The sequence below is a fragment of the Elaeis guineensis genome, chromosome 2 (genome assembly GCF_000442705.2).
Source record: "Elaeis guineensis isolate ETL-2024a chromosome 2, EG11, whole genome shotgun sequence".
NCBI classification, from domain to species: Eukaryota; Viridiplantae; Streptophyta; class Magnoliopsida; order Arecales; family Arecaceae; genus Elaeis; species Elaeis guineensis.
The window spans coordinates 81571554-81643002 of NC_025994.2; the positions used below are offsets into that span (position 1 = coordinate 81571554).

Consider the following 71449-nt stretch of genomic DNA (forward strand, 5'->3'; position numbering starts at 1 on the left):
ACCACCTTCATAGATGCTCTGGCTCGACTCATCGGCATGGATGTGCAATCCTGCTACCTTGGGCAACAGTCCCTGGTGCGTAGGTTGTACGGCCCGATTGTCCTGTGGTCGAAGACTGCATGTATAGGATGCTCATCTCGGCCCTCTCCATTTGCAATGCTGCTTGATACTTTGGAACCCTCGTAGTGGGATTTACTTGGATGCCCTACTAGGGTGCTGGGGGGGTCGCCTCCATGGCTGCCCCAGCTCGACCCATCGGCATGGGGTTTGTGACCCGACTATCTTGGATGGCAATCTTTGATGCACAGGGTGCACAGCCTAATCATTTGGCTCAATACTTTGAAACCTTCTAATTTAAAAATTTTAAAAATATTACATTACATAGAATCATGACCCATGTTTTGATTAATATACATATTCTATAGTATCCGTATATTTTTATATTTCTATATGGGTGGAAGAATTATAGACATTGGTCAATTGATTGTCTAGTATGGATAGTTTGAAAAATATAATTAATTCTATAGATCATTACAGTAATCAAATGGTATATTGAGTATTCGAAAGAAATTTCGGATAGCATTTTCTTTAGTTCTCCTCACACATCTTAAACCGTGTGAGGAGAACTAAAAAAAAATACTGTCAAAATTTTTTTCAACCTATATTGCATATCGTTTGATTACTATAATTGACCTATAGAATTAATGTAATTCTTAAATGGGATAGGACCTTCTATACCTATTAGTTGATGGTAGGATGTACTTATTATATAAGCCATTCAAAAAGATAAAATAATTATTTAGTAATTGCCTTATATTTGTATATGCAAAATTCTTAGATAGTGTGCTATGGACCATAGTTGGATGGACCATTGAGTAGTCGACGGAGTGATTTTTACTGAATATAGGAAGGGTGTAGAGTATTTCTGTAATTATGCTTTTGAAAATATAGCACTCTTACATTAAGGACGAACTCGTTGCCCTTGTAAGAGATATGACAATAGAGAAATACTTGATAGAGATATAATGAATGTCCATTTATATAGAAGTAGATTTATGCCCAACAATAAGCATTGGTACTTGTATGGAGAGACGTGGGAGACAGTTGCAAGGGTTAGAAATGAGCAGGATAGGGACACAGATAGAATGATAGATATGGTTATGGATGCGGCAAGTCCTTAATTTAACTGGGATACGGAGGATGATCCAGAAGCTGGTAGCAGTAATTTCTATCGTATGTTGAAAGATACTGATGAACTACTATGATCGAAATATAAAACACACACCGTATTGTCAGCTTTATCAGAGTTATTGAATTTAAAGATCAAGTTTAATGTGATGATCAATTTTTATGATAGGATGATAGCAATCATAAAAAAAATATTATTGAAGGATGAGAAACTTGTTGGAAGCTTCTATGCTTCAAAGAAAATGATGAAAGGATTAGACATAAGATATGTAAAGATAGATGCATGTTGTAATGATTGCATGCTTTTCTACAAGGAGGATCAATTGAAGAGCTCATGTGACATATACGGTGAAAGCCGATTTAAGCCAAAGTAAGAGGGCACGAATCAAAATGGCATACCATACAAAGTTCTTCGATACGTCTCCTCACTTTTAGGCTTCAGAGACTCTACTTGTCTAAGAGTACTATCGGACAGATGAGATGACATAAAAAAAGATTCGCAGGCACTCTGATATGATGAGTCATCCATCGGACAGTGAGGCATAGAAAAAATTTGATACTTGCCACTTTTTATTTGCTAAAAAATTATGTAATGTCTGATTGAATCTATCTATTGATGGATTTACACCGTTCAGTCATACAGTGGCTTCTTATTCATGTTGGCCAGTCTTTATTAGTCTATACAATCTACTGCCTGAGATGTATATGAAAGAACATAATATCTTTTTTACATTAGTCATTCCTAGATCACGACATCCTGGTAGAAGCATCGATGTATATCTAAGGCCTCTTATTGATGAGCTAAAATTTTTATGATTCGATGGCATACGTACTTTTGATGTATCTAAAAAATAAAATTTTATAATAAAGACTACATTGATGTGGACCATTAACGATTTTTCTGCTTATGGATGCTGTCAGGATAGGACACTCATGGAAAGCTAGCATATTTCTATTATATGGAGAATACAAAAGCATTTCAACTTGAGCATGATTGAAAGTCCTGCTGGTTCGATTGTCATCATCAATTTCTCCCAGGGCATCATCCTTTTTGAAATCAGCAGAATAGTTTCAGAAAGAATAAGATAGAGGACCATGCACCCCCATGACTCAGTTGTATGAAAGAAGAAAAAGAAGAGGAAGAAGAATCCGAAGGGTACCACATATATGAAGAGGTCAATAAGTAGTGGTAAGTATATCAATCATCTGAAGGAAAGAGTCGACCCTAAAGACAAAGGAGCTGACTCTGGCACGCTGGAGAAGACTGGAACATAGTGGAGTCGACCCCAAGTAAAGAGACAGCATAACGACTAGTTTTTTTTATTTTTGTGGTGTGCCAGCTTTATTTGCTTTTCATACTTGCTTTGTATCATTTTAATTCTTATATTATTTACCATAATTATATAATTAATCTGTAAATCTATTTATTCTTATTTTCAAAGATTATAGAATGTCTACTTCTAGAGGATGAAGCTATGTCAGTCGAAGAGAGAGCTCCAGAGGATAGAGCTCTCGAGGAGAGAGCTCTCGTGGGGCCAGCTCATATGATTCTGTGGCACCCATACCATATGGTAAACTCTAATATTTTAAAATTTTTTTTATAAAATTTTTTTATCCTTTATTATCTAATATAATATTCTTTATGATATTTTGCTATTTTTAGGTTCGGACAATGTGAGGTCACCATTGACCCCATAGTCATATGGAGCAGCAGCCAGCTCTCAACCTCAGCACCGTGGTAGAGGATCCGTCCGGCTCATAGCTCATCTGACGCAATCAAAGGATAGAGAGCTCGTCCATATTGAGAGCCGCACGTAAGTACTAGATCTTTGAGAAATATGTTTAAAGTTTAGCCATTTTAAAATCAATATTTTTTATTCAAAATTAATTTTGTAAGATATTTAGAGAGCCTGGGGTATCCTGTGTGGTTATCGGGATCATCTGACGATGGATGCTGAGATCGATGAACGAGTCTCTAGTTGACCGTCAGGAGCTCGTAATGTAGCCTGAGAGATATTCTTGGTAAGTTAAAGGTGTTCAATTTAAATTTTTAAATTTATATTCTATTTATTAATACATGCTTACTTTTAATTGTAGGAGGACTACTGATTTTAGACTCCTCATGATGAGGAGGCTGGTCATCGGACCTTTAAAGAGGTGGCCACACGTAGGCTCCAGAATAGGCTGTACCATCTCAGACAGTCCGCCATAGAGTTCTCCAGTTTCGAGTCACCATCGGACTGATAATCTTTTATGGATCACTCGATGTGGAAGGATGTATGAGAGGCCCTATATGATCAATAGAGTAGTGAAGACTACTCTGACCGATGGTAGAGGGCCCGACAGAATTGGACAGTCCAACATGATTCGATCAAGCACACCGGCAGCTCCGTTGGCACACATATTATAGTAGATAGATTGATAAAAATTTTAAACTTATATTAATCTCATATTTAGTTGATCATATATTTATCTGTATATTTTTATTAACTTAATTTTATTATTTATTAATTATAGATACGGTAGCTGGGTCATGTACTAGGACAGCTATAATTGTGGGAGATTACATACCAGTCTAGGAGGACCGATGATTACCTAGATTCTAGGTCCAGATGAATCGTGGTAACTTAAAATATTATTTATCAAATTTTTATATATACTGATATGTATAATAACACTAATAAATTTTTAAACTATATAGGTATATTATGCGGAGTACGTCGTAGCATGGCACGATGAGGACCCATCCTCTCAGCCCCTTCTTGACCTTGAAGGATGGCTCAAGGCTATTGAAGGGGTGAGTAGGAGCCGAGTCATAGGGTTCAAGCATAGCTTCAACCCTCCAGCAGCTCGCTAATCTTCGACGTCCTCCTCTCAGACCTCGATGACCCAGTCGTTGGGTGATGCACATGTCAAGGAGGTCGTGCAGAGACTTTTTTGCCAGTGATTCAGAGCTTTTGAAACATCATTCGTGAGACCATTGTTGAGACTCTCCGTGATCCGTATTTGCATGATCAGCTGAGCTCGTTGTTATAGCCATCACAATAGGTAAGTCAAGTAATATTAATAAATTTTTTATTTTAAATTATTATATTTAGAAGCTTCACATAGTTAGGCTTTGTTGGAAAAAATGGATCTTGTTGGAGATTTAGTACCATCTTGTTGCAGTAGAAAAAAAAATATAAAATGAGAATACAATCAAATACGTAGATTAGATCAAGGTATATCTCCATGGGGCACGCAAGCTTTACTATGAAAGAGAAATAAAGTACAAAAAGAGAACATTCACTCTCAACTCTGATACACAAACCTCTCTCAATAAGAAGTACTCACTCTCACAAAAATTCTCATAGAATTCTCCAAGGAGATCCTCTTACAGGCCTGCTATGCCAGGATCCTCGATGCTCTTGACCACTTTCTGTGATGTAAGCTGCTACATCATATCGCAGCCTCTGCTCCTACACCCACGACTACTCCCACGACTATTTTAGGACACTCTCGACTGGTCTGCCTGCTGCTCACGTTAAGCTGCTCCTCAATTGCTATTGTTGATGCCCCAGGCACTCTCAGCCGTTCACGATCTCTCAGACCCTTGTTGAGAAGCACACTAATCTCCTCAAGCTGTCAGGCATCTTTTATAGACTCAAATCTACATCCAGATCAAAATCCTATCTTCAACAAGAGTCAGAAATCTTTTTGACCGTTAGATCACATCCACTCGATTCTCTGCCGCATGATCATGCAAAACAGTGCTCCTAGCCGCCCAATCATGCTCGAACAAGCCTCCCAACTATTGGATCACCCATCAGGATGCTTGCCTGCCATTGGATCGCACATAGATCACTCGTAGACCATGATTTTCAGCCCTTGCAACTCTTCGATCCACATGGAAGGTATGGACCGCACCATCCTACATGGTCCACCATGGAATGTGCCAAATCCTGCACATTGTGTGGGCACGTGTGCATCATAGGCCGCACGCCCGCCTGGGCTACCCACTTGCGTTGGGCCGCATGCTTGAGCTAGGGCCGCACACCCGCACTGGGCCATACTAGTGCCTTTCGCGCTTGGGCCACGCTACTGTGGGGCTTGCACTCCCGTGGGCCAGCCTGCGGGCCCCACTTATTGTGCATTGTAGAGCCCACTATAAATGCATCTTCGGGCTCTTCACGATATGCTCTTCGAGCTGGGCTTCTTCGCATCTGGGTTCTCACTACCGTGGGTCAAATTCGAGGCAACAAAGTTTCAACAATCTCCATCTCGACTCGACATGCGGTCTCCACCTAACTTTGAGAACTTCTGGATGATCTCACCTCTATGCCTTGGGGCAAATGCCTGCTACTCATGGATGGGCAAATATAGAAGTCGAGCCAAGTCGCTCGATCCCATCTTCATTCTGCATGACCTGAGATCTGCTCGAGGTAGCCTCTTGGCGACATCGCATATCATCCTCCCGAGTCTTCCGTCTCATGCTCGATCCAATTCTACCTGGAGTTCCACCTCATACTGGGCTCCCACTAGCATCTTCTATGATAGACGACTTCTCCTTGCACAAGAGAATATCGATCAACCCTTCACGATTGATCTCAACCTATATTACACCTATCTTCTCCATCTTCTTCAATCTTGATCACTACTGCTGCAACCTGGACTCTGAAACCACCTAGCTTTGATACTAATTGTTGGAGATCTGGTACCATCTTATTGCAGCAGAAAAAAAAAGAGATAAAATGAGAACACCATCAAATACATAGATTACACTAAGGTCTACCTCCATGGGGTACGCAAGCTTCACTATGAAAAAAAAAATAGGTACAAGAGGAGAACATCCACTCTCAACTCTCATACACAGACCACTCTCTCAATAAGTACTTACCCTCATAAAAGCTTTCACAAAATCCTCCAAGGAGACCCTCTCATAGGCCTGCCATTTTAGAATCCTCGACGTCCCTGATCACTTTCTGTGATGCAAGCCGCTACATCATGCCGCAGTCTGTACCCCTACACCTACGGCCACTCCCACAATCGTTCCAAGACACTCTCGACTAGTTTGCTTGCTGCTCATACCAAGCTGCTCCTCAGTTGTTACTGTTGATGCTTTGGACACTCTTAGCCATTCATGATCTCTCAGACCCTCGCTAAGAAGCACACAGATCTCCTCAGGCCATCAGTCTTCTTTTATAGACCCAAATCTGCGTCCAGATCGAAATCCTACCTTCAACAAGAGTCAGACACCTTTTCTAACCATTGGATCACACTCGCTCGGTTCTCTATTGCACGATCATACAAAACAATGCTCTTGGCCACCCAATCATGGCCGAACAAGCCTCCCAGCCGTCAGATCACCCATCAGAATGCTTGCCTGTCGTTGGATCATGCACAATTGTCTATAGATCATGATTTTCAGCCTGTGCACCTCTCTAGTCCACGCGAAAAGTGTGGACCATGCCATCCTGCACAATCCACCATGGACCATGCCAAATCTTGCACACCGCGTGGGTGCCGCGTGGGTGCATGCACACAATCCATTGAATCAGAGGAGTATATCGAAATATATCCCTCCATACCGATTTAGACTTCAAACGACAGAAAGGAGGTACCCAGAGAGTCAAAATTCAATCTAACCATCCGATGGATAGATCAAAGGTGTTTATAGCTCTGTAACATCAAATAAAATATATAGGGATAATCTGTCCAAGAATCGGAGGAGTATATCAAAATATATCCTTCTATGCTGGTTTAGGCTTCAAGTGGGAGGGAGGGGTACTTAGAATGTTAAAATTCAATCTAAGTATCCGATGAACTAGCCGGAGGTGTCTATAGCTCTATATCATCAAATAAAATATATAGAAATAATCCATTCGAGAATCGGAGGAGTATATCAAAATGTAACCTTCCATAAAGATTTAGGCTTGAGGTGCACCAATTACTTTAGTTTTATGATTTTAATTAATTTAGTTCTAAAATTATTAATAATATTTTATTTTATTTTTATTACAGGATACTGGGATATCCGGTTCTCATCCATTTACTGCTGCAGATGACGTACATGAGGAGAAGAAGGATCTTCGTTGATTTTTTTTAATTTTGATGTAATGTATTTAATTTTAATATTTGAACAATGTTATGTTATACAATTGGATAATTTATATTTTTTATATAATATTAGTTTTTTATTTATGATGATGATAGTTAATTATTAGTTGTTATAGTATATATATATTGGTTGTTAATTTAATTATAGTATATTTTAATATATATATTTCTTATAATTCTTTTTAAAAAAATTATTTATTAGCGACGGTTGTAGCTTATTAGCGAACACTGAAGCCTTTGCTAATATATTTTTAATTTTTTTAATTTAAATTAAAAAATGATCTGAAAGTGATGGATTTGCCATTGCTAATTATTGTCATGAATACTTTATTAGTAACAATTTTTTCCATTGTTGCTAATAATGGTCTTTAGCATCTTTTTTTTTTTTGATGGCTTGTTGGCGACGGTATTTCATTGCTAATAGTATTAGCGTCAGCTCTTCGGTAATTAGTGTCGGCATTTAGTCGTTGCTAATAAGTAATTTTTTTGTAGTGCTCGGAGGATCCCCATCAGAAATTTTTCGATCAGAGACTTGTTTTGCAGGTCCAACTTTGGCATCCAGGAGGTATCTCATCACTACCTCATCCCCAGATGAGGATACTTCCACCTCATCCCTAGATGATGATGCTTCCACCTCGTTTCCGATCGAGGATACCTCTATCTCATCTCCAAATGACGACACTTCAACCTCATCTCTAACTCAGGACACTTTTACCTTATCTTCAACCGAGGATACTTCCACTTCATCTCTAGCCAAGGACTCCTCCATCCCATCTTCTGACAAAGATCCCTTCGCCGTACCTTTTTTCAGAGAGATAAAGTCCAACCTCACCAGCTTGGGTTTTGACCACAACAAGGCCTTTGCTTAATAGGCTTGCCCATGCCACCTTCTGTCCAGACATGGCCCAGGGTTCGAATGCGTAGCTGGAGCTTGAGTTGGACCAATTGGATTTAGATAGATCGGGCCTAAATCCTGCAAGTTTAGGCTTTCTACCAGGCTAGGCTAGGCTCACAAGCCGAAATGTCATCATATCCTAAGCGGAGGCTATAAGCTTCAACTTATGCATAGTCCTGGCTTATGGACCTAATTTTGGACTGATAGTTAAAAACTCCCAGAGCATAGATTAAATAACAAAAACATCTGAGTCTCACCAATAGGGGTATTAATAGGCCGAGCCAGCTTACTAGTACCCCACTATGTAAAACACACCATTGAATGACCACTTGTAAGATCGGTGATGTGTTTCTTGAACTAATTTGGTTGGAAGGAGATTCAACTATAGTGGTCAAATAGATTTCAGCTCTTCATTAAGACAGATCATTTGAATTTGATGGATGGCTTTGCCATCCTCTCTTTGCTGACATTAAGCTTTGTTTATACTCTCTGAGCTTCTTCTTGGTATCCCATGTTTTTTGTAAGCTAACCAATCTGTTGATAGATTGGCTCGGCTATAATGTTCAACTAATTTTCATTCGGCTTCCCTGCTTCCTTATAAAATGAGGACTCTTATTTTGGCTGATAGATTAGGAGTTCAATTTCTTCATTTCTAGTTGTTATTAGGTCTTTGACCTCCTTAGGTTAATTAATCAACACCTTGCAAACTGGTATAAGCATGCTACTTGTTATAGAGGGAGAGAAACTTTAGTCCCACATCGGCTATTCAGTAAGACCACCTCACCTTATTAGGCTTCGAAGCCCCCCTCCCACACAGAGGCACCTTTTGGATCTGGCCGCTTTGGCACGGGTGTGCCTGGTCGCGCTAGCATGGGCCCAAGAAAGTAAAGCCGTGAGGGGTCACCCACGCCGTACGAGGTACGTCTTGGTGGGCCCCCAAAACAGATAATACCTTCATGTCGGGCTGGACACGGATTGCGATCTCGTAAGCCTAGCTGACCGGACTGTAACACTGGTGGCCCATGCAGGCCTCCCTTCAATAGGCTCGGTCTCCTAATTAAAAAGGGTCACTGTTGCGGAGGAAGAGGAACTTTAGTCCCACATCGGCTGTTCAGTCAGACCACCTCGTTTTATTAGGCTTCAGAGTCCTCCCATGCGGAGGGGTCTTTTTGGTTCGATCGCTTTGACACGGATGCACCCCATCGCGTTAGCACGGGCCCAAGAGGGCAAAGCCTTGAGGGGTCACCCACGCCGCACGAGGTACATCTTGCTAGGCCCCCAAAGCGGAAAATACTTTCACGTCGGGCTGAACACGAGTTCCGACCTCATAAGCTTGGCTGACCAGACCGCAACACTGCCATTTCCTTGATCCCTAAAACTACCCTTGAAGCAAGTAGATTGTTTTACTAATGAGGTAGCCATGATGATCAGGACAGCCCTGGTTGACTAGTAGTTTTGAAGCCTCCCCGTATTGGTTCTGTTATCCCCATTCCCAAGAAGATATCTGGTGGATGTGCATGGAGTTGCGCCTTTCAAGCAATCCTTGTAGGCTATTTGGGCTCTGAAAAGGAGTCACCAATTTGATCCCCTCATTATCCCATTGGCTCTACAAACATGAGCCAATTTTCTATATACGTTGTGGACAACCTGCTTCTGGGCTCTCAAGTACATGAATATTCAGTAAAAGACACGGATTACCGCAGAGAAACTTGTTAACGCAATTGTTGGGTATAAATTACCCGCAGCCGAAATCGACAGCAGAACGGCTCCGCCCGGACTCCTACGGGAGCCGGGCTCCTCCATCAACAGCAGAACGGCTCCGCCCGGACTCCTACGGGAGCCGGGCTCCTCCATCAACAGCAGAACGGCTCCGCCCGGACTCCTACGGGAGCCGGGCTCCTCCAACAGCAGAACGGCTCCGCCCGGACTCCTACGGGAGCCGGGCTCCTCCATCAACAGCAGAACGGCTCCGCCCGGACTCCTACGGGAGCCGGGCTCTGCCATCGACAGCAGGGTGGCTCCGTCCGGATCCCTACTCCACCCGCGACCTCGTCCGAGAGGGGGACTCCTCCCGGACTCCTACAAAGGCCGAACTCCGACCACTGCCGAGCCTTGATCAACAGATCCGTGTCCCTTGGCAGATAACAATAACTGCCATGATCCTGTTCCACTTCCTGTAGCGGATTCCACGCGGTTCCACCTCCTCCTGCGACAGGTGCTGCACGATCCCACTACCCTCTGACAGGCTGTGTCAACAGCTATGATGTTGCTCCGCTCCCTGCGGCAGGTGCTGCACGATCCCACTACCCTCTGACAGGCTGTGTCAACAGCTATGATGTTGCTCCGCTCCCTGCGGCAGGTGCTGCACGATCCCACTACTCGCTGACAACCAGCAGTAACGGACGCCGCTCCACTACCTACAACAGGCCTTATGTGGCGGGCCATGATGATGGCCACGTGTCTGCTCCTTTATCTTTCGCAATCAATTCCCCTGATCATGGGCGGCCCACTACCAGGCGGTTACAAACGTCGCCATCAGTCCGGTGCCTCCCCCGCCTATACAAGGGGGACTCAGATACGTTATTCTTTAAGCTCTTTTGCCTTATCTCAAAACTCTGCTAAATTCTCCGTTCGAGCACTCCATTCTTGTTGAGGCAGAGAACTGACTTGAGCGTCGGAGGGTCTTGCCGGAGCAACCCCACCTCCGGTTTAGACTTCCCTTGCAGGTCCCGACGGCGACCGCGGCTTCCTCAACTCCAGCTTCTCCAGCGCAGGCGGATTTTTGCACCAACAGGATTGGCGCTAGAGGAAGGGGGTGTGTCTTTGCAGCACCCTTGTTCTTGAAGGAGCGCTCAACGGACCCGCTTCCGGCCATCTTTTTCGGCACCCAATCCTCTTTTTCCCATTCGATGCCCTCCCGCGAGGTTTCCGCACAACTACCTCCGGCTATGATTGATGATAAAGGGTGGCCGGATGACCAACCTTCGCCGGATTCCGTCAACGTCATCTCGGGAGAATCCCGGCCGGAGGCAACCAACACATCAGCTGCACCCCTCAAGCGGCAAAAAGTTGAAGAGCCCATAGCCTTCACTGAAGAGGATGCCCAAGGAGTCCAATTCCCTCATGACGACGCGGTCGTAGTTTCCTTGAATATAGCAGATTATGACGACCGTCGCATTCTCGTCGACAACGAAAGTTCGGCCGACATCTTATTCTACAGTGCCTTTTCGAGAATGGCCGCTCTTGGCGGTCATTTAAGGCCGATGTGCTCCCCCTTGATAGGGTTTACTGGTGATGCCGTTCCAATGGAAGGAACGATAGCCCTAACTGTGACCGCGGGTCGGCATCCAAAGCAGTCCAAAGCCCTGGTGAATTTTCTGGTGGTAAAGGCGCATTCTGCCTACAATGCAATTCTTGGCCGACCCAGCCTCAATGCCCTCAGAGCCGTTGTTTCAACCTATCATTTGAAGTTGAAGTTCCCCACTGACAAAGGGATTGGAGAAGTTCGGGGAGACCAGGCGCTGGCCAGGCACTGCTACAATATTGCCCTGCAAAGAAGCGATCAAGCGGACCTTTGTCCAGTCGACGGGTTGGATGCGCGCGACGACCTCGCTGAAGAGAGGGGCGGCCCGATCGAGGACCTAATACCAATTCCTTTGAATGATGGGAATGCGGAGCATGTGGTGTTGATTGGCTCCAACCTGGAGGAGGAGGTGCGGACGCATCTCGTGGACTTTCTCCGAAGGAATGCGGACGTTTTCGCATGGGTCCCGGCGGATATGCCGGGGATTGAGACAGAAGTCATGGAACATCATCTGGCGGTCGATCCTAAATATCGGCCAACAAAAGAAAAAATTCGGAGTCATGCCCCAGAGAGGCAGAAGGCGATAGCCAAGGAAGTGGATAAACTTCTCAAGGCCGGATTCATCAAGGAGGTCAATTATCCAGAGTGGATCTCCAATGTTGTCTTGGTCAAGAAAGCAAACGGCAAGTGGAGGATGTGTATCGACTTCAAAAAGCTGAATAAAGCTTGCCCAAAGGACAGCTACCCCCTTCCCAGGATCGACCAACTGGTGGACGCTACCTCGGGCCACGAGCTTCTCACTTTCATGGACGCATTCTCCGGCTATAACCAGATTAGGATGGCATCGGAAGATGAAGAAAAGACTGCTTTTATCACTAATCGCGGCCTTTACTGCTACAGGGTTATGCCATTCGGCCTCAAGAACGCGGGTGCAACCTATCAACGACTGGTGAACAAAATCTTCAAGGAACAGATCGGCCGAAATATGGAAGTTTATGTGGACGATATGCTCATGAAAAGCAGGTCTTCCGGGAATCATGTCACCGATCTCGAAGAAACCTTTGGCGCTCTTCGAAAGTATAGAATGAAGCTGAACCCAACCAAATGCGCCTTTGGGGTAACCTCGGAGAAGTTCCTGGGCTTCATGGTATCAGGGCGCGGGATCGAGGCCAATCCGGAGAAAATCCACGCCATCCAAGATATGATTGCCCCAAGGTCGATCAAAGAGGTTCAGTGCCTCACAGGAAGAATTGCGGCTCTCAATCGCTTTGTCGCAAGGTCGGCCGAGCGATGTCTGCCATTCTTTCAAACTCTCAAGCAGCCGAAAAACTTCTGTTGGACCCCTGAATGCCAACAGGCGTTCGAAGAATTGAAAAGCTATCTTGGCTCACCCCCACTGCTGGCAAAGCCCGAGCCCAAAGAGGAATTATTTTTGTACCTGGCAGTCTCTCCCACAGCCCTTGCAGCCGTCCTTGTTAAGGAGGAAATGAAAGTCCAGCGACCGGTCTACTACATTAGTCACGTGTTGAGGGACGTCGAGACCAGGTATACTAAATTAGAAAAACTGACCTACGCCTTGTTGATTGCAGCTCGGAGACTCCGACCTTACTTTCAAGGGCACACGGTGACGTTACTCACCGACCAACCGATCAAGGCGGTTTTACACCGAGCCGATGCCTCCGGAAGAATGGCGAAATGGGCCATCGAGCTTACAGAATTCGACATCAACTACAAGCCTAGACCGGCGATAAAAGCCCAAGTGTTGGCGGATTTCATAGTGGAATGCACCATCCCCGAGGAGGCTGAACCTGAGCAAAATAAAATTGATGACCTGAGTACTCAGCCGAACTCCCCCGACGAAGAAGCCAGTTCGTCCGATAACTGTTGGACCCTCCATGTGGACGGATCGTCCAACATGGCAGGCGCGGGTGCTGGCCTGATCTTGATCGGCCCGGAGGGAGTCGTTGCAGAGTATGCTCTGCGTTTCGAATTTCCCGCAACGAACAATGGAGCGGAGTATGAAGCTCTGATCGCAGGATTGAGGATCGCTAAGGAGCTTGGAATAGGTCAACTCCGGGTGCACAGCGACTCCCAGCTGGTGGTGGGGCAGGTCAGCGGGAGCTTTGAAGCACGGGAGGACAGTATGGCCAAATATCTCGAAAAGGTGAAGGAGTTCATCCCTGCCTTTAACAATTTCGACATCAGGCAAATTTCGAGGTCGGAGAACATTAGAGCCGATCTTCTCTCCAAACTGGCGAACATCGGTTCCGGCCGAATTGCCAAAGGGCGTTCTCTTTGAAGTTTTAGAACAACCGAGTACGGCAGAACCGCGACTCGTAATGGAGATCGACCACGAGCCCAGCTGGGTCGACCCGCTAATAACCTATCTTAGAGATGGGATTCTCCCCCAGGATGCGAAAGAAGCCCAGAAACTCCGAAATCAAGCCTCCCGGTACATTCTCTATGAGGGCAAATTATACAAAAGATCGCACTCTCTGCCTCTCTTGAGATGCCTCCGATCCTCCGAAGCTGACTACGCTCTATGGGAAATGCACGAGGGAGCTTGCGGAAGCCATTTAGGCGCCAGGTCTCTATCCCACAAGCTACTCCGCCAAGGATATTACTGGCCAACCATGCACCAAGATTCAATTGAATATGTCAAAAAGTGTGATCGATGCCAGAGGTACGCCAACATCCAGAGACAGCCTGCTACTGAGCTTACACCCTTGAGCGCCCCATGGCCTTTTGCGCAATGGGGAATGGATATTCTTGGCCCCTTTCCCATGGCGTCTGGTCAAAGAAAATTCCTCCTTGTAGCGATCGACTACTTCACCAAATGGGTCGAGGCCGAGCCACTAGCCAAAATCACAGAAGCGAAAGTGCAGGATTTCGTCTGGAAATCGATCGTGTGCAGGTTCGGTTTGCCTAGAACTCTCATCACTGATAATGGACGGCAATTCACGGGAGCCAGATTTGCTGAATTCTGTGAAGACCTAAACATCTCCCACAAATTCACGTCAGTGGCCCATCCCCAGGCGAACGGCGAAGCCGAGGTAACAAACAGAACCCTTTTGCAGGGGATTAAGACCAGGCTCGAAAGAGCAAAAGGGACTTGGGCGGACGAACTTTATCATGTGCTATGGGCTTATCGGACCACCCAGAGATTGCCTACAGGAGAGACTCCCTTTGCTCTAGCCTTTGGTACGGAAGCCGTCATCCCGATCGAGCTTAAACTCCCGTCGGCACGAGTCGTGACATTCGACGAACCTCAAAACGCGCAAAGTCTCAGAGCCAACCTCGACCTACTGGAAGAAAGGCGGGAGATTGCTCAGGTTCGAATGGCAGCCTACAGACAGAAAGTTGCCCGATATTACAACGCCCGAGTGAAGAACAAAGCATTCAAAGCAGGGGATCTAGTGCTCCGACGAGCTGCTGTCTCACAACCTCAGGGCCAGGGGAAGCTCGCCCCAAACTGGGAAGGACCTTATGAGGTCAAGGAAGTAGTCCGACCTGGAACTTATTATCTCAGGGAACTCGGGGGAGCTGACCTCCCGCGACCGTGGAGCTCAGAAAACTTACGGATGTACTACCAGTGATTTTGTCCTGACCAAAAAAAAAAAAAAAAAATGCATGCCCATTTGTCTTAGGATAATTCAAGCAGACGGTATCAAAAATGAGAGGGCAACCTTATAAAAATCGAAGGCCCGGTTCTTTTAGACCGGATGGGGGGAGAGGCCTTGCAACGCCCATATGTGCCCCCACAGCCCTGTTAGGGACAGGAGGAGAACCTCGCCCTAACTTGAGCAAAGTCGAAGGCCCGGTTCTTTTAGACCGGATGGGGGGAGAGGCCTTGCAACGCCCATATGTGCCCCCACAGCCCTGTTAGGGACAGGAGGAGAACCTCGCCCTAACTTGAGCAAAGTCGAAGGCCCGGTTCTTTTAGACCGGATGGGGGGAGAGGCCTTGCAACGCCCATATGTGCCCCCACAGCCCTGTTAGGGACAGGAGGAGAACCTCGCCCTAACTTGAGCAAAGTCGAAGGCCCGGTTCTTTTAGACCGGATGGGGGGAGAGGCCTTGCAACGCCCATATATGCCCCCGCAGCCCTGTCAGGAACAGGAGGAGAACCTCGTCCTGACATGAGCAAAGTGAAAGACCCGGACTCCTACGGGAGCCGGGTCCCTACGCCAAGAAGACTTCACTCGGACTCCTACGGGAGCCGGGTTCCGCCGCAAAAAAAAAAAAAAAAAAAAAAGACTTCGCCCGGACTCCTACGGGAGCCGGGTCCCCATGCAAAGAAGACTTCACCCGGACTCCTACGGGAGCCGGGTTCAGCCGCCAAGAAACCTTCACCCGGACTCCTACGGGAGCCGGGTTCCGCCGCTAAGACGGCTTCGCCCGGACTCCTACGGGGGCCGGGCTCCACCGCCAACGACAGCTACAGGACAACTCCGCCCGGACTTCTACGGAAGCCGGACTTTACTTATAACTTTAATTGCAGAAAAACTTTGCCCTGGCTCTTACGAGAATCGAGTTACTCCAACTCCCGGAGGGCTTCTCCGTTCGGACTATCAAGGGAGCCGAACTTAGCCCCGACTTCAGCGGAGAAGAATCCAGGCGAACCCGACAAGTGGGTATCCCCGAACGGCACAAAAGTCGAAAAGGAGCTCGGCAAATGACGACCCCACGTGAACTGAAAAAGTCACCGACGACCTTGGAACAACGTAACACAGACAAAGAGAACGAAAGGAAAACGAAGAAGTCCGGCAGACAACTATTTAACACAAGATGCAAACAAGGTACTGAAGTTACTTTTTCATTTAACAGAAATACACATTACAGGACTCGGTGGGTCAGAAAAAAAGAAGATACACGTCATCGCACGTATCGCGGGCACGGTTCGGGCAGGACGAACCGGAGACCGCTCCGAGCTGCGAACTCCGTCTCTATCCTTCTCAATCGCATTCTCCAGTGCGTGTAACAGCTCTCGCCCATCTCGCCTCATTCTGTTCCCGAGGTCCCAACCTTGGCAGAAGAGGGGTGGGGTAAATCCCCGGAGGCGGAGGGGGCAACGACGGCCGCCACCCGAGACACTCCGGCAAGGTCAGCATGCGTTACTTCCACCGCCCCCGCAACAAGTTCTACTGCCCCACCGTCAACGTCGACCGCCTCTGGTCTCTCGGCCCCGACGGCGTCAAGGATCCCGTCATGGCTTGTGACGTCTATCCTGCCCTCTTGACCGGTATCACCCCGCTTTGCTGCCCCGAGACTCGCGGGCAGAATAGCTTCCCCGACAGCCCCCATTATTAAACCCCTGTTGTTGAAGGAATTCTTCCTTGGGCTCCCTTTAGAGCGACGGAGATTCTCACCGACCGCCATTCTCCTTCTCTCTTTCCTCCAAACCCTAAGAATTCCCTCGAGGACAGCCTCCCAAGTAGATAACATGGTTTAAGGGAAGGAGACAGGGACTGGGGCGAGGGAAGCAGGGCTCTCAGATGAAAGAACAACGCCAGAATGAAGCTACGAAGGGGCCGAGGGGTTTAAATAGCCGATGGATCCTGGCGCAGTTATGGCGGCGGGTACTCCTGGGCCAACTAAGGTGTGCCGCGTGGCGCGCTTATCCCCTTCACCGCCATCGAGGGTTGACCGCTCACGAATTCCCGCAAAGCGACGCTTAGGATCGCGTTTCAGCGGGGGTTCCGAAAAGACTTTTCAAGTCACCTTCACCGAAAAGCGGACTCTGACGTGCGCGCATTTAATAGGGGCGGCAGTGCACAGGATTCGAAGGGACGATTCCGGCTGCGCACATCTCTCTCTGCATACTTTCTTCGCTTGAAATTCAAACTCGAAAGTATGGGGGACTGGTGTTGGGTATAAATTACCCGCAGTCGAAATCGACAGCAGAACGGCTCTGCCCGGACTCCTACGGGAGCCGGGCTCCTCCATCAACAGCAGAACAGCTCCGCCCGGAGCCGCCCGGACTCCTACGGGAGCCGGGCTCCTCCATCAACAGCAGAACGGCTCCGCCCGGACTCCTACGGGAGCCGGGCTCCTCCATCAACAGCAGAACGACTCCGCCCGGACTCCTACGGGAGCCGGGCTCCTCCATCAACAGCAGAACGGCTCCGCCCGGACTCCTACGGGAGCCGGGCTCCTCCATCAACAGCAGAACGGCTCCGCCCGGACTCCTACGGGAGCCGGACTCCTCCATCAACAGCAGAACGGCTCCGCCCGGACTCCTACGGGAGCCGGGCTCCTCCATCAACAGCAGAACGGCTCCGCCCGGACTCCTACGGGAGCCGGGCTCCTCCATCAACAGCAGAACGGCTCCGCCCGGACTCCTACGGGAGCCGGGCTCCTCCATCAACAGCAGAACGACTCCGCCCGGACTCCTACGGGAGCCGGGCTCCTCCATCAACAGCAGAACGGCTCCGCCCGGACTCCTACGGGAGCCGAGCTCCTCCATCAACAGCAGAACGGCTCCGCCCGGACTCCTACGGGAGCCGAGCTCCTCCATCAACAGCAGAACGGCTCCGTCCGGACTCCTACGGGAGCTGGGCTCCTCCATCAACAGCAGAACGGCTCCGCCCGGACTCCTACGGGAGCCGGGCTCCTCTATCAACAGCTCCTCCATCAACAGCAGAACGGCTCCGCCCGAACTCCTACGGGAGCCGGGCTCCTCCATCAACAGCAGAACGGCTCCGCCCGGACTCCTACGGGAGTCGGGCTCCTCCAACAGCAGAACGGCTCCGCCCGGACTCCTACGGGAGCCGGGCTCCTCCATCAATAGCAGAACGGCTCCGCCCGGACTCCTACGGGAGCCGGGCTCTGCCATCGACAGCAGGGTGGCTCCGTCCGGATCCCTACTCCACCCGCGACCTCGTCCGAGAGGGGGACTCCTCCCGGACTCCTACAAAGGCCGAACTCCGACCACTGCCGAGCCTTGATCAACAGATCCGTGTCCCTTGGCAGATAACAATAACTGCCATGATCCTGTTCCACTTCCTGTAGCGGATTCCACGCGGTTCCACCTCCTCCTGCGACAGGTGCTGCACGATCCCACTACCCTCTGACAGGCTGTGTCAACAGCTATGATGTTGCTCCGCTCCCTGCGGCAGGTGCTGCACGATCCCACTACCCTCTGACAGGCTGTGTCAACAGCTATGATGTTGCTCCGCTCCCTGCGGCAGGTGCTGCACGATCCCACTACTCGCTGACAACCAGCAGTAACGGACGCCGCTCCACTACCTACAACAGGCCTTATGTGGCGGGTCATGATGATGGCCACGTGTCTGCTCCTTTATCTTTCGCAATCAATTCCCCTGATCATGGGCGGCCCACTACCAGGCGGTTACAAACGTCGCCATCAGTCCGGTGCCTCCCCCGCCTATAAAAGGGGGACTCAGATACGTTATTCTTTAAGCTCTTTTGCCTTATCTCAAAACTCTGCTAAATTCTCCGTTCGAGCACTCCATTCTTGTTGAGGCAGAGAACTGACTTGAGCGTCGGAGGGTCTTGCCGGAGCAACCCCACCTCCGGTTTAGACTTTCCTTGCAGGTCTCGGCGGTGACCGCGGCTTCCTCAACTCCAGCTTCTCCGGCGCAGGCGGATTTTTGCACCAACAGCAATATATGGGGTTCAACTTTTTGAAGGCTCCAAACATCAAAGACATGGTAGTATTTTTCTTCGTGCGGTAGGCTTTTGGGCCTCGTACACAATTTTTTTTGGATCTGGATAGGTAGCAGGATGCTACCCCCACTTTATTGAAAAATCAAGGTCACAGATACAAAGCAGAGGAAGCCCGGGAGTACAAAGAAAGCGAAAAAACAGGGAGCCTAAGGGGGCTGAAAGGCTACACAGAACCTGGCAACCTCATAAAGATGACAAGCACAGGAGACCAGGCAATAAGTAAATACCTGCCGCATTGTTAGGTCTGAAACACCTTCACTTAATTTCCTGCCTTTTCTCTATATTTTGGAGCACAGTTTACTTTATAATTGAACTGCTAATTTATCCAGATATATGTTCTTCAAGTGGGCTGCTCTACCAAACACTTATTAGCCCAATTATGCAATTGAGTACGAAATCGGCTCCCTTTTTTTCAAAATTATTAAGAGGTTTTGAGAGTGCATTTTACCATCGATTTCTTCTGCACAGTCTAACTTACAGTCCTGCGAGTCTTCATGACCATTGGCCCACTTAAGGAATCTCTACCTTTGTATTTATTTTCGTCATTATCACACTTAATTTCAACCATCGGAGAGGAATGAGTGGCCATTGGATCAATTAAGCAAAGGATTGCATATTTACGCTCAAAACCAATAAGAATTTATTCGTATCATCTAAGAAGCTGGTACAGTATCCCAAACTCAAATACAGAGCAAGCATAAGGAGAAAGAATACAGGATCACACACGATCCACACTATCAATTGGAGTACTTAAAGGCTGAAAAGTGAGACATATGCAGCAAGCAAGAGGAAGGAGATCAAAAGAGAGCGACTTGATTTGTTGGAACTTCCATGGGAAGATTCACCGGTGGCTGATGGGACAGTCTTCGAACCACTTTCTGTATCAATCAAGAAAACAAGTTTTTTAATATGCACAAAACCATCATAACATGTTAGACCTGCCGATTATTGACATGGAAAAGTAATCTAGGTCGTTCAAGTGGCTAAATGTATGTAATCTAAGTGCCAAAAATGAACGTCGAAGTAACACCAAGAATTACTGCACCTGACGGTGTCGATGCGGTGGCAGGAGTGCTGCTCGGAACCGATGGCGTCGATGGGGTCTCTGGAGAAGGGTTTGCCGGCGGGGTTGATGGAGTTGCCGGAGTGCTCGATGCTTTAGGTGGTGAAGCTGCCGGTCCCCCAGCCACAGCTGCCACAAGCCCACAACGAATCAGTACTTCAGCCAGTGTTTCAAAATATCTATAAATCTAGAAACTATCATTGAAGTTTGGACAAGAGCCTACCATTGCATTGGCTAACAGGTGGTGTTTGGACCTTGCAGGCCCCAGGGAGGGCCAGGGCCAGGGTCTGATTGATGGTGATGCCGAGCGACGATGCACCACCGTTGAGCAGCGTGCAGAGGCACCGAGGTTGGGACTGCACGACGCTGGCTAACTGCGAGCAGCACGAAGAAGATGGGGTTGAAGAGTTGCCAGTGATGTAGTTCAGGCAAGGTGCAAGGCTCAGGATCACCGTGGTGCAGCCTGATTGGGCTGAGACATGGGCGAATAGCATCGACACAAGGGCCAGGGCCAGGCCAATCTCCATCACTCTTCGAGCCATTTCGGGTTCGAGGGGTCGAGTTGGTGTTGTGGGGGAGGAGAGGGAGGTGGGGGGTGGTTTTATAAGGAGGTTTCAGAAGAACGGAGAAGGTGCTCGATCTCGGGCTTTAGATTGGTTGGCCTAACTCGACCTGCTAACGGCTCCTTGTTGGACCCGTCTAGTGCTCAGGAAGAAGACCTGAAAGTTATTTAAATGAGGAAATGGCGGATGTCATATTGAAATGTAACATCCAGCTGATGTTAAGATGAGTTGTGGAATATCGTTGGGGTAGGCGATGCAAAATAAACATATTTTTTTGAGGGTTGGCCACCATTTCGCTCCTACTGCCAAATGCATGCTTGGGCCAGGCTGGCCCTTTTATTTTAGGATCAGAACTAGACTTCAAAGTTGAATTTCTAGGATCTTGCAACCACCAGGTCCCCTTCATTTTTTTTTTTTTTTTTGGACAGGTAGTCACGGAAGAAAAAAATCTTTGGCTTTTTTTCTTTTTTCTTTTCTTCTTTTGTATAATGAAAGGGAAGCTAGAATGCCACCCGAATTTTATTTAGGAGTTGAAGAAAAAAAAAAAAGAATGTACAGGGAGAGATTACCTCTTAACAAGACATGGCTATAGAAGTTTGCAATACAAAAGCTACCAAAAAAACCCAAAACAGGGTCCCAGACTGAACCAGTTCATATGAATCTATAAGAGGAAAGGGAGTGCAACATAATGGATCAAGCTAGATCAAGGTAAGCACTTCCTATGTTAGGATCCCCACACTACACCCCACACACTATAGAATGATTACCTACAGGATCAGGGATCATATTCCCCCAACGAAGATACTTAAGCCTTACCCTCTGCATCATTCAACTCAATTCAGTTAAGCCTTAGTTCCAAAATACTTGGGGCCAGCTACATAAATCCTTCATCTCAGTTGTGGTCACTCTACGCATTATCCCATTATCTTAAATTGTTCTTCATCAAGTATACACTTAGCTGATTAGCATCATCTCACTGCAATTGCCTTGTTCCCCGAACTATCCTTGCGCCAAGTAAATTGCTCATTATGAGCAGATTTTCTGGTACATTGATCGTTACTTCATGCTTTCCTGTCCCAATAATACGTTGTTTTCGTGGTATCCAAGCAGTCGTCTCGTGGATATACATTGAATCAAGAAAACCTTCACCTGCGCTCTGTTTCCATGGATATTCAGTAAATACGGATCACTTCAGAGTAGATGGTAACTTTTTGAAGGCTCCAAACGTCTAAGACCAGCAGTATTTTGCTCAATGTTCTTCTAATAAGAGCTCGAATCGTTTGTTAGATCGTTGAGCCTCAGACATAATTGAAGCGATGATCTCAATCATCTCAACCCCCAGCATAGTTGATAGTTAAGTGCCGACTGCGAAGCGCTCTTTGATTCACTCTCTTACCTTCTCTATTCCAAACATGGCTTGCTACATAATTAAACTGCCAATACGTTCTCCTTGGAGTTTTGTATTTTTTTTTTAAAAAAAAAATTTGGAAGAAAAGGGAGGCATGAGAAAGTAGCCACCTAACCTTAGGGATGGCATTTTTTCCTGACCAATCCGATCTTAATGGGATAGATTTTATCTAATCCAATTAAAAGACAGGATGGAAATGGATTTTGAAAAAAAATACTTGTAGCAAGTTCAAATTGGGTATGAGTAATGGTATGCGCCGTCCCAAACCCACCCTGATAATCTCTCTCTTTCTTGATTAAATAAAATATATTTCTCTCTCGTTTAAATAAAACCCAATTATGGTCCCTACTTCCCCCCACCCCCCTCCCACTTCGACACCCAAGGGCCAAACCCAAGTCGAGCAATGGCCCTGTGGATCTCCACTCCCCCTTCCACCCCGACACCCAAGGGCCAAACCAAAGCTGAGCGTTGGTTTGGTGGGTCCCCACTCCCCCCCCCCCCAACACCAGACCCAAGGGCCAAATCCTAGTTGAGCAACGGCCTGGCGGATCCCTACTCCCCCCTCCCATACATCGACAGCCGACAACTAAGGGCCAAACCCTAGTCGAGTGGCAGCCCGATGGATCCTCGCTCCCCACCCTACCCCCACACCCCAACCCTAGGTCCCTAGTAGCGGCCCGACCCAGCGAGTCCCCACTACCCCCATCCTGACACCCAAACCCTAACGATGGCTTGGTGGGGGCTTGGTGGTGGATGAGGAGGGTGCTAGCAGTGAAGAGAAAGCGGGATTGAAAATTTAAGACTGTTCATGTGGGAGAGGTAGCAACCAGGGTTCCATTTACTATTTTGTCAGATTGAGCATTATCGGCTCGAACAAAATCCTAGCCATCGTCTAAGCTTTCCTATTCAGCCGCTCCAAACCTCCAGCCTCCCATCCGATTAAGATAAGACTTTTTTCCACATATAGTGGTCTTTTTTCTTATTTTTTTATTTTTTTACTTTTTTCTTCTTTCGATCGGAGGGGCTTGGGATTTTTGATTGGAAGATCGAAAGAGAGTTTTTGGGTATGTCCGATTCAACCCATCCTTGTATCTTTATTTTATCTAATCCGATCCGATCCAAGACAGATACGGGGCAAACATGAGTATGAATTTTTTCTTGATGGGATGTGTATGTATTGGTCGACCTGACCAATACCCAACCGGTGCCATCCCTACCTAGCCTTTATTAGGGTGTGTAAAAAAAATACAAATAAGAAGTTGATCAGGTCACCAGTTGCATGGGCAGAGGAGGAAGAAAACAGAAACAAATTAAATAGAAGCATTGATCAGAGAGATGGAAGCATCACAAACTTCCAAAACCATTAGAGGTACAGACTCAACGATCATCATAGTTCTCTAAGGTGCAGCTCCAGCTCTTTAGATGCCACAACCAGTTCAGAGCTCAAAATTATAAGTAGCAAGAAACCAGACAAACTCAATCAAATTCTGAACATTAGAAAGCCCATACGCAGGGACATGGAACATCTGAATCCGATTGCCTTCTGATAGAGATAATATTGGAGATAAATCGGAGACATAATTGTGTAATCTGTAAATTAGCAAGTCGTAATCTGTAAATTAGGAAGTCATGATTGTGTAATCTGTAAATTAGAAAGTCATGATTGTGTAATATGCAAATTAGGAATATTTGAATTTGTATTTGATTCTTGGAACCATAATTGTACATATCACACCACTATATAATATGAGCAGACTCATCCTGGTGAATATGGTGAGATTTCTACAAATTCTCTCTTTAAAATATTTTATAGTATCAAAGCCATCTTCTGAACAACCTTTATCATTTTTTTCTATAATTTTCAAATTCTTCATCTCACACACAATAGATCTACCCCCTGCTCATCTACCTGAAACAATACAATGGCCTAATCCCCTTCGCTCATACAATCTACATCCACTCTTCATTCAACAATCCCAAATCTATCTATTAAACTTGACGAATCCAACTTTTACACGTGGAAAAATGTCATGTTGGCTCTCCTCTGTCCATATCATATTCTCGAATATGCCGATGGCTCCATCTCAGCACCTCCAACCATGATTCGCGATAAGGACAGCAACCTAATCTCTAATCCAGCATATAAACAATGGATGGTTCATGATTAGTTTACACTCATAGTCCTCCTCTCCATCAATCAGAATGTTGGGGCCAATCTTGTCAGATTCTCCTTTGCATATGATGTCTGATCGACTCTATCCAAGCTTTTCGACTCTCAAATGATGGCCCAAGCCGACTTCATCGACCATTAGTGGCAACAACTCAGCAAATCTGGTAAAACCATGCTCGAATTTTTGAAATTAGTAAAGGACATCGCGAATCAGTTTGTTGAAATCGGCAAACCCATTTCTCCAGTCGACTTGAATCATTGAATTGCCACTGGACTCGGCTCAGAATGGGAACCTCTGGTCTTAGCTCTTGCTTCGATGCGGCGCACCATGACCACCGATGATTTACAGGCTTTTCTTCTTAAAGAGGAAGCATGCAACTTCACCGCCACAATCGAGCAACCTCCACCCCTCTCTGGGCTTCTCAAACCCATGCCACCATCGATTGTGAACTGAATTGATGGATGCGGTGCTTCCATTTATAACGACGATCGCTCTTCTCATGGATGGCATGGCGACTATGGCAGATATGGTGGTTCTTCTCAGCATGAATGAGGATACTCTCCTGTGTAGCCCACTTCTCACCGTATAGGCCCTTTTTCATTTTCACATGGGCCTACTCACTTAACTTGGCCTAACTCATCGGACCTGGTGACTGCACACTGTAATCTTATAATTTTGGGTTTGGCCAAAATAATTTGGCCCATCACAAGGGGTCTTCTAGGTCTAATACCACTTCTAATGGATCTTAAGTTATTTATCAATTGTGTAACAGGCCTGGACACACCGCCCTATTTTGTCAGCAGGGTTTTTCTCCAGCACAGGCCCACTCTCTTCATAGCTCTCTTTCTGGCACACATGACTTAGACTGGTACACTGACTTCAATGCAACACACCACGTGACATCTGATCTTGCCAATCTGAGTATCAGAGATGATTAGTCTAACATGGATCATGTATTTATCAGTGATGGCTTATGTTTGCCTATCCTTGCCTCTGGTTCTTCCACTTTACATATATTTTCTCATCCTTTACATATGAAAAATATCCTTTGTACTCCCAAAATTTTCAAAAATTTACTATCTATCTCTAAATTTGGGAGTGATAATACCTGTTATTTTGAACTTCACCCTGATTATTTCATTATTAAGGACCTTCATATGCACCAAGAGCTGCTGCAGGGACCAATTAAAGATGGCTTGTACTGCTTCCACCCAAGTTCTAGATGCTCTCTCGACCCACATGCTCTCTTATCCACCTCTACTTCAAGTATTTTATGGCACCAGCATTTAGGTCATCCTGCCTTTTCCATAGTTGAATGAACTTTAAACTCTAGTGTTTCCTTGAATAAGGATCATACTTCACATATTTGTTTTGCATGCCAAATGGGCAAAATTGTTAATTGTTCCTTTTCTATTATCATGAATAAAAGTATTGAATTATTTGAAGTTGTTCATACAGACATATGGGGTCCTGCACCGATTCTCTCACATTCTGATCATTCGTATTACATATACTTTGTCGATGATTTCAACAAATATTTGTAGTTTTTTGTCATGAAACAACATTCTGATATCACTCGTATATTCTACGCCTTCCGTACATAAATTGAAACACTCTTTGGCTATAAAATTAAATTCCTACAATCTGATGGTGCCAAAAAATTTCTATCACATGCATTTCAAAATAAACTACAAAATCATGACATTTTTCATCACATATCCTGTCCTCATACACCTCAGCAAATGGTTCTATTGAGCACAAACACTGCCACATTGTGGACATGGGGCTTACTCTCATTTCTCGTTCTCACTTACCTCCCAAATTCTGAGATTATGCCTTTGAAACTGTAGTTTTTCTTATTAACTATCTACCTACTAAATCTCTTCACTTTCAATCTCCATATCAACTTTTATATGATTGCTCTCCAGACTACTCTTCTCTTCGTATCTTTGGATGTCTGTGTTTTCTTTATCTAAGACCCTACATACAACACAAACTTGAACCACAATCTCGTCCGTGCATTTTTCTTGGCTATCCTCCACACTACCACGGGTATAGATGTTTAGATTTGGGCATCGATCGTATCTTTGTTGTCACATAGTAGTTTTCAATGAACACTCATTTCCCTTTGAATCTCAATCATCTATCTCAGTCGGTATTAGTACATTGCCTTCTACTCCTACAGACACTCCTGCTACAACTCCATCTACCTCACCCTCCATTCTCCCAATTCTACCACCTGAACCATCTACTGCTCCATTAGTGATTACTCATCTCTCTCAAGTTGGTTCAGAATCTGATGTCTCTGATGCGTTACCACAGTCTACTACTCAGTCCTCTGAACCACCAGTGCCTCTTGCTCATGCACATGTAAATAATATGCCTTCTGGTTTCTCCTCTAGGACTCATCAGATGGTCACTCGATCTCGTGATGATTCTCTTCCTCTGCCTCGATTTACTATATCTCGACATCCAGCTACTTTCTCTATTTCTGCTGGTCTACAGGAGCCTAAATCTTGTGCTCAGGCTCGCAAAGAACCAAAGTGGGTTCAGGCGATAGAAGAAGAATATTATGCACTTCTTCATAATTAGACTTGGGAACTTGTTTCACTCTCTGCTATCCAAAATATTATTGGCTGCAAATGGATTTACAAGATCAAGCAAAAATCTAATGGTATGATTGATCGGTTCAAAGCTCGATTGGTTTTTAAGGGCTTTAATCAGCAGAAAGGTATTGACTATGAGGAAACATTTAGTCTGATTATCAAATCGATTACTATTCAGGCCATTTTATCCATTGCAGTCTCTCTAGGATGGCCTATTCAACAGCTTGATGTGAAGAACACCTTGTTACATAGATACTTGATAGAGGAAGTATATATGCAACAACCTTCAGGGTTTATTGATACATCTCAACCTGACTTCATCTGTCAGTTGCGTCGGTCTCTTTATGGCCTTAAACAGGCACTACGAGGTTGGTTCCAACATCTCAGTGGTTTTCTTCAGCATCTCGATTTTTCAATTCTCAGGCCGATTCTTCTTTGTTCATCTTATACAGCTCCAACTATATAATATTTCTTCTAGTTTATGTCAATGATATTATTCTCACTGGTACTCATGGTGCACCATTTTCATCCCTTCTTACTGCCCTTGGTCGGGAATTTGCCATGAAAGACTTGGGACCACTATATTTTTTTCCTTGGTATGGAGACTCATTCCAATTCCAATGGCTTACATTTTATGCAGTCCAAATATATTCATGATATGCTCACTCACTGCGCTATGATTGACTGCAAATCACTTAGCACTCCTACCATCACTGGTCCTTATCTCTCTATATGATGGTACTCTGTTCGATAATCCTTCTCTCTATCGGAGTATAGTTGGCAACTTATAGTATCTCACACTCAGAGGACCGAAAATTGCTTATGCGGTCCACCAGATTTGTCAGTTTATGCACAAGCCTAACATGACCACTGGGTAGCTGTGAAACGTATTCTTCGCTATCTGAAGGGTACTATTACACATGGACTGCTTATTTGCCTAGGCTCTATTGATTTTCTACATGAATTTTCTGATGCTGATTGGGCTGATAATTCTGGTGATAGATGCTCTATTAGTGGTTTGCTATTTTTCTTAGACCAAATATCATCTCGTGGTCCTCTAAAAAGCAACGTACTGTAGCTCGTTTCAGTACAGAGTCAGAATACAAAAGCTTAGCTAATGTTACTACTAAACTCATTTGGATTCAATCTCTTCTTCAAGAGTTAGGCCTATGGATATATCATCCTCCTATCCTGTTGTGTGATAATTTATATGCTATCTATCTTACAGCTAATCTAGTATTTTATGCATGGACCAAACATATTGAAATTGACTATTATTTTGTTCGGGAGTGTGTTTTTCAGAAGCAATTGGCTATTCGATTCATTAGGTCTAACGACCAACTTGTAGATAGTCTCACGAAAGGACTTTCTTCATCCTGCTTTGTGCTTCTTCGGTCCAAGCTCAATGTACTTGTCTCCCTATTGTGCTTGCAAAGGGTGATAGAGATAATACTGGAGATAAATCAGGGATATGATTGTGTAATCTGTAAATTAAAAAGTCATAATCTGTAAATTAGAAAGTTATGATTGTGAAATCTGTGAATTAGGAAGTCATGATTGTGTAATCTATAAATTAAAAATATTTGAATTTATATTTAATTCTTGTAACCATAATTATGCATGTCACACCACTATATAATATGAGCAGACTCACCCTGGTGAATATGATGAATATGATTGTGTAATCTGCAAATTAGAAATATTTGAATTTATATTTGATTCTTGTAATCATAATTATGTATATCACAACACTATCCCGGTGAATATGGTGAGATTTTTACAAATTCTTTCTCTAAAATCTTTTACCCTCCATCCAAGGCGCAGAAGAAACAATGGCGCAATGGAACCATCAGCACATTTTGACCGTCTGAAAAAGAAGATTTCCATCCTCTGTCATCAGCGCCTCTAACAGAAAAATCTGTCAAAAAGTTGCCAACCATTTGGTCCAAGATGAGGTCAGAATTGCTGCCCTGCTAGCAGAGCAGGTAGACTTTTGCGCTTGCCCAGATTCCACCAAAAACAGGCAATGAATTGGAGTCACCTAGGAAAGACCAGTCATTAAAAGCAATGAACTGGAGTTTTGTACTCACAATGCCCTATCTAACAACTGCTAGTCCAGATAGGCTAATAAGCACAAGCTTGGCTGTAGTAACCGCAAGAATGATTGGGCAATGGTTATGGTTGTTCATCATGTGAATATTCCCTCGTCTTTGTTTTACTGTTGATGTTTCATTTACATTTTAAGTTCTGATCTTTTCTAATTGCAAGTCTGAATGGCCCTTGGGGTTAGTTTAAGAAATCTCTACCCTTTGAGTTTAGTTTAATTTTTCCCCCTTCGAGTTTCAGAGAGGATTGCACCACTCAACCACAAAGAAATGTACATCAGCAAAATCAAAATCAAAAAGCATGCATTCAAAAGATCTGACGAGCCTGTACAAAGTATCCCAAATATGTATACAGAACAAACATCAACAGAAAGAAACAGAAGAGCACGCACAAGGGTGTGACAGAATCTGATAACAAGCAAAACACCATCCACACCATGCAGTAGACCTAGAAGCTGGTGAGTGAGACACATGCAACAAAGAAGAGGATGGAGATCATCACAGAACGGCCGGACTTGTTGGAACTTCCATCCGAGGATTCACCAGCAGTCGAGGGGACGGTCTTGGAACCACTCTCTGCATCAATCGAGAAGACAAGTTTGTTAGCAAGCAGAAAGCCTTCATAACTAAATGATCATCCCCTCTTTGATGGGGTATTCATTTCATCAATCCTGCTGACGTCTGATCATTGTTTTAGGCTTTTTTCTTATCCTCTGTTTAAACGTGTAGAAATTGAACTATGTTTGTTCATTTCTTTTAAGATCACTTAAATAACTGGGATCATTGTTGCATCGTTGCACCTGAAGGACTTGATGGGGTGGTCGGAGTACTGCTCGGAACTGACGGTGTAGTTGGGGTCTCTGGAGAAGGGTTTGATGGGGTCGATGGTGTGGATGGAGTCACAGGAGTGGTTGGCGCTTTGGGAGATTCCGCTGGTGTGGCTGCTGGTCCACTGCCCACAGCTGCCAAAGCCCACAACCATCAGTGTAGCCAATGTCTCTGAATTACATAAGCTATAGAGTCCAAAATGGTTAAATGTGAAGGGAGTTTAACGGATAAGCCTACCGTTGCATTGGCTAACAGGTGGTGTTTGGACCTTGCAGGCCCCAGGGAGAGCTAAGGCCCGGGTTTGATTTATGGTGATTCCGAGCGACGATGCACCGCCATTGAGGACCGTGCAGAGGCACCGAGGCTGGGACTGCACGACGCTGGCTAGCTGAGAGCAGCATGAGGAGGATGGGGTCGAAGAATTGCCGGTGATGTAGTTCAGGCAAGGTGCAAGGCTCACGATCACCGTCGTGCAGCCTGATTGGGCCGAGGCATGGGCTAGGAGCATCGACATGAGGGCCAGGGCTAGGCCAATTTCAATCACTCTTGGAGCCATTTGAGTTGTTGAGAGGTGGTGGTGGTGGTGGTGGTGGGTGATCACTGGCGAAGTTTGAAAGGTGAGAGCAAGGTGGTGGGAGTGTATTGGGCCTGTTGGTGTGGTGGCGGAGGAGAGGGAGATGCTGGGGTCTTCTTATAGGGAGGTCTCGTAACGAGGGAGATGGTGCAACTGGGTTTTAAATTTGGTGGCCTAACTGGCCCCACTAGCTGCTCTTTGTGGGAGCATCTGATAATCTGCAAGAAGACCTAGGAGTCATTCAAATAAAGAAATGGCGGCTGTCGTATTGAAATATAAGCATTCAGCTGCTTGGTTGGAGGTAGCTAATGAAAATGAACGCATACTTTTTGAGGGTTGGCCACCACCTGACTCCTGTTTCTGCTACCACATGAACTCATGGGCCAAGGTAAACCCTTTTCAGGACCAAAAAAGGAGAAGACTTCAAAGTAATTAATTGCTAGATAAGGGTGAGTCCTTCCTAATTTTGGACCTCACACCACGCGCTGTTGGGAAGTCTGCGTACACCAAATTTAACAAGATCAAGTAGATGCACCTTCAAATGAATTTAGGCCATACTCTGCATGGTAGATTATCTTGGTAATTTTCTCATCCTTTACCATTGCCCGGAGGTTAAATCAACACTTTGTTGGCTAGAATATGCTTGCTACAATTTTCTTGCTCCATGAGACAATCCTTGTAACTAGTAGATATTTGGTGGATATACATTGAGTCGAGCATTTCTAGCATTGCTTGTGGGTTTTTAGGGTTCTTATTAATCATTATCAAGTTTGTCCCTGATCAACTCATTTTCTTTCCTTACAAAGATAATCTCATTTCTCTATCAAGAGCCTGCTCCTTGAATCCATCTGTGATAATCCGGCCCAATTGGGCCCAAAACCAGCTCACAAAGCCCACCAGAGAAAAAAAAAAAAAAAAAAAACAGAGCAGGAAGACTCCCGATCGGAGTCTTCCTCTTCCCCGATCAAGAATCGGAGTCCTAGGGCCATTGAAAGACCCTAGGACGAGCTCTATAAGAACCCTTCTCCTCTCCTCTATTGGTAGATCCATCAGTCACCGTCGATTGCCGGAGATTTTTCTTCGATTTTTCTGTTTGAAGCCGCGACTCCTCGACCTGTGTTCGCCGTGATTTCACGTCGGTGGGGGTCACCGGAGGTTGTGGTAAGATCTTCCTCCTCTCCCTCTCTTCTCTCCCTTCTTTCCCGTGCCTGTGAGCACGATGGCCGGCGACGGGTGTCACCGGATTTAATTGGAAAGGAAAACTCCCTGTTCGCCGCCTCTTTCCTCTGATTTTCCGATGCCGGCGGTCACACCGACCGCCGGCTCTGGTCTCTCCGAACCCGAGAGAGTCGGCCGTTGCCGCCGGCCACCACCGGCCATGATATGGCCGTGATCGGCCGGTCAAGGCACGGGGACCTCTAGGTCCCCTGTTTCGGCCAATGAAAGCCCGGGAAGAAGAAGAAAAGAAAAAGAAAAAGAAAAAAAAAAGAAAAAAAAAAAGAAAAGAAAAAGGAAAAAGAAAAGAAAAAAGAAAAAGAAAAAGAAAAGAAAAGAAAATACAAAATAGAAAAATAAGATAAATAAATAAATAATAAGAAAAGAGAAAATTTTCCTCTCTCCCCTCTTTTTCCCTCTTTCTCTCTCTTTCTCTCTCTCTATTGTCTCTCTCTAAAAAGAAAAAGAAAAAGAAAAAGAAAAAAAAAATATATATATATATATATAATATATATATATATATATATGAGAGAAAGTTTTTCTCATCTCTCTCTTAAGTCTTTCTCTCTCTAGAATTAGACTTTCTCTCTCTACCTTCTCTCTACATTTTCTCTCTCTAAATTTTCTTCCTATTTTCTCTCTCTAGACCTTTCTCTCTCACTATGGATTTCATCTCTCTAAAGTCATTCTCTCTCTGATTGCATCACAGACCCTAGGATAAACTTAAGATGAAAATATGATGATCTGAGACTGCTCCGAAATTCGTGCAGTAGATTAGATCCTGATCCGATCCTTCTTCGAAATTGATAATATCAATCATGGTTAATCTATATTAAGTCACCTTGATATGACCTCTGATGATCTCAATCATGATTGCCATTTTAAAGGATACGAAGATTCTCTCTCCACTTTCTCTTTCTACTTTCTCTCTCATGACCAACTTTCTCTCTCTAAAAAAAAAGTCTATGAATCCTGTATTGAGTCATGCCTTCATCTTTTAGAAGCTTATATTGACTCTAACAAGATCTGAAGTTGCTTTGATATCCGTGCTGTATGTCAACCTCATCTGATCGTATCAAAGATCTTTCAAATTTATTATTAAAGAACCCTATTGATTGATCTTGACTTTAATTCGATCTGTGCCTCACGATTTCTTGATCAAGTCACTTGAATCTGACTCTCAGATCAAAGATCCTAAATTGCCCTGGTATCTGGATGGTCCGACACATTCGGTCAACGGTCCTCTTTCCTTATGATTTAATCTTATTATATTTATGGAATAGAATTTGATAATGATTTGATATTTTAAATAGGATTAGCTGATTCTTCTTACGAAGTCTAAAGATCTAAGATGAAAGAGGTAAGTAGATCCTATGCTCCTTATTTATTTTTAAATGATCATATTTTTATGCAAAGAATTGCTATTGATGAAATCATAATTTTTCATAAAATAAGGATCGGCATATGTGATATGAAAAAGCATGTTTTATTATGAGCATTGATTTCATGAATATGTCTTATGAAAATAGCATGATTATGAGAATAGCATGATTATGAAACATGAATTTCATTATTTTTCCATCTATGTATATGTATGCTTTAAGAAAAAGATATAATGATTTCAAAGGCTCTCAGATGGCTATAAATGAATCCCTTCGGGAAGGTCGACATTCGGAGCTAGCATCCACACGAAACATGGCCCTGCCAGCGGGTATAAAGTTGGCACATGAATTAAGAACTCTGTCGATTAAGAAACATAGCCCTGTCACGGGTATAATAGTGACCTTAGCACGAATATCTGTGAGCAATATTTTGAAACATGACATGAATACATGATGAAAATGATTTACGATTCATGATTGTGAAATATACATGATTTATGCATGCATGATGAGTTTATAACTTGTTTTGTTATATGCTCTATGAAATGCTTTATTTTGTATTATCTGTTATTTTCTAAATATTGCATTATCATGAAAAACTTATGCTTGATCCGATAAGAAAGTGCAAGTTCTATTTACTGGGCTAGTGTAGCTCATATTCTTTTTGTTTTCTTTTTGTTTGAACAGAGAAATAAGGTTAGGATCGGCAAAAGGAATTCAAGCTTGAAGATCGGCATAGCAAGCTGAAAAATTTGACAACAGAAGTTTAATTTATTTTATAATCATGGATTTGTAGTTATTTATGAATGTTGAGATTCGGGTTAGTACTTGCTTTTGGATTTAGATGCTCTGAATCAATATTGGTTCGATTATTTGATGAATAATAGAATTGAATCTTTTTATTTGATAGATTTTAGATGATTATGATGGATTGGCTTCGTGTTATCGTGGGCTCCATCCCTCGGTAGCATGGCCGTGTTATGTCCCGAATTTGGGGCGTGACACTATCGTCTTCAGCTGTGTTCCAGATGAGTACATCAATATTTTTTCTTGTAGATGAGTACATAGATTTTTGGTTAGAAGGAGCTAGATTGTAGAATGAAAATGAGAACGAGTGACCCATATTCCATCTGTTTAGTTTGAAATATTTTATACACATTTCGATTCTGAAAAAAAATAATAATACCGCAATCCCTCCAAATTAAGGGGGAAATGGCGAATGCTATGTTGAATTGCAGCATCCAACTACTTAGGTATCAGATGTCAAGATTAGTTATGGCACATCATAGAGGTAGGTAGTGCAAATAAACATATATTTCGGAGGGTTGGCCATCGTCTCACTGTTGATTCTGCCACCAAAGTCATGGATGGGCCTGGATAGCTCTTTCTATTTGAGGACCTAATGGAGACTTTGAAGTTGATTGCTAGATGATGGTGGAAAAGGTCCAGAATCTATCTTGATCTTTTCTATTGATGACGCAATGGTGGTTTTGATTAATGGAACATGTTATATTAGCACTAACACCCCTGGATCTTTGGAAAATGGTACTTTCCATCATGTCATTGTATTGATGGATGGTGGCGTTTTTAGATTATGTTATTGCCCACAAAGATATGTGATACCTTACTTGGTTAATAAAAAGTTCATATATTTTTTGATATTTTATTCTCTGGTTGTATTTATTGTAGATTGATTTAACAATTCAAATCTATCAAGGACGGGGGGGGGGGGGGGGGGGGGGGGTTGAGATGCGTGAATTAAGCTACCTAACTCAATAATGGAGAACAAGCTGACGTGGCAGCTTATTCTATCCATCATTTGAATCTAACCACCATGAACATGGCTCTTAAGATAAAGGAACTCATTCAAAAGATTTTATCAGCACATAAACATGGGAAGTTCAATTTTTAATGCTGCATAAGAGCAATCCGTCAACAAATACCTCAAACCTAGATGGGAGCTAATTTTAGCCCATTGCTAGTTAATGTAATACAAAACATGACCACACATTATTGCCTTCCAATGCTACAAGATTTGCCCAAAAGAACCCATAAGATCTCATGGTTAGGTTTTTCTTCGTATTGGTTTCAAAACCCATATCACACATGGTGTGGTTTTTGGGGCATAATGTGCAGTTCCAGCTATATTGGACAATTATATTAGCAAATGAACATATGTCCGACCATCCCCCCTCTTGAAGTGTGGCCAAGGCAGCAAGTCTTTGGCCATCCAAACCGTAGAAAATTTTAGAAAAAATTATAGGAACACCCTTTCAACTTTAATTCAATTTTATTTATATTTCTATATTTTAAAAAATATTAAATTAATCTTTTTAGTTATCGATATCTTCCAATATAGTCTAACCATTCATTTTACTAACAAATGGTATTGGAGTTTCTATCAAGGAAAAGGATGTGATTGTGAAAAGTTGACTAATCAAGCTTTTGCCTGCAGCACTCTTTTCTTTCTCACTTCTTAAGGCTATCTAAGTTTTCTAGATAATTTGGATAGTTTAGCTTCCCCTATTAGTCTTCATCTCTGCTTTATTATTGTTTGCATTTTCTCCCTCTTGAGGCTGAGCTATAACACTTTGAACTTCATCTATCTTCATTATCCATTTTTATTTCTTTTTTTATTTCTATCTAATAAAGTTGGATGGCATTCCTTGCTTCCCTTTTTCTCAAAAAAAAAAAAAAGACTAACAAATGATGTTATCTTTTCCTCTTAATGAATGAAAATGCCCCTTACTCATGGGCAAACTTGTAAGAGAAAGAGAGTGAGAAAGAGAAGCAGATGAGAAGGAAGAGGAGAGAAGAAGGGCCACCGGCAAGAAATGGGTTGGAGGAGGAGAACAAGAAGAAGAAGAGGGTGGGGAGGAAGGGGAGGGAGAAGGATGAGTTGCTTGCCAAAAAGAATGGAGGTGGAGGTGCTCCTTGGAGGGTGATGGCTTTATGGGCGACTTGGACGATGAAGAGAATAAAAAGGAGAAATGGAAGAGGAAGGAAAGGAGATGGAGGGATGGGTGGGTTTAGAAGAGAAAGAGGATAAGGAGGAGAAAGAGTATGAGGAGGAGAAGTGGATGAGGAGAAAGAAGATGAAGGGAGAGAGGCCACCGACAAGAAATGAGTTAAAGGAGGACAAGGAGAAGAAGATAGAGAGAAAGAAGATGAGAAGGTAAGAAGAGATGGAGGTGGAGTGGGCCATCATAGAAGGGGATGGTTTATGGGTGGTTTGAAGGAGGAGGACGAAGAAAAGTGGATAAGAAATAAAGAAAGGAGATGGAAGAATGAATGGAGGTGGAGGAAGCTGCCATGAAAGAAGAAAAATGGGTGAGGAAGAATAGGAAAAGAAGGAGATGAAGAGATAGAAGGAGAGAGAAAGAGGTATGCTAGCGATGGAAGAGGAGAGGATCAATCGAAGAGAAAGGAGGAGTTGGAAATAAGGATATTTTTATCATTTTATAACATTTTATTAACGGAGATAACAGCTGGACTATATTAGAACATATCGATAACTAGGACCAGTTTGATACTTTTTAAAATACAAGAAGTATAAGTGAAATTAAGGTAAAGTTGAGGGGATGTTTGTATAAATTTTTTCAAAATTTTTAACAATGTAACAAATTTTGACAAGCTCATAAAAGTTGAATGTAGGTCTTTGTTGCAACAAGCTAATAAAAATTTGCCTCTGGAGTTTTCTACTAGTTCTATCGAAGATTTTAATGATATGTCTTCTAACTACTATAAATTCATATAATAGAGGAAGATGGTAAAATTTTATTGGTTGTGTAGCTGTTATCGATATTAAATTTAGTAAAGAAGTTATTTTTAAATTAAAAATAAATCCAACACCAACCATCTTGGAAGCTTTTTTTTTTTCCAGAAAAAAGAGAAAAAGAATACAAAGCCATCTAATTTATTTACAATCACCAAATTTTTAAGTATAATCACAATTTATATCTTAGTCAATCTGCTTTCCCGCGATAACCTTTTTGGAAATTAGATTTTATTTAATATCTTATACGTAGACCAGTAGTATCTATCTAAATTATGCTGTTAGAATGATCTACAAAAAATAACGCCATCCAATCTACCACACTTTTCGATTTCTGATAGATATGTGCAGTACCAATATGGAATGAAGCACACTGTTTGGCTGATCTCCATATGTCAATTAACAGAAGATGGCCAATGTTATTGTTAGATTTTCTCAATATACAATCAATTATAGTCAAATAATCACCTCCCAGAAGAATATACATGAAATTTAAAATTAGTTTTGCAAATTTCAGACTTGCTTACGCTCCTTGCAATTCAACACCAGACATAGAGATATCGAACAATTGAACTCCACTAGTGGTTCAGTCTCTAAACCAAGGTCCTTGATCACAAAACTAGCATCACTTTGGACCCTAATATCCAGCACACTACCATCAGAATTAGCCTCAAGGAAGCTTAGGTTTGGGAGCTCCGAAGTAATAAATACTATCCAAGTTACAGCATGAGCTTAAAGGAAGTCCTAGTATCCCTTATTGTTAAGGTTTTCATATTACGAGAGTGGTCCATAAAACTGTATAATAGTAAAATAAATGTTGGCGGTAGCATGATATTCTCAAATATCTTACTTTTTCTAGCAAGCCAAATAATAAGCATGATACCAGCCCTTGATGCAGATCCTTTTCCCTGGAAATTTATCTCTATTACACTTCAAAAATCCAAGAAACATCTCTATAAGATTATGATTCATGAACAATGTAGTAGGGATATTATATAGAGTCCATACCTGCCAGGCCGTTCGGCATTGCAAAAGAACATGGGAGATGGTCTCCTCCACATCTAAACAATAGTCACAATATGAGGGATTTTGTAACCCTCTTCCAACAAGCATTCCGTGGCACAAGATCTGATCCCCATACTATCTTCCATAAAAAAGGGTCACTCTTGGGCGCACCCATCAATCTTCTAAACCCAGGCACAAACCTTCATATTAATAGGAGCTTCTCTAAATGTTTTATACAAATCCTTGGATTTGATTTTGGAGCTACAGCTAGTCTTCTAAACCATCGTATCAAGCACATTAAATAAAGCGATAGAAATAGTCGAAATTTGCTCACTTAGATGCTCTGATAAATATTTAATAAGAGGACTTTATGTATTCTCACATAAGTCGAATATATTTTTTTTTTTTGGCAGAACATAAGTTGAATGGTTCCCAGACTGTCGAGTTGTCCAAGGCATCCCAGTTCACCATCATAGGCCAGTAGGCAATTGGAACTCCTGCCAATCACGCATCATTGGACACCCTAATTGTTCAACCATTGTCTGTACATAGTTCTTTGAAGAAAGTTGAGATGCTCTGAGAATGAATTGGGGAAAGGGCTAGACGGTTCTCATAGTCGCACTGATCCATAAATTATCCGCCCCAAGAACAAATCTAGCTACATTCTTTGTCAACATCACTTTTTTTCTGGTTAGCAAGGACAGGCCACCTGACAAACATTCCATATCAAGGTCCGTATAACCCAAGCTACCAAATACGTCCCATTAGCCTCTAGAATCGCATAAGAAATTTTTAAACTACTGTAGCCAAAGGTTTTAGGCATTTCATAGAGTTCATAAGTTCGCAGGCTTGGATGGGCTCAGGCCGGGCTTTGCTAAGACATTAACAACTTTTTTTTCAATCCAGACCCAACCTGGCCCGAATATCGCGTTTAATTTTGCCACCCAAATGCAGCCCTAGATGATGGACGGGCTGTCCAAGCCCATCTATTTTTTTCTCTCTCAAACAATAAAGGTCCCATGTGAAAAATCACATGGCTAAACAGAGTAAAGCATGAGCGAGTCTCCTCCAACGCCAGCTCAGAGTAAAACATTTTTTTTAGTAAAATAATAAATATTGCTGGGTGTGGGGTGAGGGATACGATGAGTTTCTAAACTTCTACTTATTTGTCAAGCTGAAATTTATTGTGGTTCTAATAATATGGAGGATATCAATAATCTTACATCAGTTGTGAGTCAAGAAAAATTCGCGCTTATAAGGAGAAAATTTTTTTTCCTACGTGAGATATTTTTTAAAGAATAAAACTGTGAGACTCATGAACCAAAGTGGACAATACCTCACATGATGGGTCGAGTCCTTGTCCACAATAATGATGCGCTAGGAAGAGATCGAGGTGCGTCTCGGTTTCCTGAGAGTGAGATCTACCTCGGCTGACTGTAGAGCTCTTCGGACTGTACACATCAGAGTTTTTCTTGATCGGAAGACTCATGGTTCTAATAATGTGAAGGGCACCAATAATTCTATATCGGTTGTGAGTCAAGGGGGACTCGTACTTATAAAGAGGAAAAAATTTTTCTTACGTGAAACATCTTTTAAAAAATAAAATCGTGAGACTCATGGATCAGAACGGATAATATCTTACGTGATAGATCGAATTTTTATCTATAATAAAATTAATTATTTGCATAGATTTTTAGACTCGATCATAAAAATAAATATATCTCTTGGGCCTCGAGTTGGATCAGATTTTATATGAATTCTCCGTGTCCAAATCCGTCCAAATCACGAGCGGGAGGGCCGCTTGGCCCATGCATAGATCCGAGTCAACCAGCCTTTCGACTTATCCATTAATTAATATTCTCCATCACTAATCGTGTCAAACTAGCCAAAACCATTAAAGTTCACCTGGAAGAAAACACCAATCCATTAACGTTCACCTGGAAGAAAACAAGAAGAGTGTCAAACATTACTACGAGCCCCAAGTCGCATGCCAACCGCACCTAATCCCATCATCTACAAACATTGGTTGTCATCAATTCGTCGTCGTAACAGCAGAGCTAGTACGACCCAGTCTGCAAGTAACACGACTTGAATCCAATCTGAGAATCTGCAAAGCTAAGACACATGTAAGCCCATGATTTGATGTGTATGTATATTGGCTGTTTTGCAGTTATATAAATTCACTTTTCATGTTAATTCCCTCAAATAAGCACGTTCCTGGTAACCATAGTTAGCTGAGGTTGGTAACCTCCAAAACCAACTTCGAAACTACCTTCAATCCTCCAACAAGCATTCTCTCTCTATATATATAATATACACGTAACACTCACTCCACCTTCGAACGACAATTTCCATAGATCTCCACGCATCCAGACATCAATATCCACACTTACAAAGGAGATAGGGAGAAAATGAAGCGCATTAGCATTGTAATCTCACTATTAGCGGCCATTTTGACTGCACCCATGACTCCGGTCTCCGGCCAGAGCACAACAGCATGCACAAGTTCCCTGATCAGTAGCTTCACTCCATGCCTAAATTACCTCTTGGGAAGCACCAATGGTGGTGGTTCCCCGACCGCCGAGTGTTGCAAGTCTCTAGCGTCGCTCGTCACCAGCAGCACCGACTGTGCGTGCCTCATATTGACGGGGAATGTTCCATTGCTCCTCCCTATCAACCGGAATCTCGCCATATCGCTTCCTCGCCTGTGTAGATCGACGTCGGTGCCCCTGCAATGCTCAGGTTTGATGATTTTCTAAACTCATGTGGTATGGGAACAGATATTATACATTCTAAGGAATTAAAATAAATTTATTTTTATTTTTTAAAATATTTTTTTAAAATATCATTAAAGAGGTGCAATTAAACTCAACATGATTCAAAATATCCGAACAAAAAGTCCAACTTGATTGTTATATATATATATATATATAACTCATCTCTGTTTGAAATAGCAATCAAGTTATATTTGAGCTCGAATTTAAATTTTGATTATAATTAAAAAATATGATTAAAATAAAATATAACATAATTTTATATTTAAAATATTAAATTAATAATATATTATAAAAAATATAATATTATTAAATATATATATATATATTCGATTAGATCCTTCAGCCTTCGTGATGAATATTTTATTATTCGAACCTGATAGCAGTGGAATCAAGACGAGTTTGGATTTGAACCAAGCTCGAGCAACTTTATTTTTTTTACACCGTACATCCAACCTCATAAAATGCTGACAAGATATCTTCTTTGAAAAAAACAACAAAAAAATGTTATAAAACATAGTTCTTTGGGTTCAATCATGTTATCCTAATACAGTGAATTTTGCTTTATTTTGCAGGCACAGCCATGCCACTTCCTAGTCCAGGTCCAACTCAACCAGCTCTACTCTTAATTTAGGCTAATAATAATAATGAAGCTTTTTTTATATTGAAAAAGGTTAAAAAATGAAGCTAGCAACTCTGATGCAATCTTAAATGACTTGTTGCGAATTGTTACTTTGCAGGCCCCTACGCATTTTCCCCTTCTCTTCCCCCTCTTCGTAAGTTCCTTCTTCCCTCCTCCTCTCTCTCTCTCGTCTTTGATTAGTAACATCGCAGTCCTTATGGTTAAACTAATGATTGCAATTCTATTTTTGTTGCTTAACTTGGAGAAATTTCCTGTTTTAATGGCTCTGATTGCACTAACAGCTCTCTTTTCTTCTATTCTTCTGTATGCAATCTTGGCAGCTCCAACGCAATCTGAGCCACTACCACCATTGCCAACACCAACATCACCATTGGAGCCAACATCTCTATCACCATCATCACCATTGGAGCCCGCATCTCCTCCACCGGTGATCGGGGATGCTGACCAGGGACAACGTCCACTTGTGCTGCCAAGCTCTGCGATGAAGCCTTCACATATCTTCTCAGCATCCATTTTACCACTGCTTGTAATTGGAATCATGTTGTTTGATAAGTTCTAAAAGGGGCGTATATGCGTGTGATCATCTGATTCTTTTTTATTTTGTTAGGGAAGATTTGAGAGGTCAAGTGTTGGAAGGTCATTAAATGATTTATTTGATTGGGTTTTGTTCTTCCAATTTATTGAAATAATGTTATTTGTTTATCTGGTGGGAGATTATGTATTCTTGTAGTCCAGATTTTCTTCACCTCTTAGTATCATTATTATATTAGCACTTGTAGCGGAAGCAAGAACTATATTTAATAGCTGGTTAAAAAATATGCCTTCCTATATTTTTTTGATAAAATAGGGTATTTATTAGTTGCGCGTATGAACATAATCAAAAAGATCAAAAAAAAAAAATTCTAAAGCGCCCGTGGCACCTCAACCATTTTAGTCCATACAATTCCTCCGAAATGTTCAGTCACGAAGGAGGCAACCAATCGACGACAATATTGGCCTCACAGTAGATATGCCATCTGTCTTTCTGCCTTTGGAAAGAAAAGAACCAACAAACAAAGTAACTTGGATCCAAGAAAGGGAAGGAAGAATTCCCTGCAAAAACATCCCAGAACTATTCCCAGATTATCTATTTGGGCATTTAAACCGCACTTATTCAAGCCCCGACCTGGAAAAGCTGGACTTGGGCTCAGATTTTACGGCTACTGGCCAGGCTCGGCCATGAAAATTAGATCCAAACAACGTTCGGTAGCTGCTCTGATCCCGGGTTGGCCCAAAAATACACCTGAGTCGAGTTGGTTTCGGTCCTGACACTCTGGGCCCGGGCCGGGGCAGATACAATGCCATTTTGCCTGGCTCGTAATACCTTAACTTCTATTACTTAATTTTCCCTGAGTTTTTAAATCCACAAGTTTGCATTCATTAAATGCACTCTAGATCTTGGTTCGACAAAGGGTTATCTTTTATACCAAAGAAAACAAAGGGTTATCTTTATTTTATGCTTTCGGCTTAGCATTTTGCAGTATATTTTCAAGATCCTCTCAAAGCGCAAACTGCATCAAGTATGTGGTGGGTATTGATCTCCTGCCATGTGAATAACCAAACGCAAATGCAAAGAGAACTCCTGGGATATTTTATATTTAATTACATCTAGTTATAATACTGGTGCAAACGTAAGTGTCTACAAAATATTTTAGATAGAGTCAAATAATTTGATCAGATACAAATAAGTTTTTTCTCATGAAATTGCTTGGGGTTTTTTTAGCAATATTATATTTTGATCCAAATAAAACTTTAAGTTTTAATATGATTATTAAAGCATTACGAATTCAAAATTTTGAAAGAGACTCTATTCTTCACCGAATCATGGATATCCTAATTGAAGGATGATTTCCTCCTTGAACTCCTGGAACAACAGCAAAATTTCTTTTCTATAGCAATTCAGCCTAGTTTATATATTTATTTATGAAATTTCATATATATATCGAACAAATTTACATTAAATTTAAGCATCTAACCTTTTTATGTCCCTCATTGTTAGGATTTGACATCTCGAGATTCGATTCATATTGAGCCCACAGCGAAGTTCGCGACGAAAAACGGAGTCCAACAAGACCAAGATCACCCAAAACGGAGCTCGGACAGAGGAGATACGAGCTTTTGAAATCGGCACGCAATCCGAGATGGCAGAGGACCGTCGGTGGGGGACGCCGCCCAGTGCGCGGGCCAGGCACGGGGCGCATGGCCCAGGAGCGGGGGCGCGGCCCGGGCCCAGGCCCAAATGCTCGGCGTGGGTGCGGTCCAGGCCCGTGCGTGTGGGCCGGTACCTAGATCTACCATGGATCGAGCGGTCCACGACCTGATTTGTGGACCGCGTGGACGTTTTCCACGCATTTCGTATGGTCTATGGTACTATTCCGTAAATCGATCATGATCCGACGGCTCTAAGATGTTGCCGTCGTGATTCAATGGCTGAGGGGGTTATTTGGGCTTGATTAGAAATCTTAAACCTATTCTAATTGAGTTTTAAGGTCTTTAAAACCCCTGATCTGATGAACAATAACTTGTGGTGGCTCATTTTGGCTTCGTACGACTGCGGAAATCAGAGAACAGGAACCATGGAGAAGAGAGAGAGCCGTACACTGTGAGAGAAAGAGCAGAAGGCTTCTGGACAGCAGACAGCAGTCGCTTTAGGGGTTCAGGGGGTCTTCCAAGAGAGAGCTTTTGTGAGGGAAAACTTTTTATAAGAGAGAAATTGGGTGTACGAGGGTTGAGGGTGAGATCTCCTCTTGTAAAATTTCTTTTTCATAGTGAAGTTTGCATGCCTCGTGGAGGCGAGCCCTTTTGTGGCTGATTCATGTATTTTGATTGTTTTCTGTTTTATTTCTTCTTTCTTCCTACTGTATCATGCAGTACCGAAAAGATCTTGGGAGGTGGTGTCCTGGACAGATATCCACCCAATAAGTGGTATCAGTGAGATGGTACAAGAATGTAGACTACAGTGGAGGTGAGCAAGACTGAAGATGGAGAAGACAGGAACAATCAAGATGGAGATCAATAAGTTTGATGGGAAGAGCAATTTCTCCTTGTGGCAGGCAAAGGTAAAGGACGTTCTCATCCAACAGGGGTTGATCAATGCTCTCTTGTACGAGGAGAAGCCAACCACCATGAAGGTGCGGGATTGGAAATGGCTACAGATGCAGGCGGTGAGTACCATCCGCATATACCAGGCGAATGAGGTGGTGATCCATGTACTGAGCGAGACTTCCCTGATGGTGCTGTGATCGAAGCTCGAGGAGTTGTACATGGCGAAGTCTCTCACCAACACTCTTTTCCTTTGGAGGCAGTTTTACCAACTGCTGATGGCTGAGGGATAGAGCGTGTAGGAGCATCTAAGCCACTTCCAGAAGATCCTCACTGACCTCTTCAGCATTGGTGAGAATGTTGAGGAGAAGACCAGGGTGCTGGTTTTGCTAGCGTCGCTTCCACCTTCGTACGAGTCCTTGGTGACTGCTCTTCTAGTAGGGAAGAGCACCATCAAAATGGACGAGGTCATCGCAGCGATATTCCAGAACAAGGTTCTCAGGAGAGAGAACCCAACTTCGAGCTCAGATGGTGGTAGCTCAACTTTGGTGGCTTCTGGAGAAGCAGGAGGCGATAGATGGAGCGACAAAAGATCGCGACGAGGACGGTCCAAGTCCAGAAGGGACTTGAGCAGAGCCATGTGTTACCGATGTGAGGAGTTAGGGCATCTAGCCAGAGATTGCCCTCAACTTAAAAATCGGATGGTGGCTGCTGTAGCGACGGCCGGCAGTGATTCAGATGGAGATGTCCTAGAGATATCTGAAGAAGTATCTACTTCTTTCCAGCAGTGGATATTAGATTTTGCATGCACCCATCGTGTATGTTGCAGAGAAGAGCAATTTGATTTTTTAGAAAACAGTGAGTGCACTGTATATCTGCTGGATGGATTGAGCTATGTGATCAGAGGTATCGGGACGGTCAGCTGGAGGACACATGATGGTGCAGTGAGGAGATTAGGGGAGGTCCGATACATATCCGATTTCAGACGGAATCTTATCTCACTTAGCAAACTGGATTCGAGAGACTACAGGACAGTAGCTGGTAGAGGAATCTTGAGGGTGCTACGCAGCGATAGAATTATGCTGGAGGGAAAGAAGGAGAACAGAGGATATTATTACCTGGTAGGGAGCCCAGTGCGAGGTGGAGCTTTGGAAGCCAGGTGGAGCCCAAAGCGAGATGGAGCTCCAAGTGGAGGTGGATCGAGCACGAGACAAGAGACTCGAGAGGAGGAGAGGCGACGTCGCAAGGTGAGATTCCTATTGTCGCGGGATGATATCCCGAGTAGGTCTCAGGTCAGGAGGAGCACAGCATACGACGGAAATGGGATCGAGCGGTCTGACTCGACTCCCATGTTTGTCCATCCATGATCAGCAGGCGATTGTCCCAGGGCATGGAGGTAAGGAGATCCAGAATCTCTCAGAGTTAGGAGAAGGTCGAATATCAAGTCGAGGTGAAGATTGTTAGGATTTGATGTCTTGAAATTCGATCCACATTGAGCCCACAGCGAGATTTATGACGAAAAATGAAGTCCAACGAGATCAAGATCATCCAAAATGGAGATCGAACGGAGGAGATACGAGCTTTTGAAATCGACACGCAATCCGAGATGGTGGAGGACTGCCGACAGTCGGTGGAACGACGGCGGCGCGGCAGGACGCCGCCCAGTGCACGATAGCGTGCGGGCCAGGCGCGGGGCCCGCAGCCTAGGCGCCGGTGCAAAACCTGACCCAGGCACGGGCGCGCGGGGAGCGGATCGGGCCCAGGCACCCGGTGCGGGCACGGCCCAGGCCCGCACAGGTGGGCCGGCCCAGGCCCAGGCACCGCGCCTGGGGCCTGTACCCCGATCCACCATGGACTGGGCGGTCTACGGCTGGGTCTGTGGACCGCGTGGGTGTTTCCCATACGTTTTGTGCGGTCCACGATACTATTTCGTGGACCAATCACGATCCGACGGCTCTGGGATGTTGCGATCGTGATCCAATGGCTAAGGGGGTTATTTGGGTTTGATTAGAAGTCTTAAACCTAATCTAATTGAGTTTTAAGGTCTTTAAAACTCTTGATCTGGTGTATAGTAACTTGTGGTGGCTCGTTTTGGCTTCGTACGGCCACGGAAACCAGAGAACAGAAATCGTGGAGAAGAGAGAGAGTCATACGCTGTGAGAGAAGGAGCAGAAGGCTTCTGGACAGCGGACATCGATCGCTTCAAGGGTTCAGAGAGTCTTCCAAGAAAGAGAGCTTTTGTGAAGAAAAACTTTCTGTGAGAGAGAAATTGGATGTACGAGAGTTGAGGGTGAGATCTTCTCTTGTAAAATTTATTTTTCATAGTGAAGTTTATATGTTCCGTGGAGGCGAACCCTTTTATGACTGATCCACGTATTTTGATTCTTTTCTATTTTATTTCTTCTTTCTTTCTGCTGCATCACACAGTACCGAAAAGATCTTGAGAGATAGTGTTCTAACCAGACATCCATCCAACACTCATTAAGATCATGGCTCCGATGCATGTCGTTGACTATCCATTTCATGCTGCAAAATTCATACAAAATATATGCCATTCCGAAGGCTCCATGCTTTTGCATTTTTTTTTTTCCAGCAAATTTTCTTCCATGATGGTTAATATAAAGTGTAATCAGGTATCTATCTATTACTCTAATGTAATCACAAAAAATCATACTCATCAAACCACTTCTTGATTACTTAGAATTAGCTTTTAGGATCATTAATTATAAATCTAGATTCATTTTTTGTTTTCTGGCATATTTTTATAACTTTCAAGCTAACATCCACCCTCCATATCAAAAAATAAAAATAATAATCAAATATATAAGATTCAATTTAGTCCTCTTTAAAGAAAAGGAACTTATTATTTGTCTTGAGCAACCAAAAATAGTGGGAGTATGATTTAGTTGCCTAAAATTAAGAAATCAAACTCAATGTAGGCTAAGCAAAGCCAAGTTAGGCATTTGGTTGGAAAATGAGTTTCGAGTATGATCCAAATTATGAAAAAATAGCCGAAGTCACTTTAGTAAAGTGTGCTTCTACTCGGCCTACTTACATAAATCCTAAAAGTCCGTTCTTTTGTAAATAAATCTCATGAGAAAGTTAGTCAAATTTTTCATTGATCCACTAATGTTCTCACACTTTTGAAGATGAGTAAGTTACTTTTCTATGGGTAGCATTTACCCATAAAATGGAAGAAAATCTTACTCATCTAAAAAGTGGCTAAATCATTTTCTTATCAAGCGAAAAAGTAACATTTTTAATTCATTCCTACTATATCCTTAACCTTATAATAATAATATAATATTTATATGATATATTATAATAATATAATACTATAATAATATAATATGTTACTATGTATAATAATATATAATAATATATTATAATTTATTATATTATAATATACTATAATTATTATAATAATATAATAATATATAATAAAAAAGAATATAAGGTATTAATATTCTATATAATAATATAATAATATATAATTTTATAATATATGATAATATAATATAATATAATAGTATATATAATAATATTTATATAATAAATAAGAAATATGGATAAATCAATACAACTTATCTAGAAAAATAGTAATACAAAAGAACATGGATAACAGATTCTCGAGCCATTTTTTAATATATAAAAAAATATAAATAAATTATTTTTTTATTTAAATATTATCTGAAAAATATTTTTTTAAAAAAAATATAATTTTTTATGTAAATTTTTTATCCGTAAAAAAATGGACGCTAAAGATCAGTTGTCCTCCATTAACAAATAGAACATGACGATTTAACCCAAGCTAAATAACCCAAATTAAAGACCGAACCAACTCCAAACCACCGTGTCAAGTCTACATGCCAGCTACCTGAGTTATCAAACACAAGGGCGTCACGATTCGAGCTAGCGTATGCTGCGGCCAGAGATCACTTCTTCTGCTAAAGTTTTAATACCATGAGTGCACACGCAGAAAGTGATCAGAAATATTGGATTGCCCTCACGCTCTCTACTGGGGATTTCTCTAGAAATTTATGAATTGCATCAAAACTGTGCGTAGACTAGGGACTTATCTTTAACTTGAAGTATATATTCTAGGAGGAAGAAATCCATCTGTTGGTGGGAAAATACCACAAGCGAGAAACTTGTGAAACTGCTACACCGGCCCCGGCGGTTTATGGTCACCCGCAAGAAAGCAAGGGAGTGTGAAGCGTTACAAAAGAAGTCACATGGGACAGCCGATTGTAACAGCAAAGCTAATGTAATCCACTCTTCATCTGACACGTCTGCAATCTAACTTTTAGTTTTAAAGCTAAGACATGCGCCAGCCCGTTATCTGATTTGTATGTATATTTGCTGTTTTGCACATGTAGCTAAAATTTGAACCAGTAATTCCCACAAGTAAACACATTCCAAATAACTAAGCCAAGCTTGCCAACCACCATAAACAACCTCAAATCTACCCTCAATCCCCTAATCAATCTCTTGCTATAAATACATCTCTCCTCTCTCCAACTCCATTCCAAGCTCTAATATCACCTATTTGTCTATTTGTCTCCACATACAAACTCCATTCTCCACACTTAGAAAGCAGACATGGAGAAAATAAAGTGCTTTGGCATCGCAGTGTCGATATTAGCTGCCATTTTGACAGCACCGGTGACTCCGGTCACCGGCCAGATCGCAGAGGCTTGCACAGACTCGATCAGTAGCTTCACCCCATGCCTCAAATTCCTTTTGGGCACTGCCATCGGTGGCAATTCCCCGACAAAGGAGTGTTGCTCAGCTCTTGAGGCGCTTCTCGGTCTGCGCATGGACTGCACATGCCTTATACTAACAGGGAATGTTCCGTTCAACTTCCCCTTCAATCGAACACTTGCTCTCTCACTTCCTGGCACGTGTGGATTGATGTCGGTGCCCCTCCAATGCAAAGGTTTTGTTTAGTTTTAACACATGCAAAGTAATTAGGACAAATCCATCATAACTATTTTTTAAGTCATTTTGTTTCGAAGTATGATGAGTTGATAAGATCCAGACTCACAATGTACTGATTTGATCTCTTCTTTTTTCATATATATTAAACTCGTTATAAATCATTGGAGTTCTAAATTCATGCATTCATGCATCAGATATATTTGTCATAATTCAGTCTTTTTCTTCTTCACAGGTACAGCGATGACACTTCCAGGTCCAGGTACATACTTCCACCCCTTCCATATCTAACCTGTACTAATAAACTTCATGCAGTGCAACTCATGCGGCTAATTGGTCATTGGCAGGCCCTGTCCCGGCCACACCATCCCTTCTTCCACTACGTAAGATGCTCTTCATCACCTTTGTTTTGATCTTATCAGTTGTCTTGTGGTTCCTATGAGTCCGTAGATGAAATGGCGGCTCAAAATGATTACAATTTGATCATAACTGCTCAAGCTCATAGTTTGACCCAAAGACCATGCTCTGATTGCACTAACGGCTATGTTTTCTTTTATTTTTTTTATGTGCACTCTGTGTAGCTCCACTTCGATCGGAGCCATCACCACCTTTGCCATCTCCATCATCACATTTGATGCCAGCATCTCCACCGCAGCGATCAGATCAGGTACTGCCTCGGAGGGGTTTATTCAGGGGAGCCGGCCCCTTGTGCTGCTAGGTTCCATCACATTTTCTCAAAGTTGCTCCATCCTAGTGCTTGCTCTTGGAATTGTGTTGTTTATCAAGGTCTATGAGGAAATGTATGGGTGCCATCTGACACATTCATTCTTTTAGATTTTTCTATAAGGAGTTAAATGGTTTTTTTTTTTTTTTTAAAGAAGAAGAAGAGAGAGATAGTCATGGGTTGAAGGGTCATAATTTGTATCTCGCTACTACAATAGTAACATCTTTATCTTCACATACTCCTTGTAGCATGATGGCTTTCTTTATTTTCTCAATACCAAAACTCCCTGTGGCTGTCATCATATACACTATCAGCTCTGGCAGCAGCAACATGGAGAAATTTTAGCTTTCTTGGCATTAATATTAAGGTTTTAAAATGTTTCAATGGTTTATGTGCTGCTGGTGCCTGAGGTATCAGCTTGATTAGAAGTTTAAAAAATGGTGAAGAGAGAAGGCAGAAAGGAGTCCTCGTGAAAAAAGAATCCTGGTCTCAGTGTGTTGAGCCCAACCCAATTAGAGCCATTTTAGACTGAAGTAGGCTTGCCAGCTTCAACTTAAAATCTTTTTAAAAAAAAAATTTAATCGGAATAGAGAAGCATGATCTCTTGCCCTATCCCATGCTATGGGATGGAATAAGGCTGTGCGAACGACTGGAACTGACATCGTGGGCTGGTGCGGAGTAGTTGTCGACCGTCAGGGGCGGTTGCACAGCCTTGTTCACCATTGAGACGAGAAAATCTCTTCTAATTTTTCTCTATTTAAACCCTTCCTCCCTCTATGGTCCAGCAACCACTAACACCCTTACCACCTCCCTCTCTCTCCCTCACCTTCATCACCCACCATGCCAATGCGACTGAGTCACTTCACCTCAAAAAGCCCCTTCTCTAATTTCACGTATTTCCTCTTTCAGGGAGCATTGGGCTTTTTGCCACCAAAAATAGCACCACTGGCTGTGTCCACCACTGCCAGTGAATCTCCCACCTTTTCTAGTTTTCTTTCGACTATGGATGCCGCTACCAAGGCAACATGGGCTAACGACCCTTTTCCTTCTCTCTCATTTTTCTTGTGCACAACTGAACCACTATTGAAGCCGCGACCATCCCGACCGTGCCACCACCACCCGATCACTCCAGTCGTGCCATCACTATTCTAGCCATCTTAGCAACACCTTCATTGGACCCAACCCTTATTTCCTTTCTTTCATCCCTCGTTAGAAAGTCACGGAAAGATCTAGTTTCAACATAAGAAAGGAAAAAAAAAAGAGAGAGTGTGTAAAAAATAACCTGATAAAGACTCTAATTCGATTAAAGTCTAGATTGATTTCTCGAGGATCAATTCAGACCATTTAGATCAAGCCCATGATGAGGTCTAGACTGAGGTTTAATCGAGAGTCTCTCTCCTCATCTTAATTTTCTTCAAATTAAAAGCTCATAAGATTATAAATTGCTTGTGCTGGAGCCTTTAATGCCAGAGAAGCACCGAATTTAGTGATTGAATCGTGAGTCAAAAATCATAACTTTTAGATCCAATCGACTATAAGTTCCATTTTATCGTTGAATTTTTAATGCATATCATATATTTAAAAATTAAAATTTATATACAAAAGATATCAATATTAGAAAAATATTCGTATTATGCATACTCTCATGAAAATATTATTCAAAATTATGGATCAAGTATAAGATATCTAACATAATTATTACAAACTGCAAAATTTGAAATAAATATTGTGTGATGGTTAGAAAAGAGATTGTACATGCTCATTTTTACATAAATTTTTGAAAAAAATTATTTATTATTTTTTGGAAATGAAATGTAATATTTTGAATTTAGGTTTTTTATGAAAATAAATATGATTATATTTTGAGAATGGATGAGAAAAATCTGTAATTATATCTATATATATATACTTATAATTTATCTATATTTTTATGGTGTATCATATAAATTCTAATTTATGTAATATTTGAATTGATCGTCGGGTTCAAATATCTGAATAATCTGCCTCAACTATAGGTTAATTGGGCCAGTTTGGATATCCAATGGATTTACTAATTTTTAGTGTTACCGGTTTGAAATTTTTTGAATAATTTTATAATCAGATTTGGAAGGGAGTGTAAGATTTCAAATGGGTTCGCATGGATGGAACAAATTTAGCTACCCGTTGCCATTCTTAACAGGCCCCACGAAGTTATCCTTTATTTTAATTTTAATTGGCACCGAATGGTTGAATACCATTTGATCGGTGGTTCCCCATCGACCCAACTCTAGTGACCATCAGTGCATTAGTCCCGTATGGACGGTCTAGATTGACGTTAAAGAAATTAATCTTAATTCCGCCACTATCACCTATAAATACGAGAAAGACTCAATCTCGGAGCTCATTCTAGTCGTCCTTTCCCTCAAGTCTCCGGGGCATTGCGGTCAGGTCAAGAAAGCGGCCCACGAGAGCAAAGACGTGAAGAAATGAAGCCCCTTCCCGCCCTCACTCTCGCCCTCCTCGTCGCCGCGGCCATTGCCTCCGCCGCCCCAGCACCGCCCCCGCCAGCGATCGGGTGCGCGGTCGAGCTGGTGGCGATGTCGACGTGCCTGCCGCATGTGGCGGCGCCTCCCAACAACGCGACACCGGCTCCCTCCTCCGCGTGCTGCGCGACCTTCTTCTCTGCCCTCGACGGCGCCGGCGGTGGCGCCACCTGCCTCTGCCACCTCGTCCGGGATCCCTCCCTCCTCGGATTCCCCCTCAACGCCTCCCGCATCGTCGCTCTCTTCTCCACCTGCGGTGCCTCCGACGCCGGCGCCGCCTCTTCCTTTGCCGAGATCTGCAAAGGTTCCATTCCCACCCTCGACCTTTCTCTAATTATCTTTTTTTTCTTCTCTATCTTTTTTTTTTCCCTTCTTTTGTTCTTTTCTCTCATTTTGCGATCGAAAAAACTAAGCTGCGTTTTCTCAAATTTCTTTCTTTTAATTATATTTATTGTCTAATTTTCTGTTTTTCTATTATCTGGGGAGAGGGGAGGGTTTGGTCTATCTTTTTTTGATGGTGAGTTCGGTCCATCATAGCTGTATCCTCGCGTGAATCCACCGTTGGATCATGCACCGCTCGCTTTGAGAGCTACGCTGGCAGATGACTGACAGTTTCTGGAACGCTTTGAGATCTCTGAGGTGGGTGATCCAACGGTGGCTGATAGCCGTAAGTTACCAAACCCGGATCGCCGTTGTATCTTTCATCAAAAAAAAAAAAAAAAAGAAAAACAAACAAACAACTTTTGTGAAATTTTTTCCCGCTATTTGCAATCCAAGCACGCTAACGTGCGCTGAAGGTAACCATGTGTCGCCATCATGGTCTGAAAAATGGGTCACTACACGCTCTTGTTGGCACGGGGGCCGGTTCACCCAGTTAATCTGTGACTGGGGTAAGTTATAACGATGGGTGCGTTCTTGGGTTACCGATTCTCGTGCAGATGCCTCAACACTCCCGCCACTTCGCGACATCCCTTCGGAGTCAGGTAAAAGTACATATGTACCCTCGCGTTCCCCATTTCATTTAATTTTTTATAAAGTATTATTAGGGGCACCGTAGTAAAATCCTTATTCGGTCATCTCGTCTCCTTCTAGGCGTTGCTGCCGCTTCGGCGCCAGCTCCAGCCCCAGCCCCTGCGGATCCTGACCACAAGCCCGACTCCGGTATGAGTAAGCTTAATCGCCGTCTAATTAAAGAGTAATAATCATTTTATGCTCTCTGCGGTGCCTAATACCGACCCGCTTCTCCTCTTATATCTCTGGTATACAGCGATTTTACCGAAACACCATACAGGACCGGAGATGGTGATATCGGGTGCGGTGTCAGCGCTGGAGCCGGTTCGGAGCAGCGAAGGCCTGAGCTTGGGTTGGTTTGTCCTGCTTTTTCCTCTCTCTCTTTACATCATCCATTTGCGTCGGGTCCAGTGAGACGACTTGTAATTTTTGTGGATTGCCGACCCGCTGTTGATGTTTTCAGCTTGCCTTTACGTGCTGGTATTTTTCCTTGTCCGGCGTTAGCATCCTCGTACCATATGAGGGATTTTTCATGTTGGATTCTAACTCCAACACCAGGTTATGTACGCTGGAAAATGTTTCAGACAGTCTGATGTGTCATATCGCATCTCCCTACACATGGCTAATGATCTGGAGATTAAGGCTTGAGGTTTAGATCTATTCTGGGGATAAAGTTAAATTGTTGAACAAAAGTTAACTGCTTTAGGGAAAAATATAGGAAAATGAGGAAATGCCTTCCGATGCTACGGAACTATAGCATGGGAAACCGACAAAGCTTATCTGAGCCACTCTTTCCCAATATCATATAGCTTCCATTAAAATAAGGGACTATTATTGTTGGGATATACCGACCGGTCACTCTCACATCGACTCTACCGACCGACACCGTCCGACCGAAGATATGTCGGTCGGAAAGACCCTTCCCAACTAGCCGAACGATGCGGCCCGACCTCCGACTTTGACAACGTATCAGACTGACCATCGAGGGTGGTGACCGATGTCCGATCTCCGCGATGCGTCGCTCCAGCCGACGGTGTCCCTGAGTCTTCATCCGACGTCCTACGATCAAATACCGACGTATGGTCGGTCGGCTCCTCCAAACGCCGTACGACTGCTGAAGGCCGCCCATCCGGACAGAGGCGTGCGGCATAGCCGCCCTGGGACGTTGTCCTCCCTTGGACATGGGTCAACCCTAATGATTTGACAGCACCAAGGCGATTTGACAGCCCCACGGCGACTCTGACAGCCTTCGACGATTTGACAACTCTCCCATTGTCTGCATCATTAATGACGGCGCCATACCGCGCTCTACTATAAAACGAGGAAGACAACAGTGCTGGAGGAGGTTCTTTCGAAGCCCTTGAACTCTCTCTCTCTCTCCCGCTGAGCTCCCCTGATTCTTTTCTCCTGTTACCTAGTCTCCTCTCTGACTTGACCGTCGGAGGGTCCCCGCCGGAGGCATCTCCGGTCAGTGTGGATTTCTTTTGCAAGCGCTCGTTTTCCGACGATCAGACGATGAGGAGATTGGCCGCAACAGATTTGGTGTGCCAGGTAGGGGCAACTCAGGGATCACGACCCCCCACAGAACTCGAAATACCCTTTCGAAATGACAAGAATCAGGGCTCAGCGATCGAGGGCCATCGGATCGGCGAGGCGCTCTTCCCGTTGGGAAGAGGCCTCTCCTCCACCCTCCATGGCGGAACCTAGCTCTCTGCATCCTGTGGTAACCACGGAGGCGCAGATCGCGGCGATCGTACGGCAGATGACCGTGCTGACGAATGCGGTCAAGAGTCTTCAACAACAACCAATCCGGTTGCCGCACTTGCCGGCGGAGCAACCGGCGGCACACCCGATGCCCTCCAGGAGCAACCGTCGACGTCCGCGTCAGTCTCCGTCTCCCCCTTGGGAGCAGCTGTCACAGCACTCCCATCGAGAGGAGGAGAGGCGGTCACAACATGATCCCCACCGGTCTCGACGACCGTCTCCTTCCAAGCTGGAACGAGCAAGAAAGGAGAAGCGACCGCGGACACTGTCCGCCTCCCTCTCAGATTCATCGGGAGCCTTCACTCCCGAGGTCTCTCAGCACCGACGGACCGATGACTACGAACGTAAGTTCGAAGAAATCGACCGTCGGCTTGTCCAGCTGCAGGTGGACGGACAGAAGTCCTCGAACGACATCGACTTTCAGACCGCCCAACCTCTCTCCCGACTCATCCTCGACGAGCCGATCCCTAGTCGGTTCAAGATGCCCCATGTGGAGCCCTATGACGGCTCCACCGACCCAGTTGACTATCTAGAGAGCTACAAGGTTCTCATGACGATTCAAGGGGCGACCGATGCTCTTCTCTGCATCGGCTTCTCCGCTACACTTTGCAAGGCCGTCAGGGCCTGGTACTCCGGCCTCTGCTCGGAAAGCATTCACTCCTTCGGCCAGCTCGAACATGCTTTCGTGGCCCATTTCAGCACTAGCCGGAAGTCCCCACGAACCTCGGACAGCCTTTTTTTCCTCAAGCAGGGAGAAAATAAGACGCTCCGACACTTCGTGACGCGATTCAATGCGGCCACGTTCGAGGTCCGGGACCTCAACGAAGGCATGGCTATCTCAGCCATGAAAAGGGGGCTAAGGGGATCCCGATTTACATACTTCTTGGACAAGACCCTCCCTCGGACATACGCTGAACTGCTGGAGCGCGTGTATAAATACATGCTTTGCAGACGAAGGAGCTTCCGACCGGCGCCTGACTGAGGCCAAGGGCCCGAAGGAGAAGCGAAGGAAGGGTCGGGCCCCTGCCGAGCCTAGCAGGCCCCCGACCGACAAACAGGTCTCACCCGAACGACGGAGCACGAGATCACCCCGACGACGGAGTCCGAGGCTGACGCGTCTCAGGTATGACTCCTATACTCCTCTCTCTACTCCTCATGCGCAGATTTTGATGGAGATCGAAGGGGAAGAATATTTGCAACGGCCTCCACCTTTGAAGGCAAAAGGCCTCGATCGACGGAAGTACTGCCGATTTCATCGGGGTCACAGCCACAACACCGAGCAGTGCATCCAACTCAAGGACGAAATCGAGGCCCTCATACGTCGAGGGTATCTCGAAAAATTTCGAAGGAACCCGTCGACTCGACCCGTCCCCGATCGATGACCCCAGCCGACTGAAGAAGCAACGACTAACCAGCCCACGGCCGGGGTCATCAACATTATCTCCAAACGACTGGATCCGGGGATGACTGCTGGAGGAGAGCCGATGAAGAAGCTACGCCAAGACGATGTAATTACTTTTACATATGAGGACGCTCGGAGAATCCAAACTCCCCACGACGATGCTGTTGTTGTTACGGCAACAATAACAAATTATCATGTAAGAAGAATCTTTGTTGATAATGAAAGTTCGACTAATGTTTTGTTTCACTCGACCTTCTCCCGAATGCGACTGTCGGCTAATCGGCTCGAAAGAGTCTCTACGCCCCTGATGGATTTTGCCGGAGAAGCCGTCATAGTGGAAGGAGAAGTTACCCTTCCCGTGACGGCTGGAACCGAACCACGATAAAGCACCGTCCATCTAACTTTTGTGGTCGTCCGAGTATCTTCGGCCTACAACACCATACTTGGAAGGCCCGGACTAAATGCCCTCAAGGCAATAGTCTCAACGTACCACCTACTAGTTTGGTTTCCGACCAAAAATGGAGTCGGGGAGATGCGCGGGGACCAACAGCTCGCTCGTCGATGCTTCCAGATCTCTGCTCGACGTAACGAGGCAAAGGACTCCCTGACAGCCGACAAGTTGGACTAGCGGGGAGAGGAAGAACGGGGCGAACCGATCGAACAGCTTGTTCCCGTCCCGATAAAGGAGAATCCCGAACGGGTGGTCTGGGTCGGGTCTCAATTACTCGACCCCGAGCTACGGCAGCTAGTGGAGCTGCTGAAGGCCAATGCTGACGTATTCGCTTGATCGGCAGCGGATATGTCCGGCATCCTCCCGGAGACGATGACTCACCGACTCAACATCGACCCAGCAATGAGGCCGGTGAGGCAGAAGAAGCGGTCTTTTGCTCCCGAAGGACAGAAGGCCATCGATGAGGAAGTGGACAAGTTACTCGAGGCAAGCTTCATCAGGGAAACTACGTATCCCGATTGGCTCGCCAATGTTGTCATGGTGAAAAAAGCCAACGGGAGCTGGAGGATATGCATCGACTATACCGACCTAAACCGCGCCTGCCTGAAGAACAGCTTTCCACTTTCGAAAATCAACCAGCTGGTAGATGTGATGTCCGGCCATCGACTGCTCAGCTTCATGGATGCCTTTGTCGGATACAATCAGATCCGGATGGCGCCCGAAGATGAGGAGCACACGGCCTTCGTAACCGCCAAGGGCCTTTACTGTTACAGGATAATGTCCTTTGGGATGAAGAACGTCGGAGCCACTTACCAGTGACTCGTCAATAAGGTCTTCAAAGATCAAATCGGGCGCAACATGGAGGTGTACGTAGACAACATACTGGTAAAAAGCGCACAGACTACGGATCATGTTCGAGATCTTGAAGAAACTTTTCGCACTCTGCGACAACACCAGATGAGGCTGAATCCGAATAAGTGCGCCTTCGGGGTGACTTCGGGGAAGTTCCTCGGGTTCCTCGTTTCTCAACGAGAAATTGAGGCTAACCCTGAGAAGATAAAGGCAATCATCGACATGCGGCATCCGGATACCAAAAAGGAGGTACAGCAGCTTAACGGAAGGATCATCACGCTCAGCCGATTTATCTCTCGGTCGGCTGAGAGATGCCTCCCGTTCTTCAAAACCCTGAGGCAGGTGAAGGACTTCTCTTGGTCGGATGAGTGCCGGCAGGCCTTCGAGGATCTGAAAAGGTACCTGGCCTCCCCGCCACTGCTTGTGAAGTCGGAAGTCGGAGAAATATTGTACCTCTATTTGGCTAATTCCCCTAAGACGGTTAGCTCGGTGCTCGTCCGGGAGAACGAGAGCCGAATCCATCAACCCATATACTACACCAGCAAAGTGCTCCACGATGCTGAAGCTCGGTACTCAAAGACGGAGAAAATGATATTCGCCTTGATCGTGTCCACACAACGACTCCGTCCGTATTTTCAAGCGCACGCTATCGTGGTCCTCACCGACCAGCCCCTGAGGGCGATATTGTGCCGCCCCGACACATCAGGACGATTGACGAAATGGGCAATAAAGTTCAGTGTTTAGATATTCAGTACCGACCACGACCTACCTTAAAAGCCCAAGCCCTGACGTCAGAAAGAGAGGGCAGGCTCGAGCCCGACTGGGTCCCTTCCGAGGGTGCGGCAGCCGCCGACGCAGGTTGCTCGGGCTCGCACGCCTCTGCCCGAACCTCTTCTGCCGGCTGAGCGGCCGGCACATCCTCGACCGTCTCCTCAGCCGCCCGTCCCTCGGGTGAGGCTGCTCCCTCGGCCGATCATTCCTCGGACGGGACTTCAGTGGGCACTGTCGGCACCGACAGTGCGATGACCGGCTCCTGGTCCGACGCCCGTTCGGAAATGGACTCCACTCCCGCCGCCGTCGGTGCTACTTGGGGCCTCTTGGGAGGCTGCGATGGTTCGGCTCCATGCGCTGGCCTCTTTCGTGCCGCATGCTGTCGAACATCGACTGTCGTTAACCTCATCCGCGGCGGCATATCTGCAACGATGACAGAGGATCAGCATCAAAAAAAAAAAAGGGAGAAGAAAAACAGACCTAGGTGAGGAACCGAGCTGAGACCGGCGTCATATAGGGCTTGCTCGGTGACGAGCTCCTTTTACTTCGGCACTGAGATGTCCTTCAGATGGTGGAAGTCTTCTCGGTCTCCGGCCTCCACCCGACTGTTCTCATTTAGTTGGGTTCGGGGGTCTCCCCAGCGGGAAGGGAACCCTCAAGGAACGAAAGAAGAGACGAAGAAGAACTGGTTCTTCCATCCATGAATCGACGATGGAAGACCAGTGATAAAGGAGAGACCCTTCTGAGGATTGAAATACCACCACCCTCGGGCTTTAGGATGGGGTCGGAGAATAAAAAAAGCTCGAAAGAGCGAAAGGCGAGGATTGGTCGGCAAAAGCCGACACAGCAAAGCAAAGCTGACTACCAGTCGGACCGAGTTCGACGCAAGCTGCGCCGGACACAGCCCGTAGTAGTCCAGCACGTTCCGGATGAACTCTGAAATTGGAAAGCGAAGACCGGCCTGGAGGTCCTCAACGAAGAAAGCCACCTGGCCCGCAGGCGGGTTGTTAACCCGACTGTCGGTCCCAGGGGCGAATAGCTGAAACTGCTCCGGGATGCAGTACTGCTCCCAGAGCTGATCAACGTTCGGCTCCGAAAGTGAAGAGACCTCCACCTCCGGAGTCGATCGAGAATCGTCAGTCGGGTTCCCCGACCGACTTTCTCGTGGAGATGTTCTAGCCATTACGCTAGAACCGAAGTCAAAGAATGAGAAGAAGAAGGAAGAAAACTACAAGGAAGCAAGGAGAAAACGAAGGACAACGACGAAGGCCCCTAGGAAAAAGACTTTCTAAGGGAGAAAATGAGGACGATTACCTGAGGCAAGGGACCACACGGCCAGAGTCTTGGCAACGGATTTGAAAGGTAGAGTTTTGGATGCTGGTGGCCCTATATATATAGTGCTCCTCAATGGCCGAGATGAAAGCACGACCAACGAGGATCTCCCAGATCATGACATGTGGCAGCATCTGGGCCTTCCTTCGGCCCGACGATTCGACACACCTGCCCCAGATCAGGCCACGTCGCCCCCATCCGCCTGAGCGGATTCGGTCCAATGGCCCCCCGCCACGCGGCGGAGAAGTCGTGGCGGTTCGCGTTCCCGAAGAGATGGCGGAAACGGCGGTTTCTATTCCCGATAGGATGCCTGAAACCGATGGGACGTCTGACACCGACGAGTCACCTGACACCGATGGGACGTCTGACACCGATAAGACGTCTGACATCGATGGGACGTCTGACACCGACAAGTCCCCTGACACCGACAAGACGTCTGACGTCGGACCGAACGTTGATGCAGTCGCCAAAGTCGGAGCATAATGCGATGGATATGCACTCTTTTCGTCCGACGCCGCCGCCCACGCAAGGACGCTGGCCAACACGCCATCCGACTCAGGAGTGGGGGGAGCAACTGTTGGGATATACCGATCGGTCACTCTCACGCCGACTCTACCGATCGCACCGACCGACACCGTCCGACCGAAGGTATGTTGGTCGGAAAGACCCTTTCCGACTGACCGAACGACGCGGCCCGACCTCCAACTTTGGCAACGTATTAGACTGACCATCGGGGGTGGTGACCGATGTCCGATCCCCGCGATGCGCCGCTCCAGCCGATGGTGTCCCTGGATCTTCACCCGACATCCTACGACCAAATACCGACGTATGGTCGGTCAGCTCCTCCAAATGCCGTACGACTGCTGAAGGCCGTCCATCCTGACAGAGGCGTGCGGCATAGCCGTCCTGGGACATCGTCCTCCCCTGGACATGGGTCAACCCTAGTGATTTGACAGCCCCACGATGATTTGACAGCCCCACGATGACTCTGACAGCCTCCGACAATTTGACAACTCTCCCATTGTCTGTGCCATCAATGACGGCGCCATGCCGTGCTCTACTATGAAATGGAGAAGGCAACAGTGCTGGAGGAGATTCTTTCGAAGCCCTTGAACTCTCTCTCTCTCTCTCCCGCTGAGCTTCCCTGATTCTTTTCTCCTGTTGCCTAGTCTCTTCTCTGACTTGACCGTCGGAGGATCCCCGCCGGAGGTATCTCCGGTCAGTGTGGACTTGTTTTGCAGGCGCTCGTTTCTCGATGATCAGACGACGAGGGAATTGGCCGTAATAATTATAAATATCTGAAATTATATCTATGCATGTATATATACCTTTGCAGTTTTCTACTTACGTGTCTTGCCTATGAAAATCTCCCAAAGACCAACCATCCTCAAATTTAAGAAACCAGCTTGCTATAAGGATTAGCTACCCTCTATGTAAACATTACGTTTTCCATGGGTAGCTTATCTGTGGCTGTTATTTAATGCCAAGAATTTAATCATCCCTTTTTTTTTTTAACATACATCGGAATTCGTTGAATCATTGTAACATAAATAGAACCATGAAGTGAGAATCAGAAAATGAAATGCCAAACAATAGGGAAGGAAAATCAAACACAGACATCCATAATATAGATCCCATATAAATAGTAACATAAGAAGCCATCTAATCCATTGCATAATTAGCTTCTCTAAAAATATATTTAGCTTTAAAAGACTAAAGAGATGCATCTATTCTTAAATAATTCTGTCTGACTATGTAATTCTGAAGAAGTTGAATTTGTCAACCATTTTATTACTGATATGAAATCATCCTCCAATAAGATATGAGATGCTTTCAAAGTATTATTGCAAAAAATATGCCTTCTCATGCTGCACATATATAGTTCTGTCATAGGAATCATCATATTAAATAATCTAAACCGAGTTTTTAATAGCAAAACTAGCTTCGCTACTACCATCAAAATTAATCATGAGTAAACCGAGTGGTGAAGTCACCTGATGCTAAAAGCCCAACTGGTCCAACCCATATTTTCATTGTTGAAGTATGGTTACTCAAAAAGATTAGCAGGAATTTTCACATCATTTGACACCAATTCTTTGACGTCTATTTAGAACTATGGCATATGGGCTCAAAAGTTGAATAGTGATGTTGTACACTGACAATTTGTTGCTAAATGGAAGGCACCGGAAAGGTATGCTGAGAGTTTAAGCTTCATGGAGCTGTTTTTCCAATGAAGATTTGCCCATAATTATATTCTATGGGAACATGGACTGAAGTACAAGCTACTATGCAAACCGCCTGCAAACATCCATGCCCCAGGGTGAGGAACCATATTTTCTCATTTGTACGAGAGCAAAGATGCTTTGGATTATATGGACACTCAATTGCCCCATCAAAATCATTATGGTTAAAACAAATATCTGTATAGTTTCATAAAAACCAGCAAAAAAAATCTAGCTGCACTGATCATACTATTAACTTTTGGGCTTTTCTAGACTAATGAATACGTCTCTATTAACCTTTGGACCTAGGAAAGTAAATAGGGGCATGATACGGCAATTAGGAGAAAGTAAATAGGGGCATGATACGGCAATTAGGAACGCAATCTTCGTTGATGACTCAAAAATATGGTAATGCTTCACAGCAATTGTAGCACGGCATCCTATCTCATCGAAATGTCCATCGTGGCACTGGCCGATGAAATTTTTGATGGCATAAACAGTCTATCGTGCATTCCATGTACTGATTTTCATGTACCGTGCATATCTATAGAAGACGATCATGATCAAACCTAGCACCACTCCCTTCACTAGCCTCTCTCATTGCTCTGGCGCCTATAAATTTGAGAATCGACTTCTCCGACGCTTGTATCATCCATCATCGTACTGGAGGCCAGATCAAGAAATCTCAATATTCCAAGATGAGATGACGCCCTCCCCACCTCTCTCCTCCTTCCTCTCCTCGTCACCTTCCTCCTTTCGACTCCAGCGACCATCGGATCCATCGGGTAGGTACTTTTCCAGCTGCCTGTCTAGTGCATGGAGAGACCGACGGTGATATCCTCGTATCTCTATGCATCACATGGCAGTGCTGCTTGAGAATGTCTCCGCGCTGCCTTTCACCACCTACGACCAAGCCTTTTCCACCATCCTTGACAGTGCCATAGGTGGCGCCGCCTGCCTCTGCCATCTAGTCCAGGAGCCTTCCTTCCTCAAATCTTCTGTCAATGCTTCTAGCCTCTCCTCCTTGTTCTCTTCCTATGGGTAATCTGACGGCGTCGCGTCTCGTACTTTCATGAAGATATGCCAAGTCTGATCTTCCTCCCTCTCTATCTCCCTTCATTATGATTCCATTTCATGGTTCTTCATTATTCTTGATCTTTTCTTAGGAGTTGTTGTGGCCCTCTCTCTCCCCTTTCCTCCCTCGCATTATGCTTCATTTTTGGTGGTTTTTCTTTTCCTTCTTAATCTTGGGAGTTTGTGTGGCCGGCTAAGTGTGCCTTCATGGGATCTTCCTATTCGAAAGCACCCATAATGTACTATATAGTTATGTTAACTATTTAGAAAAGTGGAAGTAGTGGTGCAAATTGTAAAAACCATCTCTAACTCTCTAGCACTATAAATATGCAGACAAGGAAATTACCCATGGTGAGAATCTCTGCAACTTCTTCTTCTTCTTTTATGTGGGCATTAGTAAAACAAAAAAAATAAAAACATAAGAGAATTTTTATTGTGATATTGCGAGACATTTGGGTTGAGAAAATCGCATATTTTCCTCTGTGATTACACATCCGACCAGCAATTAATTGCGACCAACAATTAATTGTAGTGTGAATCATTTCGGTCCAAGTAAGTCCGTTGAAAATTCCATTTTCATCATTTCGAGGTATTTTAGTTAATCCTTCCTATTTAGTTCATACTTTCCCATTTGCATTTTTCCTTTAATTTATTTCTTTATGATGTGATTTCTTTTTTTTCTTGATTTCTATGACTTTTTGTAGTTTTTCATTGATTCAAGGATTCATACTTGATATCATATCGTTTGATATGATTCTTGCATCAATAGTACTATTCCTTCTTCTTTCTTTATATCTTTTCTTGCAACCTAAATTCGCCTCACCTCAATCATTGATGCATTCTCTATTCTTCGAGTGATATTGATCTATGATTTTAAAGATTTCTTTACACATTTCATCCTCTAATAAAGTTTATTTTCTTGGTATTTCTATATCTTCTTATTCAATCCTTTTAGGTTTTAACTGTTCTATCCTCAAGACCGTTCCACCTTTCTTTCTTCTAAAAAAAATTTCGTGGAAGTACCTGTCGCTAACCTTGACCTGCGACAGAAGGATTCGTTTTAATTTTTCTTTCGTTCTGTTTTCGTCCTTAATTTTTAGGTTTGTCTACCATACTCTTTCTTCCTTGATTTTTTTTATTTCTTTAATTATAATCTTTAAATATCCGATTTTTTTTTTTGAAGAAGAACAATTTCTATTATTATAATATTTAATTCTTTTATCTCTTATTTGTTTCTCGTTTTTTTTCCTCCAATTCTTCCGATTTTCTTATTTTTTTATTTTATAATAATTTTCTTAAAGTGCGCATCTCTTTTCACGAATCGAATTCCGTTAGAAGACATTTTCCGTTAGTCACCTATTTATTTCCCGCTATTCTCTTTTTTTAATTTTCAAAACTGATTTATTTCAAAATTCAAACTTACGATGCTGATCATTCCAGAGTACACTATTTGGACGGCGTAGACCATGAGGCATGACGCAATAAACTTATTTTATTCTCTAATGTTATTTATCGATATCTAATTTATATTTCATTTTTTCATACTATTAAAGATTCCATCAGGGAGGTCGAGATCAAGTTGGAAGGTACGAAATCGTTATGTGAAATTATCGATCTACCCTCGTTGACGATAAGGGATGTCTTTTCTGAAATTCTCAATTAACGCCAGCGAAAATGGAGCCGCCGTCGGTGGCGAGGCCACCACCGAGCCCCGCGATAGTGTTGACCATACCGTACGATGGCACCGATGGTGCTGCTGTTCCGTGGGGTCCTCTTCCTTCTTCCCCTCCTCACACTTTGCTGGTTAGTCGGAGCTCGTCTGGGGGAAGGAAAGATGAACTGCTGCACTAATGATGGCTATCGGTTGCCGTTTTTATTTCTCTCTGGAAATGGTTGTTGATGATTGAATATATACTGCTCTTCTGTTGGAACTTAGGCTATATAGTAGTCCCTCGTGCTCACCATTGCAGTGCATACATGCCAATGGACACTCATCAAAGACTTGACCTTGAGGCAGGACGTGCTTACTGTCAGATCATTGTTGTTACATTTATGCATATTACTACAAGATGAATGTAGCAGCTTCCCAAAAATTACATTGTTTTCTACCACTCTCTTTGGGAATCATATGAATGTTCTATATTGTTTGTCTTTTTCATCTCAGTGGAGGTGAGGGAACTAATGTTTTGGTTGGGAGTTTGGAGAAGAAAAAAAAAAAGAAAAGAAAACATTAGTAAAAGGAGAAGAAAAAAAAAAGGAAAAGAAGTATATTTCTTTCATCTTGATTGAGAGTTAAAAAAAAAAAAAAGAAAAAAATTTCTTTCTTTCTTGGTTGGAAGCAAAGAAGAAAGAAAAAAAAAGAAAATATTATAATCTTTTTTTATTATTATATTCTTGAAAGGAATCTGATAAATCCAAGAAAAAAATCCAAAAAAGATCTTATCTTTTAATTTTTTTAATTTTTTTTATTTTCATTGATTTTTTCCATTTACAGAGGTCCCAATTGAATTAGAGGTTTAGATGGAAAGCTTGAAATAAGTCTTAAGATTGAAATATAATATTAATTTTATTTTTTATTATTAAAAAGGTAAGATGAAAATAAAAAAAATCATTAATTTTTATTTTTTTTTCCCAAATCCGCTCAATTTGGAGGAGAAAAAAATTATAGATTCGAAGGGATTTGTATTCTTTCTATTTGCCTCCTTTTTTTTTTCTTTTTTTTATAAAAAAACTCTCAATCAAAAAATATTAACTTCTCTCCCATTCTTTTTTCTTCTCTCCTATTCTTCTCTCCCAACCGAGGCATTAGGATCTATCATACTCTTGAATGTCCCAAGTCACAACACTAAGGTTTTTAGTAGAACTTTGCATGGATACAACCATGTCAGCACAGTGGATAACTAACTTGCTGCTAATGCTTTCAGCTTGCTATTATGTAGATTTTCTTTGTATGAAAACCCTTCCTGAATCCTCAGTATGTTTTTATGATATAAGCAATATCTAAGTCGGTTTTAATGGCCTTTTGCCAATTTTTATGTGATGAACTTGGACACCAATCCAGAAACATAGATGAAAAGCTTTTTGAGGTTTTCTTAACCTTTGTTTGAAAGATCTTTTTAATTTTTGATGTTTCATGAAAATACTCTATATATACAGATGCCATAATAACCATAGATTAAGATTTGAGTTTTAGAACTATAGTGGAGATAAAGCTACATGTCACCGAGAAATTTACCACCTTGGTCAAATCCTAGCAAAATATATAAATGCAAAAATGACTTCCAATCCTCCCTTCAAATTGATGTTGAAGGGATGGCGGTGTCCGGATTGAATTAGCTTGTTTGTACGCTAGCATCCACCTGAAAATGGCCCTCTTCATCTCTTTATTCGCAGTTGAAGTCATGTGTTGTGTGGAACAATAATCTGAATTAATGTTTTGGATTGTATACGAATGACATTGGTTTCTGATTCAAACTGATTACTAATACAAAAGCCCAACTGACTTTTATTGACTTTATTTTGCCTATTCCTTGGTGCAATGAGACTCCGAAGCAACATCTATTCCCCTAAAACCAATTGTCCTCGAATTTAAAAAAGCAATGTGCCGTATCGGGTTATATGTAGGTAAGCATTACTTTATATAATTAACTTATGGATAGTTGTTAACTATCTTATGCTAAGAGTTCTTTCACCATGGCATAGCGCCAATGTCCTAATACTTTTTTTCTTTCATAATGTGTTTACTACGCATGAATTGCGCGCACGTATATGTACACGCACCCATGCATGTTTGAGACAATTTCATAAACACAACGCAACCCAGCCTAAGTGAAACAAGCTTTTTAATTCATTTCTATATTCAGATATAATGTTATCTAACTGATGTTAAAGCCTAGTGCATCCTCATCTATCATGTGAATGTTCAAAGAGTAGTAGAAAATTTCATCTTTAGTATCACACTCCCGGCCCTGAATTTAAATTAAAATAAAATTTAAAAACATGAACAGCCATTGCATACCAACAGAGTACTATTTCTATAGACATTCAAAGCTTCCAACCTAGCATACTTCAGACAGTGGTGATACAGAACAACTAACCATTTTGTATCTCAATTTTAACTTTAACTTTACAGTAATCCATATCAGGTTTATACAATATCATTAAGCATAACTATTCCAAAAATAATCATATTTTATAGACCGGCCTCGCCTCTGTACACAAATTCCAAAAATAGTTTTTGAATCTGAAAATCATAGATAAAACTTTATGAGCTTCAAAGCTGATATATCTATAAAATAGATCTAAATCATAATGATATCTAATTTAAATACATCATAAGGATGCAATTAATATCAATCTGATCAAGATCAAAGTTATGAAATTAAAGATATTCAAGATACAGGCTTATGTCAGTTTTTCTATAACATTGAAATCAATAAATAGTACAAAAGTTCAATATAGATATCCAATTTCATAACACTATACTTAAGCATGGGTACCCACTGCTTTTCGCACTCAGCCCTTACTGTGGTACCACGGTTATTCTAATAGCAAGAGATCTCAGAAAAGATCCATATTTATACCCCATGATGGACATCTCAGATCTACGATTACACCCCGTGATACGTATCTCAAGTCCATGCTTACGCCTCGTGGTAGGTATCTCAAGTTTACGATTATATCCCATAGTGAGCATCTCAAGTCCGAACATCATACACAGTAGGCTGAAAGTCAGATGATACATATATCAATAATTATATATAAGTTAATTTTTTTTTATTTTCAATATGTCTTTTATACACCTTCAATATTACTTGATATAACTTGACATAGCTATGATACATATATTCCAATAGGCTATAATCATAATTTATCAAGCCTGATCTGATCATAGCATGTAAAGTTATTCAGTTCAACTCATACACCTCAATTCACTAATCAATATTTTATACTATATATATTTTAAGAATAACTAAATCGAAAATCAATTAAAGTGATTTACATTATGTCAATGAGGTGATACATAGTAATTTCATATACAATCGAATCTGATTGCGTATATAATAGTTTGTATATTCATTTTCGATGAATAAAATAATTATTACTTGATTCAAATAGATCATGATAAAATATAAATATTGTTTATCATAATTTGTTTCATGTCATAGAGATGATATACAACAATATCATGCATAATCAGATTTGTATGTCTCTATAATAATTGGTATCATTTTAACTGAATATGATGATTTTTACTTGATTCAAGTTGATCATGATAAATATCAGAGATACTTATAATCATTGGTATCATATCAAAAGATAACATATAGATCTATTTAATTCGAATCAAGTATAGAATGTACATGTTACTTATAATGATCGATGATATATTAAAAGATAATCTTTATTTGATTCTGATTAATTATAAAATGTAAGTGTTACTTATAATAATTTATACCTTAGTCAAAAATAATATAATTATCTAGTTAATTTTGATTGATTATAAAATATAACTGTTACTTACCTCAAGATGCTGATAGCCAAATAATTAGCCACTCTATCATGATTTCTCGAAACTTGATAATCCACAACCATAGTTAGATTAACCAGCTCTAATAAGGTTTAAGCTAATTTATAGCAACTTTTCAATCTTCTTAGGTCTCTCAATTCTCAAGATTTTACTATTCTGAGACAAAGAAAGAAGGTGAAGAGAAGATACTACAATCTCTCCTTCAGTCTTTTCCTCTCATAATAACTCTTTTTTACTAATTATTGATCCTAATTAGACTCATCTAAAAATTTTCAAACTTTACCCTCAAGTTGATTCATAAGTCAACACTTTCCGATTAAATTTTCAAACTAAATTACTTAGTCAATACAGAATTAAAATTCATAGATTAACCCTAGGTAGAGTCAATCCATCTCGAAATATAAAACATCCATCTTTTCAAATTTCTTTATGACAATGCTTAAAATTTCTATTTTCTCTACCCCACTATTCATTCCATCATCTCCACTAACTAACTATAATAGGATTCCACTACATATAAGAGTTCTACCATCTAATATTTAATTTTTAACAAAAATTAACCACATACTAGAAATTCTAAACCCTACTCATTAATCCTTCACTGAAACAAATCATATCAAAGAAGCAATTAATATTCTTACATATTCAAATGCTCATTCACGACAGCGACCACAATCTACGGCAGCAACAAGAAAAAAGAAGAGAAGGGAGGGAAAAGAAGAGGGAATGAGAGAGAAAGAGAGAAGAAGTGAGTTCTTGCATTTTTTTTTCCTCAGTTTTCTTTTTTTTTTTCCTTTTCTGTTTTCTAATTCACTCATCCACACCAATGCGCACACACACTTAGGAATGGAAGGGGGTGGGTGAGAGGTAGAGACCTCTACTCTCTTTTTTTTTCTTCTCTATTTTCTCACTCACTCACCCACCCATGCGGACTCTCACACATAGAGAGAAATGGGAAGAGGGGTTGAGGGGCAGAGGCCTCATCTCCTTTTCTTCTTCTTCTTTTGTTTTTTTTCTTCTTAATTTTCAACCCACTCACACACCGGCACACACGCGCGCGCAAAAAGGGGAGAGCTTGGGAGAGAGAGAGAGAAAGAGAGAGACGGAAGTAGAGAAAAAGAGGGACTAGGGAGGGACGAGAGCGAGCACACGCAAGAGAGAGAGAGCATGGGAGAAAGTGGGAGAGAGAGGGTGCCATAGAGAGCGAGAGGGAAGGGGATCTGTTAGGTTCCACATCCTTCTTTCTTTTTTTTCCTTTCCATGATGGGATGCATGCAGTTGCCTTCGCGAGAAGCCACGCGCGGCTACCTCCACGAGAAGCCATGGGTCCATGACCCCCGCATCCCACGTGGCACGGGCGGAAAAAGAGTCTCTTGGGCCGGGCCTTACATTTAGTATCATCAAGTATTGCATGTCCATTTGCACCATATCACATGGGCTCAAAAGAGGAATAGTAATGTAAAAAACCAATAACCATGGTTGCCAAAGGAAGGTTCATAGAAAACATGTGCGAGAAGATGATGGTTGCCAAAGGAAGGTTCATGCTACTATTCCAGTGGAGATTTGCCAACAAATATGCATTGCAAGGATGATCAAACTAACCAGGCCATGGTTTAGTTTGCAAGTTATCATGAAGCCACGGACATCCAAATTAGTGGGTCGTATAACCTATTTAATACCCTCCAAAGAATTGGACAGAAGTCTAGATGGTGGTCTTTATGAGAGCCGTCAGTTTATTACCACGTTTTACAATTTAGACGTCCAACGGTTCATAAGCGCATATAGATTCACTTCTACCAAAAAAAAAGGAAAAAAGGCTGTGAAATAAATCACGCTAGACCCATAAATGTGATTCTATTAACACAGAATGGGAGTGCGACGCTGCGGTTGCATCCCATGTATCGCGGTTACATTATTGTCATTATAAATTTCTATCATTCCGTTCCAACCACCAAGTTCCCGCGCGTTCCACCAGTGATCAAGAAGGCGCTTTCCAGCTACTGGACGGTCAGCATCTATCCCAGCGCTTCTGGACCTCGCTTCGACTCTTGTACCAGTGCTTATAAATACGAGAACGGACTCCATTCGGTGGCATTACGGTACCCTCCTTCCAGGACGAGATGAAGTCCGCTCTCCCCCTCGCCCTCCTCATCCTCCACCTCGCCGTCCGATCCGCCGCCGAGGCACCTTCCCTGCAGCCAATCCAGTGCGCGGCAAAGGTGGCGGCAGTGTCCTCGTGCCTCCCTCACGTGGCGGCGCTGCCTAAAAACGCCACATTAACGCCCTCCGCCGCCTGCTGCCAGGCCTTCGTCGCCGCCATCGACGATGCTGGAGGTGGAGCTGGCTGCCTCTGCGACCTGATCCGGAGGCCTTTCCTTCACGGATCCCGGCACGACGCCTCCCGCCTCGTCTCTCTCCTTTCCTCCTGCGGGAAATCGATTAGCGTCGAGGCTTCTTCTTTTGCCGAGATCTGCCAAGGTCCGATCTCTCTC

General features: G+C 43.5%; 5 protein-coding genes across 5 annotated transcripts; 3 read left to right on the forward strand and 2 right to left on the reverse strand.

Moving 5' to 3' along the window:
- Window positions 1-19763: 19763 nt before the first annotated feature.
- LOC105057237 (non-specific lipid transfer protein GPI-anchored 15) lies at window positions 19764-20820 on the reverse strand. The gene is made up of 3 exons (XM_010939775.3): window positions 20458-20820; window positions 20217-20363; window positions 19764-20049 (listed from the first exon to the last, which is right to left on the reverse strand). The coding sequence occupies exons 1-3, from the start codon at window positions 20774-20776 to the stop codon at window positions 19922-19924; spliced, it is 594 nt and encodes a 197-aa protein (XP_010938077.1). The 5' UTR covers window positions 20777-20820; the 3' UTR covers window positions 19764-19921.
- Window positions 20821-29364: 8544 nt separating this feature from the next.
- On the reverse strand, window positions 29365-30573 carry LOC105057245 (non-specific lipid transfer protein GPI-anchored 11). Its single transcript, XM_010939786.4, has 3 exons — window positions 30153-30573; window positions 29888-30049; window positions 29365-29663 (listed from the first exon to the last, which is right to left on the reverse strand). The coding sequence occupies exons 1-3, from the start codon at window positions 30469-30471 to the stop codon at window positions 29536-29538; spliced, it is 609 nt and encodes a 202-aa protein (XP_010938088.1). The 5' UTR covers window positions 30472-30573; the 3' UTR covers window positions 29365-29535.
- A 9640-nt stretch (window positions 30574-40213) lies between these two features.
- On the forward strand, window positions 40214-42021 carry LOC105057252 (non-specific lipid transfer protein GPI-anchored 16). Its single transcript, XM_010939801.4, has 4 exons — window positions 40214-40608; window positions 41216-41242; window positions 41381-41416; window positions 41604-42021. Exons 1-4 carry the CDS (start codon window positions 40278-40280, stop codon window positions 41840-41842), a joined length of 633 nt encoding a protein of 210 aa, XP_010938103.1. The 5' UTR covers window positions 40214-40277; the 3' UTR covers window positions 41843-42021.
- Window positions 42022-48907: 6886 nt separating this feature from the next.
- On the forward strand, window positions 48908-50262 carry LOC105057257 (non-specific lipid transfer protein GPI-anchored 21). Its single transcript, XM_010939813.4, has 4 exons — window positions 48908-49303; window positions 49538-49564; window positions 49650-49685; window positions 49884-50262. The coding sequence occupies exons 1-4, from the start codon at window positions 48967-48969 to the stop codon at window positions 50018-50020; spliced, it is 537 nt and encodes a 178-aa protein (XP_010938115.1). The 5' UTR covers window positions 48908-48966; the 3' UTR covers window positions 50021-50262.
- A 2192-nt stretch (window positions 50263-52454) lies between these two features.
- LOC140855283 (non-specific lipid transfer protein GPI-anchored 25) lies at window positions 52455-54207 on the forward strand. Its single transcript, XM_073251154.1, has 3 exons — window positions 52455-52852; window positions 53487-53584; window positions 54118-54207. Exons 1-3 carry the CDS (start codon window positions 52492-52494, stop codon window positions 54205-54207), a joined length of 549 nt encoding a protein of 182 aa, XP_073107255.1. The 5' UTR covers window positions 52455-52491.
- The last annotated feature ends 17242 nt before the right edge of the window (window positions 54208-71449 follow it).

Coding starts and splice junctions, on each gene's coding strand:
- LOC105057237 (XM_010939775.3), bottom strand. CDS start 20,776: ATGGCTCGAAGAGTGATGGAGATTGGCCTGGCCCTGGCCCTTGTGTCG. Junction 20,364..20,457: donor ACCTGTTAGCCAATGCAATG/GTAGGCTCTTGT, acceptor GGCTTGTGGCAG/CTGTGGCTGGGGGACCGGCA. Junction 20,050..20,216: donor CACCGCATCGACACCGTCAG/GTGCAGTAATTC, acceptor TGATTGATACAG/AAAGTGGTTCGAAGACTGTC.
- LOC105057245 (XM_010939786.4), bottom strand. CDS start 30,471: ATGGCTCCAAGAGTGATTGAAATTGGCCTAGCCCTGGCCCTCATGTCG. Junction 30,050..30,152: donor ACCTGTTAGCCAATGCAACG/GTAGGCTTATCC, acceptor GGGCTTTGGCAG/CTGTGGGCAGTGGACCAGCA. Junction 29,664..29,887: donor CACCCCATCAAGTCCTTCAG/GTGCAACGATGC, acceptor CGATTGATGCAG/AGAGTGGTTCCAAGACCGTC.
- LOC105057252 (XM_010939801.4), top strand. CDS start 40,278: ATGAAGCGCATTAGCATTGTAATCTCACTATTAGCGGCCATTTTGACT. Junction 40,609..41,215: donor GGTGCCCCTGCAATGCTCAG/GTTTGATGATTT, acceptor TTTATTTTGCAG/GCACAGCCATGCCACTTCCT. Junction 41,417..41,603: donor CCCTTCTCTTCCCCCTCTTC/GTAAGTTCCTTC, acceptor CAATCTTGGCAG/CTCCAACGCAATCTGAGCCA.
- LOC105057257 (XM_010939813.4), top strand. CDS start 48,967: ATGGAGAAAATAAAGTGCTTTGGCATCGCAGTGTCGATATTAGCTGCC. Junction 49,304..49,537: donor GGTGCCCCTCCAATGCAAAG/GTTTTGTTTAGT, acceptor TCTTCTTCACAG/GTACAGCGATGACACTTCCA. Junction 49,565..49,649: donor GATGACACTTCCAGGTCCAG/GTACATACTTCC, acceptor GGTCATTGGCAG/GCCCTGTCCCGGCCACACCA.
- LOC140855283 (XM_073251154.1), top strand. CDS start 52,492: ATGAAGCCCCTTCCCGCCCTCACTCTCGCCCTCCTCGTCGCCGCGGCC. Junction 52,853..53,486: donor CTTTGCCGAGATCTGCAAAG/GTTCCATTCCCA, acceptor ATTCTCGTGCAG/ATGCCTCAACACTCCCGCCA. Junction 53,585..54,117: donor TTCATTTAATTTTTTATAAA/GTATTATTAGGG, acceptor CTCCAACACCAG/GTTATGTACGCTGGAAAATG.